This window comes from Rutidosis leptorrhynchoides, chromosome 8 (assembly GCF_046630445.1).
Source record: "Rutidosis leptorrhynchoides isolate AG116_Rl617_1_P2 chromosome 8, CSIRO_AGI_Rlap_v1, whole genome shotgun sequence".
In the NCBI taxonomy this organism is placed as follows: domain Eukaryota; kingdom Viridiplantae; phylum Streptophyta; class Magnoliopsida; order Asterales; family Asteraceae; genus Rutidosis; species Rutidosis leptorrhynchoides.
Genome location: NC_092340.1, coordinates 261,095,214 through 261,167,302, shown reverse-complemented (window position 1 = coordinate 261,167,302; position 72,089 = coordinate 261,095,214). Strand labels below are relative to the sequence as shown.

General features: G+C 31.5%; 5 protein-coding genes across 6 annotated transcripts; 3 read left to right on the top strand and 2 right to left on the bottom strand.

Moving 5' to 3' along the window:
- Positions 1-33,898: 33,898 nt before the first annotated feature.
- LOC139864161 (protein FAR1-RELATED SEQUENCE 5-like) lies at positions 33,899-37,939 on the bottom strand. Its single transcript, XM_071852748.1, has 7 exons — positions 37,891-37,939; positions 37,728-37,790; positions 36,419-37,203; positions 36,294-36,370; positions 35,676-35,859; positions 35,316-35,537; positions 33,899-34,678 (listed from the first exon to the last, which is right to left on the bottom strand). The coding sequence occupies exons 1-7, from the start codon at positions 37,937-37,939 to the stop codon at positions 33,899-33,901; spliced, it is 2,160 nt and encodes a 719-aa protein (XP_071708849.1).
- A 2,314-nt stretch (positions 37,940-40,253) lies between these two features.
- LOC139861352 (uncharacterized) lies at positions 40,254-45,782 on the top strand. The gene is made up of 4 exons (XM_071849724.1): positions 40,254-40,361; positions 41,109-41,472; positions 42,432-44,363; positions 45,446-45,782. Exons 2-4 carry the CDS (start codon positions 41,111-41,113, stop codon positions 45,513-45,515), a joined length of 2,364 nt encoding a protein of 787 aa, XP_071705825.1. The 5' UTR covers positions 40,254-40,361; positions 41,109-41,110; the 3' UTR covers positions 45,516-45,782.
- A 2,691-nt stretch (positions 45,783-48,473) lies between these two features.
- Positions 48,474-54,375, top strand: LOC139862146 (enoyl-[acyl-carrier-protein] reductase [NADH], chloroplastic-like). The gene is made up of 12 exons (XM_071850707.1): positions 48,474-48,752; positions 48,870-48,979; positions 49,396-49,451; positions 49,542-49,626; positions 49,711-49,758; positions 49,877-49,951; positions 50,226-50,337; positions 50,437-50,488; positions 50,582-50,633; positions 50,716-50,773; positions 53,531-53,629; positions 54,122-54,375. The coding sequence occupies exons 1-12, from the start codon at positions 48,479-48,481 to the stop codon at positions 54,277-54,279; spliced, it is 1,179 nt and encodes a 392-aa protein (XP_071706808.1). The 5' UTR covers positions 48,474-48,478; the 3' UTR covers positions 54,280-54,375.
- A 3,275-nt stretch (positions 54,376-57,650) lies between these two features.
- LOC139862221 (enoyl-[acyl-carrier-protein] reductase [NADH] 2, chloroplastic-like) lies at positions 57,651-63,645 on the top strand. Its single transcript, XM_071850791.1, has 13 exons — positions 57,651-57,665; positions 58,085-58,382; positions 58,599-58,708; positions 59,983-60,038; positions 60,142-60,226; positions 60,343-60,390; positions 60,522-60,596; positions 61,069-61,180; positions 61,890-61,941; positions 62,431-62,482; positions 62,762-62,819; positions 62,961-63,065; positions 63,364-63,645. Exons 2-13 carry the CDS (start codon positions 58,106-58,108, stop codon positions 63,522-63,524), a joined length of 1,191 nt encoding a protein of 396 aa, XP_071706892.1. The 5' UTR covers positions 57,651-57,665; positions 58,085-58,105; the 3' UTR covers positions 63,525-63,645.
- Positions 63,646-64,263: 618 nt separating this feature from the next.
- On the bottom strand, positions 64,264-69,715 carry LOC139862059 (obg-like ATPase 1). Of its 2 annotated transcripts, XM_071850610.1 has the most exons (13): positions 69,565-69,715; positions 68,271-68,438; positions 67,979-68,102; positions 67,684-67,775; positions 67,350-67,448; positions 67,037-67,150; positions 66,762-66,826; positions 66,020-66,136; positions 65,813-65,888; positions 65,585-65,677; positions 65,189-65,239; positions 64,691-64,790; positions 64,264-64,578 (listed from the first exon to the last, which is right to left on the bottom strand). In XM_071850610.1, exons 1-12 carry the CDS (start codon positions 69,649-69,651, stop codon positions 64,692-64,694), a joined length of 1,185 nt encoding a protein of 394 aa, XP_071706711.1. In that variant the 5' UTR covers positions 69,652-69,715; the 3' UTR covers positions 64,264-64,578; position 64,691. The 2 variants fall into 2 exon arrangements, with proteins under 2 accessions (XP_071706711.1, XP_071706710.1); XM_071850609.1 differs by lacking the exon at positions 64,264-64,578 and having other exon boundaries at positions 64,590-64,790.
- Between the last annotated feature and the right edge of the window lie 2,374 nt (positions 69,716-72,089).

Here is a 72,089-nt window from a genome sequence, read left to right as displayed (position 1 = left end):
AAAATATGTGTATCAACGAGACAAAGTGCAATTCTGAAACGTCTAAATCTTTACTTTATAAGTAAAAACAATAATGTACGTATTTTCATTTACATCACAACCATATACCAATTTAACATTCAAGCTTATTCTCCCGATATATATATATATATATATATATATATATATATATATATATATATATATATATATATATATATATATATATATATATATATGGGCAGGATCAATGGGGAAGTAACTAATCGGGGGGAAGCGGGGGGAAGCAAAAAAAAAAAATTTTCGTTTTTTTGAAAAAAAAATTTCCGGCATCAAGATCACACGAAAATATGAACATTTAGAAGATACACTTCGTGATGAATGTTATTATAAAGGCGAGAAAACGATCGACAAAAATAACATTCAAGATAATATTGTTCGTGAAGAATATGAACGTTTTTTTTTTCATGTTTTGTGAAGTAAAATTTAGCCCGATTTAGAGTTTAAGGTTTAGAGTTTAGGGTTTAGGGTTTAGGGTTTGGTGTTTTGGGTTTATTCCATAAACCCAAAACACCAAACCCTAAACCCTAAACTCTAAACCGTTCGTGTTAAAAACTTAATCTAAATCCTAAATCTAAACCCTAAATCTAAACCCTAAACCCTAAATTTCTAAACCCTAATATCTAAACCCTATAAACCCTAATATCTAAACCCTAATATCTAAACCCCAATAGCTAAAACCTCAAAATACGCTCGAAAAACACGATAATTGTTATATATTACTTCTTCGAGCGTTTTTCCGCCAAAATAAAAACATTTATCACAAAGTGTCTCTACTAAATGTTCATATTTTCATCTCATCTATAATATTCGTGAACAAAGTTTTTTCAAAAAATGAAAAAAAAAAATTTGCTTCCCCCGCTTCTCCCCGAATGGTTACTTCCCTCTTGATCCTACCACTATATATATATATATATATATATATATATATATATATATATATATATATATATATATATATATATATATATATATATATATATATGGGCACGATCCTTGGCTAAGCTTAAAACGAGTACAAACTGGATAAGCAAATGTGGACCACAAATTAACATAAAACTAAAAATAACGCGGAGGGGTAAAATCGTCATTTACAAAATAGGAATTACAGAAAAGAAAACACGCTGAAAACAAAAAAAAACCCTAAAAACGACGAACGAAGAAATATCAGATCCACGAAATCGAAGCTAAGAAATACGAAAAAAACCGACGATTGTTGTTACTAACAACAATCTACTGAAGATCGATCGTAAAAGAAGATTACAAGCTCACGTAATGGCGGAAGATTCATCCAACAAACGGATGAAAATAATAAAAGAAAATCAAACGAAATTCATGATGCAGGTATGATAAAATTAACGTTTTATTGATTACGTGATTTATAAATTCTGAAAAGTAGTTACAATTAAACTGATGAATGAAAATTGAAATTATGCGATTCAATAATAGGATAATATGGTTTAAATCTGATATCGATGAATGAAATTGAAAATGTTTAGAATAATTAAACTGATGAATGATGCATTAATAAGAATGACTGTTATTTTAGTTGTTACATGATTGATTAGTATATGATGAATATGATATAAACTGAAATGAATGATGAAAATATGAATGTTAAATTTATGCATTGTGCTGATATTTGAATATCATGAATGTTAAATGATGAATGATAGAAAAAATAACACAAAAATGCATATAGTATATGATGAATGAAAAAAAAAAACGTACAAATAATAGTTTACATGTTATATTGTGATGAATGATAGAAAATAAGAATGTGTTATGTTAAAAAAAACTGCCAATCATAATATTTAATGATAAATGATAAAAAAAAATACATGATGAATGGTAAAAAAAAATACATGATAATGGTTATAGTTTATGATGAATGATGAAAAGTACATGATGAATGATAAAAAAAATACATTAAACTGCTTACATTATATAATGAAGGACAAAAAATATATACAATAATTAGATTACATGTTTCATGAAGATGAATAATAAAAAATACGAATGTTAGATGTTGAAAAAATGACTATAGTTGTGATGAATTATAAAAAATACAGATGAATGATATACTTAGATGAATACATAATTATAAACTTGTATGTAAAATAGCTTATGATGAATGATTGCATAACTGTTTGCAGAGATTGAAGAAAAACAGAAATTAAAAAAAAAGGATAAACATGAAAAGTTTGAAAAAGCCGGAAAAAGAAAGTATGTAAGAAAGACACATGCATTGAATAAAAAGGATATAAAGCTTGTTGAAAATGCAGTAATTAAGGTACTCCAAAATATGGAAGAGTTGAAAAAAGTTGAAAAAAGTTTAGATAGGAAAATTAATACGTTTGGTGAAGGCACAAGTAGATCAAAACCCATAGACAATTCCGATGATGATTTTGAAAGACCATCATTGAAAGCTTCTAAAGAAAAAGGTAACATTCATCTTTAAAAAAATTAAAAAAGTTATTTTACTTTGATTTTTATATTTAAAAAATCTAATAACTGATGTAGTTGTTATAATAATATAATAAGCAGGTATTAAACACGAAGAAGATGAAATTATAAGGTCAAGATCATCACCAAAATGTTTGTACACCACGATACAGAATATGAATGACATTCAAAAAGAAAAGATAAGGGAGATTGGATTTGGGTCGATTCTAGAAATGAAGTTCTTTGAAAATCAGATGAAACTTGGTTTCTATCTAGTAAACAACTTTGATGAATGTTCATCAACATTAAATCTTAAGAATGGTTCAATTAAAATCACAAAAGAAACAGTGCATGAAGTCTTAGGTGTTCCAATGAAAGGATTGAAGATTAAATATGTGGAAAGAAGCAATCCAATTGATCATGTGACTATTTCATGGAGGAAATAGTTTAGAAATCACCAAGACATACATTCAACGGATGTTGTTGAATACATGAAGGAAAGAAAAAATGCAGATAGAAAGTTCGTTTTGCACTTCCTTGTTCTTTTTGCTACTTGTATGGCAGAAGCTAACAAATGTGGAACATGTAATTTGAAGTTCTTGCCATGTATTACAAATGAGGTAGATGTATCAAAGGTTGATTGGTGTGGATACATATATGAATGTCTATTGCAGAGCAAGAAGGGATGGGACAGAGGACAAAATGGACAGTATTATTCTGGACCGTTAAGTGTGCTAATTGTAAGTACAAATTCATATATATATATATTACTGTTAAAATTAAATATATTATTTATATTAAATACAATAAAAAACAAATTGTACTTTATTCTTTGATTGCAGCTGTTGTATCTAGAAAGAGTAGAATGTGAAAGTTTCTTGAAAAATAAATATATCTATGTGATTGAGCGATGGACAGCAGAAGAAATAAAAAGAAGGGTTGATGTAGAAATGAAGAAAGGAGAATTTGGTGAAGGAAGAATTGTGAAGGCAAAAGAAAAAATTGTTATTGATGATTTTCAAGAAAAAGGGAACCAAAAACAAATAAACCTAAAAACACCAAACAATGCAGAGGTATGTTTTGTGTATATGAATTTTAATGAATGTTAAATGTTTGATTAATATTTTATCAGTTTGTGGCTGTTTTGAGATGAATGAAAACTGTTTAATGAATGTTATGATTGATAAAGTATAAAATTTACAGGACTATCTTAAGTGTTTAGAATTGAGGTATCGACGTATAGTTGAAGAAACAAATGCAATTAACAGTGTGTTAACAAAAGCAACAAAGATGTATCCAAACAATAAGGATATTGATGAATTTGAAAGAAAATTTACAAGTTTGTTCAAGCAAGAATCTGAGTCAAAAAAAAGAGAAGAACCTGCAACAAAAGAAGGTTCTAAATAAAAACAGCAAACAACTGCAACTACTTCACTACAAATAAGCAATAATGGTGAAAAGAAATCTGCTTTAAAACCTAGAAATCTGAATGCTGAGATGAATGAAAAGCCAAGAGTTGAATCTGAATCAAGATTAAAAAAGAAATTGTTGGATGGAATAGAAACTCCATCATTCAAACTTTTGACTGAATCCGAAGATGATGACATCATATTAACACCATGGAATGCAATTGTAGTTGATCACAAGAGTGAGCTCACACAAATGGAAAAAGAAATCTCAACATTCATGTACTGTTTTGCTGATGCACCAGAGTAAGTATATAAAAAACAGATTATGATTAATGATGTTATTTTTCATAAATCATATTTATAAATTATATTTTTCATAAATAATTATATTTAAAATTCATCATGTTTGTTCATTAAAAGAAATAAAAATTTGTCATTCATCATGTTTGCCATTCATCAATGTTTGCCATTGACCTTGATTGTCATTTCATCGTGATTGTCAATCATCATGTTTGTCAATCATCATGTTTGTCATTCACTATGTTTGTCATTGATCATATCTGTGTCATTGATAATGTTTGTAATTCACTATGTTTGTCATTTGATAATTTCATGTTTATTTACTGTGTAATAATGATTATTTAACTCAAAACAGGGTAGTTGTATTCAGCTGCATGAGCGGGAAACTACTAAACAGGAATGAGATTGCAAGCCTACTTCATCAAACGGACTTATCAAACTCAGTCATTGACTGCTGGTCAGCAATATTGAACATGGAAGCAAAATTGTATACAAAACACAAAGCGACAAGATATATGTTTCCAGCTTCAATTTTGGTATGTCATTAAAAAACTTTTTAAAATAAAAAACTCAATGATTATGTACTAACAGCATATAAATTGTTTAAACTGTGAAGACAGAAGATATGTTGGATTTGCGTGCTTATAAGGAAGAAACATATGTCAAATTCAGAGAAAAAATTGTTCACCAGACAACATGTGATGATATAGATTACAAATTTTCTGAAGTAGAAATGGTAAGATAAATTGATATAAAAAATGTTAACAAATTATTAATATTTACAACTAATGTAAAAGTTATGATGGTAAAATGCAGGTTTTCTTCCCAGTATTTGTTTGTGGACTAAATTTCTTATTGTGCTTCAATCTAACAAGCTCAGATATTGATATAATAGACCATAGCTACTTGGATATGCCAACTGATGAGAAGTATGGACTTGCTCCTGATGGTTTGGTAAGAAAATTAAATAACAAAATGAATATAAAGTCTGTTAATGATGAATGTGAAAAATTAATGATTAATCATAAATTTATGAAAGATGAATGATAAATGATGAATGATGAATGATGAAATGATAAAATTATGAATGATAAATGATGAAAGATGAAGGTATCATTGATCATTCATTTTATCATTTAATCACAAAAAAAATATAATTCATCACCTATAATCTTTTTTTTTTGTGGGTTTGGCATCATCTTATGTCTGAAATAAGTAGAGATATATAAAATTATTAAAATCATTTATAAAATGCAGAAATACTTGTTCTCGAGTTATCTGGGAGAATTCAAACATATCAAATCAGATTTGTTGACAAAATCAGAACCAAAGAGAAAGGTATTCAAATGGAGATCAAATGAAATGGATCCGGCTTACGGTGTTTTAACAATGAGATATATGGAGACATATGTGAGTGGTGATTCATGGGATTGTTATCTAGAAGATGAAGGCCAAGAAAGGGACATACAGATTGAGAAGCTGCGCAAAAAATATGTTGCAAAGATAATCGTTAGCGACATCAACATTATTAAGGATGAAGTTCTCAAAGAAATGAATTGCTTTCATAGTGCATACACAGAAACTGAAAAAGAAAAACTGATGGAGAGTGCAAGAAGAAGATACACAGAAAAAAAGTGAAAACTTTTATGACGAATGAGTAGTGAAAACATGATGAATAATATTTTTATTTACATGCATGTATTAAGATTTTGTTTTAAGAAATTTAACTGTTTGAGTTTAATTCATCCAAATACAGTTATGTTATAAATAATAAGTGTTGCTGATGAATGTTACTTTAATGAGAAATTATGTTTTTTAGATAAAAAATAAGTGTTGCTCATTAAATATATACACAAAGAAAAGATGTAATGTAGATTGTTAAATTCATCATTCATGATTTCATTATTTTCATTCATCATTCATCATTCATCATTCATCTTTCACTATACATCATTCATCATTCACTATACAACATTCATCTTTCATAAATCCATCATTCATAATTCATTATTCAACATTTATCATTCGTCATACGTTTTCTTATTCATATTGACACAATTCTTAATTTTTTGACACAATTCATTGTCAAAACTGTGAAGCTCATCATGAATAAGTAAATAATTATTATTTAAAACATTATTCATTCATTAAGCATTAAAAAACATTACAATACAGGTTTTTAAACCAAGATACAAAAGACAATAACATAATTATCTAATAATTCATCTATAATGCTTAATAACTTCTTCCATCTCATCCTTAAGAAAGTTTATTTTACTCTCTTCATATTTCATCTTCTTCGGATTTGCTTCCATTCTCATGTTGTTAAGCTCAATCCTCTGTTCACAGTTTTCGAAGACTTTATTTGGTTTTGCATCTGCTGAAATTTTATGATAAGTCTTCTTATAACTTTCTTTCACGTCAATGATGCTTTGATAGATTTTTTGATGATTTTTGTGCTTCTCATAAAGCTCACTCAAGTTTCTTTTCTTGTTGTTGATGAGCTTCACAGTTTTCACAACGAATTGTTTATCCATTTCATTGTACACATGAATTGGAGGAATCAGAATTTCTGGAGATGGTGAACGTGGTGGAGATGACGGCTGTGACATATTTAGGGTTGGGTTTTTTTTAATTATTAATACAGTATAATTCTTTTGGGGATAAACGATGAAAGTATTTATAGAGAGAGAATAAAATATTTTGAAATTCAAAATATTTTAAAATTCAAAATATTTTAAAAAATCAAAAAATTTTCAATCCCAAAAATTTTTAACTTATCCGATAATTTTCTAAATATTTGCAGTATTAATAAAAAATTCAAAAAGAAAAAAAATAGAAGTCACGTGATCCAACCTCACGTGACCATCACAAAAACCCCAAATTAATCATCCATTCACTTCATACTTTATTTGTCACTTGTATCGCTCCCTCTCTCAAAAAAGCTCGATCAAAAAGAAAACCCTAAATAAAAACAACAAGAAGCTCGAACTACTTAAAATAGATTGAATCTCTGATTAAAGAGAAACCTCAAAAGAAGACGAAGCAAAAATGGAGAAAAATAACGAACCGGAAACCACAAAAGGTAGTAAACACAAATAAATTTTGTTTAATATGAAAATATTATACTAAAAAAATGTATTTGTAACTGTTTATTTGTTGTATATTTACAGATAATCTCATAGTGAGGCTTAAACTAGGAAATAATGCAGGTATATTACTTATTATTAAATATATATGTATATTTTTTTATAATGAATGAATGATGATTATAATTTTTATTAATATCGTTTATCATTTTTTAACACATAATAATAATAGATTAACAGGATGCATGTGCTTACACTATATATTTTGTAAAATAATATTATTTAGGTTTGATGTTTGATATTTTGAATGCTTAAAATTAAAAAATATTTAGTTGTAATTATGATGAATGATGAATGATGAATGATGAATGATGAATGATTTTTTTTATGAATATTGTGTTGATGTTGGAGTTTTTTGTTACCATCAGCTACAATAATGGGAAAAAAAGTTACTGAAGAGGAACATGAAAGTAGTGAAAATACTAACACGGAGGAGGAGGAGAATGATATAGAAGAGCAATGTGAAAAACAAGCAGACATTGATGAAGGTACATAATCTGAAGATGAGGAAGAAGAATACAAACAAAGTAAGATGAAAAACAACTTGATATCTATCTAGAAATTAAATGCATTATAAGTATTTGATTATAAATAAATATTAATAAAGTAATGGTAATTGTTTGATTAGTTAAAAAAAATTTTGATGAATTATAAGTGCTTGATAAATGTTAAATGAATGCTCAATACTTCAATTACAAAATGAATATTAATCGGTTTCAAAATTAAATATACTTAATCATTAACAGATGAAGAAAGCAGCACAGACGATGATGCAATGTACTACGTTCAACAAAGGAAAACTGGAAAAAACATTAAGCGATCAAGATCTGATGCACGACTTCCAAACAAAAATACAGGTACATATATATTGTTATGTTTGAATAATTCATCATATATTTTTGAAAATAATTATTTTTCATCATAGAATAATTTAAATTACAAAATTATTGTTGAAAATATGAAATACAGATAAATCTGCTAAGAGAAGGAAAATGGACAAAAAAAATACAGGGAAAATAAAAAAAACTAAAAGAATAGTGAATGAGGAATCCGAAGAGTTTAAGAAACTGAAAACCAGGATGTCTCCAAGAACATTGTGCTTGGTTATGCAGAAAATGACGAAGGAACAGAAGCATATAGTTGAGTTATTAGGATTCAAGAAACTGCTAAAAATGAATATAAAGGAAATTCCGAAGAAACTTGCTTATTTCTGTGTCAATGCTTTCAACCCAGAAACAAGCCAAATGGAGTTTGAAAAGGGAACAATTACTATTACAAGAGAAAGTATCCATAGGTTGTTTGGATTTCTAATGGGTGAAAAGCAGATTATGGTATTCAAAAAGCCTCCAAAAAATAATACAAGAAAAAGCATTTGGAGAAAACAGTACGCAGGGATAACGAATGTGAGATTTAAAGAAATTCATGATAAGATGGTAAGCTCAAAGGAAGTTGGAATAGAGTTCTTCCTAAACTTCATCGTCTTATTTTCTACAACCATGGTGGAAATAAATCAAATGGGAACTGCGAACCAATTATTAATTGGCAACTTTCAAACTGTAAAAGATGTAATTACATATGATTGGTGCGGTTTTATTTTAGAGCGGTTGATAAAGAGCAAGATAATGTGGAGCCAATCAAACGAAACGATATGGTTTACAGGATCCGTCATAATTTTAATTGTAAGTACACTATGCATATAACATTCTTCATTATGTATATATTGAATAAAAATAAAAATATTCTAAAAAAATAAGTGATGAATGTTAACAAAAATTAATGATTCATGAGAAAATTTTATAATTCATAACTCATAATTTATCATTCATCACCTCATTTTGTATCATTCATCAATCAAACAGAAAAAATTTCATTCATCTTGTTTTTATTCAATACATAACATCCCTATGGTCATTCATTTTGTTTTATATGATTCATCAAAACATAGTAACTAAAAAATCATGCGGACTAATAATGAAAAATTACAGTTGCATTATGTGGAAGCGACAAGGATTGCAAACATGGAGATACCGAAAAAGGTACAACATTATCAATTTGGACAACAAAAATGTTGAAACAGAGGGAAACAGAAGAATTAAAACAAGGAGAATTTGGAAAAGTAGAATTTGTAGACATAGCGAATGAAAGAGAAGATGAAAGAGAGAATGATGAAGAAGAAGACGAAAAAGAAGAAGAAGAAGAAGAAGAAGAAGAAGAAGAAGAAGAAGCAGAACAACAAGAGGAAAACATAGCGAATGAAGAAGAAATTGAGGAATCAAATAATGGAAGAGATGAAGCTGAAGAACATGAGAAGGTAAAAAAAATCTTTCATATTAAAATTTAAATTAGTAAAAAGAATACAAATAGAAATATAAATTTTCAGTTTGTATACATGATAAAAGTTGATTTTCATACAAAATTTAATGTATAGAAAAATCATATTGTATTAAACTGATACTTTAATATAATAAAATGTAGGAATGTGAAGAAGGGATTGAAAAAGACTTAAACCTGATCAAAAAGGTTGCAATCAGAAACAAAAAGAGATTAGAAAAATTCCCAAATAATCAGAAGATTCGGTTGGGGATAACAAAGATGATTGAAGTCTTAGATGATCAAGAGGATGTGTGGTCAGATGTAAACACACCAGAAAAAAGGAATAATGATGAGATATTGTCACCAATTGTGACGATCGCTCCAAATCCATATGGACGAACACGTCATTCATCGATTTCATTGTGAGGTATTTGACCTCTATATGATACGTTTTGTAAACATTGCATTCTTTTGAAAAGGCACACCATAAATGAATATTTAAATCAAAGGTTTTCGACATCTGATGATTTCTACATATAGACAATCACCGTAAATAATAGTTTACAATAGTACTTCCATTGACAATGCAGTCAAAATAAGATACATGGTGATGATTTGGTGAATGCAACGTTTCCTTGATAAATATGCCATGTAAGACTCCATGCACATAGCTTGTCTAACATATAAGCAAACAGCGGAAGACTTCTAGGAACCTGAGAATAAACATGCTAACAAGTGTCAACACAAAGGTTGGTGAGTTCATAGTTTTAGTGTTTCGCATAATCTGTATATAAAGGTGGATCACAAGATTTCAGTTGTTCAATCCAGAAACGTTTATCAAAATATTCTACGAAATTGAGCACCCTGGTAACTAAACTTAACGTATATATAATTTGTACCCTTTGTATAATCATCTTAATAATACACGCAAACCAACGTGTACGCTTCTCAAATAGCATACGTCCGTTAAAAGGCTAGTGCTCTAGCTCGGACGGGGATATCAAGCCCTATGGATCCATATACTACTACTCGCGCCCACCAGTTCTTATAACTGGCAGTTAACAGTTACCAAAGCTAAGGGATTTTCGGTTCAAACTCAGTGTAGAATTTAGTATGTACTTGTATCCATTGCGTTTAAAATAAAGTGCATGTATTCTCAGCCCAAAAATATAGATTGCAAAAGCAATTAAAAAGGGAGCAAATGAAACTCACGCATATAAATCTAGTATTTTTAGTATTTATAAACAGTCGCATGTATTCTCAGCCCAAAAATATATTGAGTAAAAGGGATCATATGAAACTCACCTTAGCCGCATAAAAAGTCGTTCACCAAAATGTGACCGAAACTCGGATTACCAAATAACCGTAGATCTCAACCTAGAGAACATATGTTGGTCAATAATTGTTTATCAAGCTAGGTCAGGTCATAGTGTATCACAATCCTAATGCTCGAGATCGACATACAATAGTTATCAAAAGTTATTTCAAAAAGTCAATCTGACTCCATACAATAGTTGAATGATCATGGCAATCGAATCATTTTAATATTTCACATAGTTTTCCAATTCTTGTAAAATTAAACTATAGTTTTTATAAGGCTTTAAAATATGATAAAACAATCAGTTTTGACAATTGTTCAATAAAACGAGACGTGCCTTATATAAGATTTCAGTTACTCGGTTGGTAATATTTAAAAATCCATTTTATCAATCTCGTAAACAAGTTGTTTATATCTTAATTGCAGATTCAAAAGCAATTTCAATTAACGTCAATCATAATTCAGTTGATCATATCTTTTAATCCGTTCATCGAAGCTATTCGATATCTAAATGAAAAGTTATTCATTTTTCGCCAGCTTTCCAAAAACATGTATATCATATACCTTTTACCAGTAATATATGTATTTAATTCGTGATTCATTATAACTGTTTAACGACGAAATTTAGCATACAAGCATGTATAAATATATATATATACTCGAGCACTGGACATGGATACACAATTAATATATAAAAGATAAAATATGAGTGCTTACGTATCAATATTGAGATTCAATATTGTAGGAAAGTACTGATGTTATGCGAGGTGTATATAAAATAGCTTATATTTTACTAGGAAAAACTATTAAATACGATACAATTTTACACAAGATATTTATTTATTTATAGAATGGATATACTTAAACCTTGCTACAACACTTATAGGCAGTGTACCTAATCGTACAGTAGTGTAGTTTTTAGTAAGTCCGGTTCGTTCCACAGGGAAATCTTTAAACAAAGCTCAACGCTATATTAGTTTACTTTTATAAAAATACAAATATATATATAAGTAATATTATTATTATAAAGGGGGGTTTTTACCGTTTAATGACCGGTTTGTCGATTTTAAAACTTTAGTCGCAGTTAAAACCAAATGTAAAATATTAAAAATAAATACAAGACTTAAATTAAAGCATGAAGTAAATAACGATAAATGAAATTACGAATAATAAAAGTGCGATAAAATAAACTTGCGATAATTAAAAAGTACGATAATTAAAAGTGCAATTAAATATAATAACAATAAAAATGCGATAATTAGAAGTGCAATTAAATATAAAATAAAGGAAATTAAATATGAAATAAAAGAATTATGCTTATTTAAACTTCCGTAACCATGATGTTTGACGTGTTGATTTTAGTTTTATGCCCATGGGTTAACTGTCCTTTGTCCTGGATTATTTAATATGTCCATCTGGTTTTTGTCCATAACAGTCCATCAGTCATAAATATAAAGTGCGAGTGTCCTCGTCAAATTATCCTTATACCCGAAGTTAAATATTCCAACTAATTGGGGATTCGAATTGTAACAAGGTTTTAATACTTTGTTTAATGAATACACCAGGTTATCGACTGCGTGTAAACCAAGGTTTTACTACTTTGTTAACAATTACACCAATTACCCTTGAATGTAATTTTACCCCTGTTTTAATTATTCTAGTGGCTATTAATCCATTCCCGTGTCCGGTTAAATGAACGATTATTCGTACATATAAATACCCCGCCCATCGTGTCCGATTGAGTGTATATGGTAATTTATAGGGACGCCCAATTGTAAATCTTTATATTAACATTAACAAACTATCATTTAGTTAAACAAATATAAAGCCCATTAATAGCCCATAGTCTAATTTCCACAAGTGTCGTTCTTTTGTCCAAACCCCAATTATGGTACAAAGCCCAATTACCCAATTTTAGTAATTAGCCCAACATCATGATTACTTCGTTTTAAATAAGCATAATAATAACTTAGCTATGAGACATTAATATAAAAAGGTTGAACATAACTTACAATGATTAAAAATAGCGTAGCGTTACACGGACAGAATTTCGACTTACACCCTTACAACATTCGCCAACATACCCTTATTATTAGAATTATAATTAAAATTAAAATTAAAATTAAAATATAAATATAAATATATACGATATAGATAGAGAGATGGATATATTTGGTGGTTTTTTCGATCAGAATTCGTTTGCTTTTATAGGAAGTTTCTGAAATTGGGGCTCCGCGACTCGCGGCCCTTTTGGCCTTCAAACTCCGCGAGTCGTGGAGAATGAAAATACAGCTCACACTTTGGAGTCTTTCTCTGCCGACGGTTTTTATTTATAAATATAATATATATATAATTAATATAATTAATTATATATTATATTATATTTATATACATAGTTAACTTGTAATTTTTAGTCCGTTGCGTCGAGTGTTGAGAGTTGACTCTGGTCCCGGTTCCGGATTTTCGAACGTCCTTGCGTACAATTTAATATCTTGTACTTTGCGTTTTTAATCTTGTACTCTTGTAATTTCGAGACGTTTCTTATCAATAATTGGAACCTTTTTGATTGTCTTTTGTACTTTTGAGCTTTTTGGTCATTTGCGTCTTCAATTCGTCGAATCTGTCTTTTGTCTTCACCTTTTATTATTTAAACGAATATCACTTGTAAATAGAACAATTGCAACTAAAAGCTTATCTTTCTTGAGGAATAATGCTATGAAATATATGTTCGTTTTTAGCATTATCAAATATTCCCACACTTGAGCGTTGCTTGTCCTCAAGCAATATCGTCTTGAAATACTAGAATCACTTCTTTATTCTTCACACTTTGTACATCAGTGATTTTTATATGGCGGTATAAACAATGGTAGTAACGATATGGTTTACAGTCCCACATGACTATAAAAATTTAGATCCATTAAGGAAATTGGATCTTTATGAAAACATTTGATCTTTTGAAAATTAAATCTAGTTTTTACCCTAGATAAGTTTTCCGGAATAACCCTTTACCGGTGTTTGCAAAATATTTTTGTGGGTTTGGTGGGTTTTAGATTTGAAAATTTTAGCTCAAAACTTGCGGTTTTGTGTCACCCACTTGCTAACCTTGTATTTGGAAAGCAACACGTCCAGTTTACTTGTCCCGTATATTACCTTTCGATAAACTACCGTCCGGTTGTAAAGGAAAGCGTTGAACAAGCAACTGTTAAGGCAATGTCCCGTGACATGCTTTTGATTATGGTCTATAACGTGTCGGACGCAATTACTATCCTTGGTAGGAGCAATAGTAAAGCTCACCCTTATAATTTTTCGGTCTGGCACAAGGTCCTGTCTTTGACCACTATGCAACCACCGTTCTTACGGTTGACACCCGATTTGGTTCAGGTGACCTAATGAATTCCAGGTGAATTCCTAGGATTTTACGTTCAATGGTAATGAACGCATTGAAAATAGGGTTTTCAGAAAACAAATCGATTTGTAATTTTGATCAAAATATTTTCTCGTTCAAGCTCGAGTTTAGATATCATTGAATCCCATGAGTTTGAATTCTCAATCTTTAAGGTCAATCTCTAGGATTGAGTAATATCAGTCTTAAAAGCTGATTTTTAATCTTTAAGGAGATTATCCTTTCTGGGGATCTGATTCATTAGTCTTATCCAGCTAATTTGCATGGTGCCCCCCCATTTTACAAGATAAATCCTTCTCATGGTTAGGATAAATCTGACCACATGGCGACCCTGTTTAATGCTGAGGTCCGTGGATTTCCTGCCGATTTTAGTGATGACTTTTCTAGATTTTTCGTCAACCTACAGCTGATCTGGACGACAACTTCATGACCTAAATCAAGAAGCGCGTGTCTTTTTCAGAAGACTTTACTTCCTTTTAATGATGGAATTGATTCATCATGTAGATCCATCTCTTCTTTTCTTTCATCGGGTAAAACAGTTTAGTTTAGTCCAAAGCAAAAGTATTTTCAGTTATTTGTTACAGATATATGTGACATATGTTTAAGATAACTTGGTAAATTTTCCCACACTTGGCTTTTATTTTCCTTTTTATCGTCCTCTATTCCATGAATTTTAACATTTTAGTTTGTTTCTCAATTTATGTCCTTTCAATTTATGTCCTTTCCGAGGTAACAATAATTTCGGTGTTAAAACCTAGTTTTATCGTTCATAAATATGTATAAACATGATTTTGAATTCATTTAATTGAAAATTTTGAAAAATTTTACTAGAATTGGGTAGTCAGTATATAAGACCAGGGCTGTTCTTTATTATCAGAGAGCACTAGATTCTAATACAACTACTGCTTTACTAGTATCTTTAATGGTAACCAAGTGTATAAAATAAAAAATTTTAAAATCCGAAAGAATTTAACCCCTTCCCACACTTAAGATCTTGCAATGCCCTCATTTGCAAGAAATCAGTAACAATTTAAATTATTGAGGGTGATTTGTGTGAAAATGATTAAATTTTACCAAAGTTTCCAAATATATTGGCGTTTGTTTGCTGAATGATAAATGGTGCACATCATTTGTTCATTCCGTCTTGTTGTTATTTCACATATATTTTGCATCTTGTCGTCAAAATTAGTTGCTTTTGCTGAACTTAATGCCAGTCTTTGAAAATGCGTTGTTTTACCCTGTTGTGTACATAAGATAAACTGCAAACATATATACATATTTTTGAAGTTTGGTATATTACCCCACATTCAAAAATTATTAAAATCTAAGAATAAAAGTTAGATAATTATAAAAATGATTACAATATTAACAAAAGTATTAAACGTATCAATAATTACAAATTACAAAATAAAAAAAAATAATAAGTAAACTAAGGATGATATTGGTACCAATAGGGGTTCCAGGCATAACCATAGGTGCTATAGAATGCTTCGGCAGGGTCATACGTAGGATATGGTGGCTGCATCTCTATAGACCAAGGAGGGAAGATGGGTTTCGGTGTAGGAATATAGTTTCTACCTATATGTTGGCAATGAGCTATGATTTGGTTCTGATAAACTTGCCAATCTTCAAATGCTCTCTGTCTAGCATTTTCGTATTCCTGAGAAGCTATAAACCTATGCATTTCTTGCATCTCATTCCCCCCTCCTACATTACCTTGTTGCTGGTTTCTCTCCACCTGTGGATGTCTACCATGGTATCGTACTGCGGCGTTATTTCGCCTCTTCAAAACTTTCGCACCATGGTATACATTTAAACCTATAGTATCGCGGGGTTCCGGCTCTTCTAGTAATAATCCCCCCCGACTTATATCCACACCGAGATATTCACCAATCAAAGTAATAAAAATACCACCTCCTATTATGCTATGTGGTCGCATCCCCCGAACCATAGCTGATAAATAATAACCCACACAATATGGTATACTTACAGCGCTCTGTGGGTCTCGAATACACATATGGTAAAACAAATCTTGTTCATTTACCTTTTCTTTGTTTTTACCCCTTTGTGTAATCGAATTAGCTAAAAACCTATGTATCACTCTTAATTCGGCTCTATCTATATCCAAATAAGAGTAATTTCCCCCTTTGAAACGGTGATGGCTTGTCATTTAACTCCACACACCGTGTGTATCAAAATTTTCATCTATCTTTCTACCGTTTAGTATCAATCCTCTACAATCGGCAGACGCTAACTCCTCAGGCGTATATATACGTAAAGCCTGAGCCATGTCCAGTAAAGACATGTGGCGCATCGAACCGCCTAACAAAAATCTAATAAAAGAACGATCGGTTAAACTAGCTACCCGATCATTCAATTCTATACTATATAACAATTCTTCACACCATACTTTATATACAGGTCTACGTATGGTGAATAAATGTACCCAGTCATTAAAAGAAGAATTACCATACCTCTGTACAAGTAATTCCCTAATTGGCCCGGCCAATTCTACAGCTTCTAAGGGTCCCCATTCTATGACCCTCGGTACCTCAACAACCTTAGAATGAAGAGTATGCAAACCCCTTTGATATTTTGGATAATCTATCCAAAGTCTGTCAAATCTCAGGTTCGGGTGCAACTCTTCCAAGTGCATATCGGAAAAGGTCATGACTGGATGAGGTATATCCTGCTTGTAGTAGTTATCCACCTCCTGTTGTTCCAAATTCTTAGCAGGAGCATTGCGGGCTTGGGATGAAGATTCACCCCTTTCATTCTGCAAAACACATCAAACACAATTTTTGTGCATCCAAATATGCATTAGTGTCAGCAAAATCATCAATCAAAATAATTACAATGACATTATCAATTTATATCAAACTTAAGCTCATTTTCACATTTTTATCAAATCTACACTTTTTCAAATAAGCATATACGAAAATGTTCGCCAAGTTCATAAGCATTCAACTCAAATAACATGTCAAAATAATCATTACTAGCAATTAAACAAGTCTCAAATGGCATTATCTTTCAAAAATCAAGTTCATGAATTTTAGACTTGAAAAAGTCCACTTTAATTCTCAAAATCATGTTTAGGCTCAAAGTTTGGATCATTCAACTACCTAGACATGTTACACTACTTATTTTAGTAACAATTCATGACAAAAATCGGCCATAACCTGTTTATATCAAAAAGCCCCAAATTTGCTCAAGAACACAAACTCTAGATTATTCAAAATTTGAAGTTTAAGGCTTCTAATCATGTTAAACATTATCAATCTAGGTTATACAAGCATAATACATAAACAATTTAAGCCTAATTACACTAAAAAGCATCAAAATCAAATTGGGAAAAAAATAGCTCAAGAACACCAAATTTCGGATTAAATGGTGTTTAGGTGTAGAAATTTACCGTTTTTATTGAGTAATTCTTAGATAGCATCCTTCTCAACATGATTTTAGCAAAAAATTTGGTGATTAACGGTTAAAAATTGGGATTTTTTGGGTGTTTTTGGGTGTATTTTTGGAGTGTTTTTCGCAGTTTGTTTGGGTGGGGGAGTGAAACTGATCCGTTTGCAGCTCTTATTTTTTTTCTGTAATCCGGTCTTCCCGCGAGTCGCGGGGATTTACCCTCCAAACTCCGCGAGTCGCGGAGTTTTTTTTTTTTTTTTTTTTTTTATAATCATTAACTTTTGAAACAATTAAGTACTTAATTTTAAAATTTTGTGTCCCTTGTTATTTAGGACGAGGTCGTTTCGGATCGATGTCCTAGTCCGTCCTTCGACAAAATTTTAAAATTTGTCTTTTTGTAGCGATTGTTTTAAAAGCTAAGATTTTTGGGTTTTTTAATGTTTTTGGCATACTTTAAATCAATAAGATTAAAAATAATGATAATAAAAGTTCTCGTCCCTCCCTCGGGTAAAGCAATTTCGGTTCAAAGACCTAGTCTTCAACTTACGACGAATTTTTAAAAATCATATTCTTAACTTAATGAGATAAAGTAAATTTTTTTGTTTTTAAATTCACACAACTTAAATATAAAATTCAAAATTAATATTAAAAATTCACACCAAACTCAAAATTTGAAATGCATAAAATTAAAAATTTATATTTTAAAAATTAAAAATTCACACCAAACTTAATTTAAAAATTCATATTATAAATTCATACCAAACTTATATTAATTTTTCAAATATTTATAATTTTAAAAATATTGTTTTTACAAAGTTTACAATATTAATTTAAGATTTAAATATTAATTTTAAAAACATGGTAAAAATAAAATTAAAAATCTTTTTGTCTTTTTATCCCACTTTAATCAATCAAATATTATCAAAAATATACGCCCCTCTTTTCGGTAAAGTAATTTCGGTTCCAAGACCTAATTTAACTCATGACGAATTTTTGAAATATTTTGGGTTGATTGATTAAAGATATTTATACCTTAAGAATAAACGTTAAATTTCGCAGTGATGTAATAAATTTTTGAATGATATCAATAATTTCGGTCGCCAAACCTAATTTTATTCAATACCAATTTAATACTTTTTAGCGAACAAATTAGCGTTTATTATCAAAAGGTTAAAAATAAAAATAAAAATAAAAACTATACAGACATACCTGTGAAATAGATTTCTTAGTTATATGATCTATCCCATTCATAAGATAGTCGGTTTAATTGGTTTTCCATGGCTACATAGGCGTAACCTCGAGCATTCAGTGTCTTTTCTTCTAAACATATGAACGGTCCGTCTCTGCATAAAGTAACAAATTCGGTATTTGAATAGGTTTGATTATTTGAACATTTACCTCCATGTGACCATTTTCCGCATTTGTGACATCTTTCTAGGTGTCGTGCTCTTCTTTTCGCTGCGGATTTTGATTTTCCTTTATCAAATTGTAACTTATTATCTTCGCATCTGGATTCTTTTCTAACTCCGTCCATTCTTTCTCCGATTACTGATACTATTTCACTCGGTAGTATGTCATTATTACGTTTAGTGATCAAAGCGTGTAGCATTAGACCATGGTTTAGTTCACAGGCAGTCTTCATTTCGTAAAAACCTAAAAAAAATAAAAATTCAGAATGGGGGGAGAAGACTAGTTCTTTAGGGTCTGCTAGGGAAAGACCATTCGGGTTCCATTTTCGAGAACTACACGAAAACAGACAATCTAACTCTAACAGAAATACATATTATCCTTTAAAGACTTGATTCTCCCCACACTTAGTTAGCTGTGGTGTCGAAATTGTGATTAACTTCGTTGTCGACTTCCATCGGACCATGTATGTAATGTTTAACTCTGTGACCATTAACTTTAAATTCAATCCCATGTGAATTTATTAATTCTATCGTTCCGTATGGGAAAACTCTTTTGACTATGAATGGTCCAGACCATCTTGATTTCAATTTTCCAGGAAATAGCTTGAATCGTGAATTGAAAAGAAGAACTCTGTCTCCTTCTTTAAATTCTTTTGAACTTCTGATTCTTTTATCATGCCATTTCTTCGTTCTTTCTTTATAGATTAACGAATTTTCGTATGCTTCATGTCTTAATTCTTCTAATTCGTTTAGTTGACTTAATCGTAGACGTCCAACTTCATGTAAATCAAGATTACATGTCTTCAAAGCCCAAAATGCTTTGTGTTCAATTTCTACAGGAAGATGACATGCTTTTCCATAAACAAGTCTAAAAGGTGTGGTTCCAATTGGAGTTTTGTAGGCTGTTCTAAAAGCCCAGAGTGCATCCTCCAATTTAATGGACCATTCCTTCGGATTTGATCCTACGGTTTTCTCTAGAATACGTTTTAAAGCTCGGTTGGTATTTTCAACTTGTCCACTTGTTTGTGGATGATATGCGGTGGAGATTTTATGAGTTACTCCATATCTTTTAAGAACTTTCTCAAGTTGATTATTACAGAAATGGGTACCCCGATCACTTATTAAAGCTTTCGGTGTTCCAAACCTTGCAAAAAGACGTTTTAAAAAGTTGACTACAACTCGTGCATCGTTAGTTGGGAGAGCTTGTGCTTCCGCCCATTTAGATACATAATCAATGGCTACGAGTATATATAGATTATTATGAGATTTTGGAAATGGACCCATAAAGTCAATACCCCAAATGTCAAATACTTCACATACTTGGATGACATTTTGTGGCATTTCATCACGTTGACTTATTTTTCCGGCCCTTTGACATGCATCACAGGATTTGCAAAGAAGGTGTGCGTCTTTGTAAATTGTAGGCCAATAGAATCCAGCTTCATAAACTTTTCTTGCTGTTAGTTGAGGCCCATAACGCCCTCCTGTTGGTCCTGTGTGACAATGGTTTAATATTTTACTAGCTTCATCTCCAAATACACATCGGCGTATTATTCCATCGGGACAACTTTTTAACAGATGTGGATCTTCCCAGAAATAGTGTTTTATATCACTGAAGAATTTCTTTCGTCTTTGGTACGATAATCCTTTTTCAAGAAATCCACAAACTAAGTAGTTTGCATAGTCTGCAAACCATGGAATTTCTTTATAATCTATCTTCAATAGATATTCATCAGGAAAGTTGTCTTGTATGGCTGATTCATTTAGAACTTCTAATTCGGGATTTTCAAGACGAGAAAGATGATCAGCGGCGAGATTTTCTGCTCCTCTTTTATCTCGGATTTCAATATCAAACTCTTGTAAGAGTAAGATCCAACGGATTAATCTTGGTTTAGTATCTTGTTTTGAAAATAGGTATCTAAGAGCAGAATGGTCGGTATAGACCACCGTTTTTGCTAGAACGAGATATGATCGAAATTTGTCAAAAGCAAAGACAATAGCAAGGAGTTCTTTTTCAGTAGTTGTATAGTTCGTTTGTGCTCCTTGTAACGTCTTACTAGCATAATATATAGGTTGAAATCGTTTTTCAATCCTTTGTCCTAAAACGGCTCCCATTGCAAAATCACTTGCATCGCACATTAGTTCAAATGGTAGATTCCAATTTGATGTTATCATGATTGGTGCATTAGTGAGTTTCTCTTTAAGAATATTAAAAGATTTGATACACTCATCTGAAAAGATGAATGGCGCATCCTTTTCTAGGAGTTTATTCATAGGAGTGGCAATTTTAGAAAAATCTTTTATGAAACGTCGGTAAAAACCGGCATGCCCTAGAAAACTCCTAACTCCTCTAACATTTGTGGGATGTGGAAGTTTAGCAATTACATCTACTTTAGCTCTATCCACTTCAATTCCTTCTTTTGAAATTTTATGTCCAAGAACGATGCCTTCTTTAACCATGAAATGGCATTTCTCCCAATTAAGTACTAGATTTGATTTTTCGCATCTAATTAACATTCGTTCCAGATTAACTAGACATGATTTAAATGTATCACCGAAGACTGAAAAGTCATCCATGAATACTTCCATGCATTCTTCTATCATGTCGTGAAAAATCGCCATCATACACCTTTGAAAGGTTGCAGGGGCGTTACAAAGTCCAAATGGCATGCTTTTGTAAGCAAAAGTACCATAAGGGCACGTGAATGTGGTTTTCTCTTGATCTTCGGGTGCTATTGGAATTTGAAAATATCCGGAAAATCCATCTAGAAAACAATAGTAACTATTTCCGGCTAATCTTTCCAACATTTGATCTATGAAAGGTAAGGGAAAGTGATCTTTTCTGGTGGCGTCATTTAATTTTCTATAATCAATACACACACGCCATCCTGTTACAGTCCTAGTAGGAATAAGCTCATTTTTCTCATTTGTAATGACAGTCATGCCACCCTTCTTAGGTACGCATTGAACTGGGCTTACCCATGGACTATCAGAAATTGGATATATCAAACCTGCATCTAGCAGTTTAATAATCTCTTTCTTAACTACATCTTGCATATTAGGATTTAGTCTTCGTTGGCGTTGCATATACGTTTTATGACCTTCTTTCATAAGGATTTTATGTGTGCAATACGAAGGACTTATTCCTTTAATATCATGAATCTTTCATGCAATGGCTGGTTTATGAGCTTTCAACACAGAAATGAGTTGTGATTTCTCATTTTCAGTAAGAGAAGACGATATTATTACAGGTAATTCAGATTCACCATGTAAATAAGCGTATTCCAAATGGTTTGGAAGTGGCTTTAACTCTAATTTCGGGGGTTCTTCTATCGATGATCTATATCGATATCTGTCTTCTTCTTTTAGCATTTGAATTTCTTCTGTTGTTGGTTCATATCCATTAGCTATAAGTGTAGCTAACATTTCAGCTTCATCAATTGGTTCATTACCTTCTCCTAAAGAACATTCTCCTGTTCCTTGTAATTCTGGAAATTCTTCTAATAATTCTGCATGTGCATCTATAGTTTGAATATAATAACATGTATCATCTGCAGATTGTGGTTGTTGCATTGCTCTATCAACTGAAAAGGTAACACTCTCATCCTCTATACTTAGGGTCAGTTTCTTACCGAACACGTCTATCATTGCTTTAGCCGTGTTTAAGAATGGTCTTCCTAATATGAGAGGAACTTGAGAATCTTCTTCCATGTCCAAAACAACAAAATCTACTGGAAATACTAAAGTACCAACTTTAACTAGCATGTTCTCCATTATCCCTCTAGGATATTTTATTGATCTATCGGCTAGTTGTATGCTTATTCTTGTTGGTTTCAATTCTCCAAGGTCTAGTTTAACGTATAATGAATACGGCATTAGATTTATACTAGCACCTAAGTCTGCCAATGCTTCTATTGAACTAAGACTACCCAGAAAACATGGAATTGTGAAACTTCCTGGATCAGATAGTTTTTCTGGTATCTTATTCAACAGCACTGCTGAACAATTAGCATTCATAGTAACAGCCGAGAGTTCTTCCATTTTCTTTCTATTTGAGATTAGATCTTTCAAGAATTTAGCATATCTTGGCATTCCTGAAATCACATCAATGAAAGGAAGATTTACATTTATCTGTTTAAACATATCCAAGAATTTGGATTGCTCGGCTTCAAGTTTCTCTTTCTTCATTTTACTCGGATAAGGAAGTGGTGGTTGGTATGGTTTAACATAAGGTTTATCCTTAACTTTGTTATCTTCATTAACCTTCTCAACTACCGGTTCTTTTTCCTTATCTTGATCAGGTTGTGGTTCTTGTGGAGTAGGAATAGTTTCATCAGAAGTTACAGGTATTTCAGGTGGTTTAAGTGTTGTACCACTTCTTGTGGTAATAGCTTTAGCTGTTTCATTCCGGGGGTTAGCATTTGTATTGCTTGGTAAACTTCCCGGTTTTCTTTCACCTATTAACCTTGCTAGGTTACTCACTTCTTGTTCCAGATTTTGAATAGACGCTTGTTGATTTCTAAATGCTTGAGCATTTTGTTCATTGGTTTGTTTCTGAGATGTGAAAAATTGCGTTTGAGTTTCAACTAGCTTTGTCATCATATCTTCTAAATTCGGCTTTTTATCATCGGTTTGTTGTGGTGGTTTGTTTTGAAAATTTGGTCTTTGCTGATTGTAAGTATTATTGGATACTTGTTGATTGGTAGGACCTTGTTGGTTGTTGTATGGAATATTTCGGTTATAATTCTGGTTTTGATTGTAAATCGGTCTTGGCGGTTGATAATTATTCTGATAATTATTTCCAGGCCTTTGGTTTATGTATGAAATATTCTCTCTTTGTTCCATTGTTAATTCAATACTGAGACAATCTTTTGTCAAATGTGGTCCTCCACACTGCTCACAACTAATTCGTATTGAGTGAATATCCTTAGTCATCTTTTCCATTCGTCTCTCCACAGCATCTATCTTTGCGGAAATGGAATCTAAGTCATGGCTAGAATCGGCTCTAGCTGCTTTAGATGATCTAATGATATCTTTTTCTTGGTGCCACTCATGTGAGTGGGAAGCAGTGTTATCAATAATTTTGTAAGCATCAGTTTCGGTTTTCTTCATAATAGAACCACCAGCTGCTATATCTATGTCTTTTCTTGTAGTGATGTCGCATCCTTGGTAGAATATTTGTACTATTTGACAGGTGTCTAAACCATGTTGCGGACATCCTCTTAACAACTTTCCATATCTTGTCCACGCCTCATATAGAGTTTCATTTGGTTTCTGCGTGAACGTAACAATTTTTGCTTGAAGTCTTACGGCTTTAGATGCAGGAAAGAATTGTTTAAGAAATTTGTCAACTAAAACATCCCATGTATCAATCGCCCCTTCAGGTAACGATTCCAACCAATCTTTGGCTTCTCCCTTTAAAGTCCAGGGAAATAACATGAGATAGATTTGTTCGTCTTCCACTTCTCGGATTTTGAATAGTGTGCAGATCCTATTAAAGGTACGTAGATGTTCATTTGGATCTTCCTTCGGCGCACCACTAAATTGGCATTGATTAGTCACCATGTGTAGAATTTGTCCTTTGATTTCATAATCTGGCGCATTAATGTCTGGATGAGTAATTGCGTGACCTTGGCCAGTGCGTTTAGCTCTCATTCGGTCTTCCATACTTAAAGGTTCCAGATTCTCCATAATTGAATTTGTTGAATCGGTATCACTAGATGATTCTGATTTAATGGTTCGTTCCTCAACAATCTCTGTTTGAATGATTGGTGGTTCCGGAGGAAAGTTTAATGGTTCATGATCTACGAACCGTTCCTGAATATTCTCTGGATTCTCAATTGTGAGGTCGGGTTCAAAAAATGGATTATCGGAAATTTGAACTGAAGTTCTTGGTCTACTGGATGACGATTCTAAAGAAAAATTAACGGCGGTTATATTTGCTAAATGTCTTGATCTAGTTACAGGTGGTGAACGTATAAAAGGTGGTGAACGTCTTGCTCGGTGCATTCACTGAATATCCTATTAGTTTTAAAAAGGAAAGAAAAATTATAATAAGTTATCCAATCAATAGACTTTTCTGATTTTGCCCACGTTTCGAATAGCCAAAAGATGCAGCAGAGGGGCAGGATTCATTTGGTCTCAATATAATTGAGGACTGTTTGGCTCCAATAACCCGGTCCACGTACAAATCCAACTATTACTACGAACCAGAAAATTTTGATGTCTATTAATTTAACCACTTAAAATAAATTTTCGTAATTTTAAGAAATTTAGATAAGAAGTAGAATAAAAAAAAAATCTAAGTCCTAAAACTAGAATGGCGAGAAATAAGAGAGAAAAAGAGTTCGTCGAAAAAGGTCGAAAAAGAAAAATGGTTGAAAAATAAAAGGTGACGGAAAAATAAAAGAAACTTATAAAAATTTAAAAATACTTGACTAACCTAACCTTATTACTACAACTAACTTAAAATTATAATCGCAAATTGAAATTACTAATTGGAATGATAATTGATACATAGTAAAAGGTGTCTAAAAATATTAAAGCTTACAAGAAAAACTAAATCCCAAATGGAATTAACTTAAAAAGAAACTAAAACTTAAAAAGGCGTCGCAAAATTTTAAAGCACCTAAATCTTAGTCTAAAGAAAAAGCACTTTAAGGAATTCTACGGCAAAGCCTAAAAATCTAGGAGTAAAAATAACTATAGCAAAAACTAAGTTTAAAATTAAATATGAGCTAAAAATACAAAAGTTACGCTACAACGATTAAAAAGGGACAAAATATAAAAATATACAAAAAGTTGTAAAAAGTACAATTTTTTTAAAAATATTATTTTTATATTATTTATTTTATTAAACTATTAATTTTATAATTTAATAAAACTAATTAAACTAAAATATAAATTAAATAAAACTTAAATTAAAATAAAACTTAATTATAATATTAATAATAATTAGGGTTAAATTATAATTATAATTAATAATAAACCGTAATTAATGCTGAATTAGGGCTTCCTGTTCGTGTGTCAGGTACCCTCCGCGAGTTGCGGTATTTAATGAAGAAAACCCCGCGAGTCGCGGGGTTCAGAAATTCAGATGACAGCTTTAAATTCGACGCGTTTTTTCTTTATTTATTTTTTTTTTCTGTTTTTAATTTTTTCTATAAATAAAAGATAGTTAATAAAACTTATATTTTTATAAACTAAAATAAAAATAAAGAAACTTATAAAACTTAAATATTTAACAAAATCTTAAAAATACTTATATTTTTGTTTTTCTTTTTATATTTTCGAATATTTAAAACGTATTTTTACAAAAGCGAATTTTAATAAAAGTAAACAAAAAAATCCTTTTTTTTTTTTATTAGCGTTGCGCTTCCGGCGTTTAAGAGAGTTCCCCGGCAGCGGCGCCAAAAATTACTTGATGTTATGCGAGGTGTATATAAAATAGCTTATATTTTACTAGGAAAAACTATTAAATACGATACAATTTTACACAAGATATTTATTTATTTATAGAATGGATATACTTAAACCTTGCTACAACACTTATAGGCAGTGTACCTAATCGTACAGTAGTGTAGTTTTTAGTAAGTCCGGTTCGTTCCACAGGGAAATCTTTAAACAAAGCTCAACGCTATATTAGTTTACTTTTATAAAAATACAAATATATATATAAGTAATATTATTATTATAAAGGGGGGTTTTTACCGTTTAATGACCGGTTTGTCGATTTTAAAACTTTAGTCGCAGTTAAAACTAAATGTAAAATATTAAAAATAAATACAAGACTTAAATTAAAGCATGAAGTAAATAAAGATAAATGAAATTACGAATAATAAAAGTGCGATAAAATAAACTTGCGATAATTAAAAAGTACGATAATTAAAAGTGCAATTAAATATAATAACAATAAAAATGCGATAATTAGAAGTGCAATTAAATATAAAATAAAGGAAATTAAATATGAAATAAAAGAATTATGCTTATTTAAACTTCCGTAACCATGATGTTTGACGTGTTGATTTTAGTTTTATGCCCATGGGTTAATTGTCCTTTGTCCTGGATTATTTAATATGTCCGTCTGGTTTTTGTCCATAACAGTCCATCAGTCATAAATATAAAGTGCGAGTGTCCTCGTCAAATTATCCTTATACCCGAAGTTAAATATTCCAACTAATTGGGGATTCGAATTGTAACAAGGTTTTAATACTTTGTTTAATGAATACACCAGGTTATCGACTGCGTGTAAACCAAGGTTTTACTACTTTGTTAACAATTACACCAATTACCCTTGAATGTAATTTTACCCCTGTTTTAATTATTCTAGTGGCTATTAATCCATTCCCGTGTCCGGTTAAATGAACGATTATTCGTACATATAAATACCCCACCCATCGTGTCCGATTGAGTGTATATGGTAATTTATAGGGACGCCCAATTGTAAATCTTTATATTAACATTAACAAACTATCATTTAGTTAAACAAATATAAAGCCCATTAATAGCCCATAGTCTAATTTCCACAAGTGTCGTTCTTTTGTCCAAACCCCAATTATGGTACAAAGCCCAATTACCCAATTTTAGTAATTAGCCCAACATCATGATTACTTCGTTTTAAATAAGCATAATAATAACTTAGCTACGAGACATTAATATAAAAAGGTTGAACATAACTTACAATGATTAAAAATAGCGTAGCGTTACACGGACAGAATTTCGACTTACACCCTTACAACATTCGCTAACATACCCTTATTATTAGAATTATAATTAAAATTAAAATTAAAATTAAAATATAAATATAAATATATACGATATAGATAGAGAGATGGATATATTTGGTGGTTTTTTCGATCAGAATTCGTTTGCTTTTATAGGAAGTTTCTGAAATTGGGGCTCCGCGACTCGCGGCCTTTTTGGCCTTCAAACTCCGCGAGTCGCGGAGAATGAAAATACAGCTCACACTTTGGAGTCTTTCTCTGCCGACGGTTTTTATTTATAAATATAATATATATATAATTAATATAATTAATTATATATTATATTATATTTATATACATAGTTAACTTGTAATTTTTAGTCCATTGCGTCGAGTGTTGAGAGTTGACTCTGGTCCCGGTTCCGGATTTTCGAACGTCCTTGCGTACAATTTAATATCTTGTACTTTGCGTTTTTAATCTTGTACTCTTGTAATTTCGAGACGTTTCTTATCAATAATTGGAACCTTTTTGATTGTCTTTTGTACTTTTGAGCTTTTTGGTCGTTTGCGTCTTCAATTCGTCGAATCTGTCTTTTGTCTTCACCTTTTATTATTTAAACGAATATCACTTGTAAATAGAACAATTGCAACTAAAAGCTTGTCTTTCTTGAGGAATAATGCTATGAAATATATGTTCGTTTTTAGCATTATCAAGTACGTAAACGTAACGGAGATGATAAACACTAGGTTTGACTTTACGAGCATAATCCACAAATCATACCCATAACCTCCATAGCTATAACTCATAATTTCCTTAGCTCTATCCCGCTCGAAAAACCATTTTGAAAGTGACAAGCTCATGACCTCGTCGTAGTATTTTATGTATAATATTACTAAAAATATTAAGATTAATAATAATAATAGTAATAATAATAATAATAATAATAATAATAATAATAATAATAATAATAATAATAATAATAATAATAATAATAATAATAATAATAATAATTAATATAAATAATAAATAATAATAATATTACACATGGAGTAATATATGTGTAAGAACTCGAGCAGAAACTGGACTTTTATAGGCAACTTTTTGAAATCTGATGCCCATGCGATCGCATGGGTTTTTAGTGTATTTGCCATGCGATCGCATGGCCGCCTGATCCAGCTCAAAATGTTTTTGTTTTCTTGTTTGTCGACATATTATTATATAATATATATAATTTATATAATTTAAATAATTAATTATATATTATATTAAATTCATGTGCATAGTTGACTTGTAATTTTCGTTCCGATGACCCGTACGTTGTCACTCGACTTATGTCCCGGTTCCGGTTTCTCGAACGCATTTTTGTACGCTTAGAAAACTCGCAATTTACGTTTTGTGACTCGTACCTTTGTCAAAATATAGTCTTAAATTATCAATAAACTATATCATTCAAAGTGTATCTTAAACTTTCGAGTGTTTTGGTCATTTACTTCTATAAATCATTGTCTCGCTATTTGTTGATATATATATATAATAACAAATCGTTTTATGACCAAGTTAATATATATTTTCAACATTCATAAACACGTTTTAAATATACGTCGCAAGTTATTCATACAATTAATATTCCAACTTATCATATATATTCAAATAAATATTTAAACCAATAAGTTTAATGTACGGTATTAAACAATTAAAACTTTATTACGTTTTCAAGTTATAGTATATATATGTATCTATTTACATGTAATGGTTCGCGAATCGTTGAGAACAACCGAAGGGTACTTGAATAGTTCAAAAATTTTGAGATTTGATTTTACAGACTTTGCTTATCGTGTCGGAAACGTTAAATCATTTAAATATAAAGTTTAAATTTGGTCAGAAATTTCTGGGTCATCACACTAATCAGGGATTTTGAAATGGAAAATGAAGAAGAAAATAATAATGATGATGGAGAAGAAGAGATGGAGGAAACTAGTGCAAAGAAAAACATACAATCTGAGAGTGAGCAAGAAGTTGAAGAAAGGGAGGTAAAACAACTAAAATGAACAAACTGAAACAATACAAACATTGTTTATTATATGATGAATGTTAACGATGAATAATTTTTTATTTCAGGTGAATGCTCAATGTTTGAATGAAGAGAATGTTGCTAGTGAACAAAGGAATAATGTGATCCAAACTGAGGTAGATAAAAAATATTAGTAAAAAATAACAAAAAAAATTATTAATAATATGATAAAAACTATAACTATAATTAATATTTATTTCAGGTGAATGATGAAGAAATAGATGAAGAAGTTGATGCTACTCCGCAAGTGAATGTGAATGAAGTTGAAGAAAGAAGACAAGAGAAAAGAACTGAGGTGCATAATATTAATTAAAAAATATAAAGAATAATTATTTATAAAAAGAATATGATAAAAAACTATACTATAATCAACGTTTAAATTCAGGTGAATGTTGATGCAAGTGCAAAAGTGAATGTTGATGCTACTCCACAAGTGAATGTGAATGAAGTTGAAGAAAGAAGACAAGAGAAAAGAACTGAGGTACATAATATTAATGAAAAAATATAAAGAATAATTATTTATAAAAAGAATATGATAAAAAAACTATACTATAATCAATGTTTAAATTCAGGTGAATGTTGATGCTAGTGCACAAGTGAATGTTGATGCTAGTGTCCAAGTGAATGAAAGAGAAGTTGAAGAAAGAAGACAAGAGAATACTGCTGAGGTAGATAATATTAATAAAAGAATATAAAGAATAATTATTAATAAAAACAATATGATAAAAACTATACTATAATCAACGTTTAATTCAGGTGAATGTTGATGGATTGAATAAGCTAGTAGATGCTAGTGAATAGTTGAAAGTTACTGATGTTAAAGAAAGAAATAAAGAGAATAATAATGAGGTAGAAAATACTAATGAAAAATAGCAAGAATAATTATTTATTATATGATAAGAGCTAACTATAATAAATATTTAATTAAGGTAACTAATGAAGCATTGGATAAGGAGGATGGTAATGAAAAAAAATAAACAAGTTGAAGAGGGGGTTGTTATGATAGCTGAGATCCTGAAAGATATAAATGGAAAGAATCAAAAGCATGATTTAGATGAAAATGAAAATGATGAAGAGGGCATGAAAGGAAAAGCGAAACGAGAAACTCGTTTAGCAGCAGTGTACAAATCACCCTGGTATGAACGGCAGGTGAACATCAAAGAAAAAGTTGAGAAAGAAGAAAAGAAAATTGCAAGATACTTCAAATCTTTTCTGCAGGATGATTAGTAAGTATACTTTTATATATTATCATTCATGTATTAAAAAAACACAACTAATAGATACCGGAATAGTGACATATATAATGATAAAATTAACATAATTTCGGATATCTATTTTTTTCCAGCGATTTTGTATACACTTGTGATTATCCAACAGCATGTTTCCCAATGCCCATGGCTAGTCTCTTCTATCGGATAGCTGTTCATGCACCAGTAATTGATGTTTGGTCATCAATTCTGAATGATGAAGAAAAGCATGCTTCAGTTAACTCTCCGAAAAGATACTTCATGCCAACAAGTTTTATTGTAAGTTTTATAAAAATATTCAATCATTTCAATATTAATGTATAAATTAAATGAATAGATATCATTCATGAGTTATTTTATATCATATGTTTGAAAATATTTTTTATAATTTAAAAAATAACTTGATATTATTCACCATGTAAAGAATAGAGAAGTTGATGAAGAGTAAGCCAACCAAATCAGACCAGGAAGAATTCAATGCCAATGTAGTTAATATTGTGAAAGATGAAGAAGGAAAAAGGAATTTCAGTTCATATGATCTGGTATGAAAAAAATGACAAATAAAAATTATATACTTACATATTTCATAATAAAATGAAGAATTATATTTCATATAAACTGATATAAAAAAAATTCAATACAGGTGATGTTTCCAATCTGCAAATCAGATCACTTTTATGTGATCTGTGCAAACATGAAAACTGGAATCCTTGATGTGATTGACAATTCAGGAAAGGAAGTTATATACGAAAACAAGTATGGAAAGATACCAACAAATGTGGTAAGTAAACTCAGAAATGTTACTTCAATAAGTATATATAATAGCATATAGTTTATGATGAATGAAAAAAACAATATGAAAATTATATGTTAAAAAACTGGAGATAGTTATGATGAATACTAAAAATACAGATGAATGATAGAAATATACATATTACTGCTTATAGTATATCATGAATGATAGAATATTAGGTGTTAAAAAAACTGCGCATAATTATGATGAATGATAAAAAAGTATAGATAAATTATATACATATATGAATAATTAATTGTAAAGTTGTATGTAAAATAGATTAAAATGAATGATGTTGAATTAGCGATTAATAAAATTGATATTGATTAAATTATTGATAAGCATCGTGTTTAACTATAGGTAGTTTGTTTTACTAAAATGTTTAATACTTAACTAAGAGAATATATTGTTTTTAGAGATTGATTTTTAAACAGTATCTAAAGAGCAAGGAAATCCAATTGAAAAAATGGGATGCAAAGTAAACGTGCTACCACTGGCATGGAGCACAAAATCAAACGATATAGACTGTGGTGTTTTCGTGATGCGTCACATGGAAACATACATGGGAGATCCTAAATGGAAGAGCGGTTTGTTTAAAGAAGGACCAGGTCAAACAAAACAGTTGAATGACTTGCGTGTGAAATATGGAGTGAAGATTTTAACACATCCTACAAATAAATCTATGAATGAGTGGATAGAAAAGTACAATACCTATGAAGCAACTCATTCAGAAAAGGAGAAAGAAGAGAAGCTAAAGAAAGAAGAGAAGAATCATAGAGAGACAATTAATTCAAGGTTTTAAAAAAGATCAGTGATGTCTTGAAACAGAAGAAGAATTCGGGTGATGAAAAGAAATATTTTGGAACTGTGTTTTGACGAATTATGAACATCAACGTCTTAAACCAATGTTTGTTTGATGCTTATTTTGTATAAGCTAAATGTTTGTTTCCTGAATGATGGAAAATGGAACAATGAATGATATGTTTGGTAAATGATTGAAACTTTTATGATGAATGTTTGTGATATATTAGAAAAATTGATAAACGATGAATGATAGATTGAAAATAGATATAAATGATTATGAATTTAAAATAACGATAGATTATGATTCATGATAACAAAAAATGGATTATTACATTGTAACATTATGAATTTAAACTAATTTTTTTAAAACAAAATGATTTAAAAAATATATAAATGATTAATAAAAACATACAATAATTGTAATGTTACAAAAAATGATTTTAGTAATCATAACGATTCATCTTTTATTTTTGATATTAAAACTTGAGAAGATGAATGATAAAAATGAGGTGATGAATGATTAAAAAACAAGATGAATGAAAAAAGGAGGTGATGAATAATAAAAAATTAAAATGAATGAAAAAAGTAAATGATGAACGACAAAAAGTTGAAAACAAATAAGGTGATAAATGATGGAAAAAAATATGAATAATAAAAAGGAGATGATGAATGATAAAATAGAGATTGCTAATGGAAAATAATATGAATGATAAAAGAAGATGATGAATGATAAAAGTAGGTGATGAATGATGAAAATTTTGCGATGAATGATAAAATGAGATGATGAATGATTAAAATGACAAGAATAATGATTAAAATGTATTGATGAATGATAAAATAACGTGATAAATAATAAAATAAATCTGATAAATAAAAAGAAAGAACTAAAAATAACTAAAAACAAGATAAACAATATAATGAATGATAAAATTTATGAATGATAAAATTCATGATCATAATGCTTTGATGAATGATCCAAAACTTGAAAAAATACCCAGTAATCTAATTTCACAGAAAATTATACTAAAAAAGAGTAGCAGTATAAAAACATATAGAAAATTATAAAAAAGATAAAACATTAACAATTAATCAGAATCAGAATCTTCATCTTCATATGCAACGTCTTCATCATCTTCCTCACTTTCGTCTTCTAATTCAAAGTCAATGACATTTTTTCCTTTATTCTTTGAATTATGTAGTTGAGTGAGGTCAGTAGTACGAGTTCGAACATTGTGATCATGAATACCACAGTCAATGACATTTTTTCCTTTATTCTTTGAATTATGTAGTTGAGTGAGGTCAGTAGTACAAGTCCGAACATTGTGACCAAGAATACCACAACGCTTGCAAGCTCTTGGCTTAACATGTTTCTTAACAGCCACTTCTTTGGAAGACAATATCCGATTTGATCTACGTTGACCTTTGTTTCTAATATTCTCCGGAGCACGAATATTCGAATTGACTGGTTTAGAGAATCCCCATAGTCTATTAATATGTTCACCTCTAGTAGATGTAGAAGGCTCATCAGAAGTAGAACCAAGAAAATAGCCAATTAAGACATCAAACTTATCTCTAAAACTAACAAGTTTATCTAGATCATCTCGATATAAAGAGGAAACCTTCCTAAGCTTGTTGAAAACGTGATTGATAATCTTTTTGGATTCAGACTTATCATCAGAATAGACAAAAATGAAATTAAATGTTTCAGATACCTCCTTTGACCACCTCCTCAACAAATGAACCATAGGGATAGCAACAACATCATGAACATGATACACATAAAATATGTGCCTACATAAACGACCTTCACGTGTAAAAAGCAAACACGAACAGCTGGCTTCGGCAGTTTTAACATCAAAAGTAACCTAAAAAAAAGAGAAAATTACAAAGTTAACAACAAAGATAAATAACAAAACATAATGAATGGAAAAAAATGATGAATGACAAAAAAAAATGAATGACAAAAACATATAATAACAAAAACATATAATAACAAAAAAAAATATGATGAATGACAAATATACTGAAAGAAAAAAATAAATTAATTAAACCTAAAAATATATTAAAACAAAAAAAACAAAAAAAAATGTAAGTAATCAGATTAGGAAAAATTTAAAAAGATATGAAGTGAAAGCTGACCCTATATTTCCAGTTTAGACGAGGAGGAGGAAATTTCTCTTCAATTACACATAATTGTTTGCCTTCATTCTCTTAAATGGTTGAGCTGATTTGCACACAAGAGAAAGAAGACTGAAATATTTCTTCTTGAACCAACAGAAACATGGTTGGTGTATTAGTGTATAAAAATCCCTAGCATGCAACTCAATTAGCTTATTGGTAACACAATTAATAGATCTATTATCCATTTCAAACTCGAGAACCATGTTGTTATGGCGCTGCTTTTCAACTACAACATCGAAGCGTGAAAAAAACTCCACCAATTTAGAATGCTTGTTCTTGCATTTTATAAAGAATAAATTTTCACTCTCACAAAGTGATGACGTTCTCATCAATCCAGCCATTGGTGTATCTCGGAAAAAAACACGGTATCCACTTCTCATTCATAGCATACATATCTTTAAACCAATCGACATCATGCAAGCCAAATTCATCTAAAACATGTTGCCAACACTTTTCAAACTTTTCAGCATTCAACTCTTGATTCCAGAATATGTTATTCATTTGCTTACGAAAATCTTTATTTGAAAACAACTCACGACCAACCTATAAAAAAAAAATATAAAACAAATGAATGATATCAAAACATGAATTAAACTAGAAAATTTACCTTTTTTCAAGTTTTTGACTGATATGCCACATACATAACCGATGCTGCGCAGTCTTAAACTTTATTTTAATAGCCTCCAACATTGCTGGGTCTTGATCAGTGGACACTAAGCCAGGTTCAGTCCCAAAAACTTTGAGAAAACAATCAAGAAACCAACTAAATGATTCTATGCTTTCACTAGCTAATAAAGCAGCTCCAAAAATAACAAGCTTCTTATGATTATCAACTCCAGTGAGAGGTACAAAAACCATGTTATACCTATAATATAAAAAATCAGTAGTAAAAAATCACGTAAAAATAAAATAAAAATTATAAGATGAATGATAAAAATAAAGTATTTCAATCATTCAGTAATGTTTTTAATGTTTAATGAATGATATTATGAATGAATAATGTCTTAAATAATAATTATTTAGTTAATTTATGATCAAAATAAAGTGCAGGTTTAGGATAAAAAAAGTAAAATAAGTAATCTGTCAATATGAATGAGAAAAATCAATGATGAATGATGACTGATTAAATTATGAATGATAAATGATGAATGATGATTGATGAATCATAAATGATGAAGCATGAATGACGAATGATGAATGATGAATGATGAAAAATGAATGATAAAAATAAAGTGTTGAATGATAAAAATAGAATGATAAATAACAAAAATAAAGTGATACGAATTACAGAAAATCTACATATTTGTACCATATGTAGCATCAAAGCCAACGATATCACCAAACTCTTTGTAGTTCAACTTAGAAATATTGTCAGTCTAAAAAACCCCACGTAAAAAATCATTATGATCACAATAATACTCGACACTGGAGTTAGGTAAAGTATTTTTCTTCATAAGCAGTTGTTCAATAGCAATATGTGCATCAGTATCACCTAGAGATTGGATCAAATCACGATGAAAATTATTGAAATCTACAGGCAAAGGACCAACATTATCAATACCACCACTAAGAGCACTAAAAAGTGTGTGAGCTTTAAATCCACCCATATTTGATCGAGTACTGAGTTTGAAAAGAAATTCCATGTGTTCAGGATCCAACTTCCTCCTTTTATTCAACAAATTCCTATTCCTCTCAGTTATGAGTTTGTGACTATGCCCCTCAAAAAACTTAAAAATAACAATCTTACCCTCAATAAGTTTGAATCTAATGCAAGCTTCACATTCAACCTTAATACTAGAAGATTTACGGTTAGACACTTTCCTACGCTGACGCTTTCGCTTTGCAGGTTTATCAGGAATGGAAGAATCAGGATCAGGGACAGATTGAGATGCATTGACATTAGCAGGTGGATTAACAATAGCAGGGGGAACAAGAGGTTTTGGGACAGGACGACCTGACCTATTACACCTATAAACTTGGTAAATAACTAAACCATCTTCATCTTTATTTTCAAAAGCTTTCTTAATATTGAACCCAGCAGCCTCATCATATAAGTCATAAAAATATAAACAATCTTCCCATGATCTTAATACGGAACCAATAACAGGATTAAAATGATCTGGAACATTAGGAAACCACAATTTCTTTCCATCAGGACCTTCATCCTCATAAGAAGACAAAAAATAATTTCTACAGACAGAGTTGGTGCCTATAAAAGAAAAATACAATAAAATTAGTTATAAATTACATGATGAATGATGAAGCATGAATGATAAATGATGAATGATAAATGATACATGATGAATGATAAAAAAAAATGAAACAACATAAAGTTTACGATGAATAATAAAAAAATCCATACAATAATTAGATTAAAATGTTACATGATGATCAAAGAAAAACAAAATATGAATGTTATATATTATAAACTGCCTACATTTATAATGAATGATTTAAAATACAGATGAATGTTAAAAAATACATAATGAATGGTACACAAGTACATGAAACTGCGTATAGTTTATCATACAACACAAACAAAAAACATTTATAATACAACAAAACTCTAAAAAAGCAGATTTCACTGATGAATCAAAACATATATATTGAACAGAAAAATTACATTTGTCATTGATCACAATGAATATCTAATTCATATAAAAAACACTAAACATAAAAAGAGACTGGATGAATGATAAAAAATATCAGATGAATGATGAATGAAAAACTTACTAGAAAATGTATCAGCAACAGAATCAGCAGCTGATTCATTAGACGAATTCGTAACAACATGAACTGGAAAAAAAGAAACGAACGACGTATATCAGTTAAACCTACTTTTAAACATAAAACTAATTTAAGTAAAACAACAAAAGAGAATACGAATGAACGTAACCATCAGATTGAGCAATTGAAGTTGAATCTGCGATTGAAGATAAATCCATGAGTATATGTTGTAAATTGATGATGAAGACGATGAATATTGATGATGAATACAGAGATCGAAAGTAACAGGATGAACGATTGAAGTTAAAAGTAGTAATTAAAAAATTAAAAATAAACGATTGAATTGAATCTACGATTTAAGTTTAATCGATGAATATATGTTGAAGATTAATGATGAAGATGATGATGAATATTGATGACGAAGAGAGAGAACGAACAGAAGAGGAATGAACGAGGAGAAAAGATAAAATATACGGAAATTAAAAATGTGAAATTCCGATTTTACCCCTCCGCGTTTTTCCAGCATAAATTGTATTTTTTATTAAAAATATGAAATGGGAGGCTCATATTCACTTATCCAGTTTGTACCCCATTTAGTGCTTATCCCTCGATTGATCCACTATATATATATATATATATATATATATATATATATATATATATATATATATATATATATATATAAAGGTGATGTTGGACAATAACAGGATAATCTTACAATGACGAATGGTAAAATTCCTTCGACTAATATATATATATATGGGATGGTGCCAGGGCCGGTCCTGACTTTTTGGATGCCCTGTGCAAGACGATCAAATAATGCCCCTATCCTATTTTATAATGAAGTGTTTGAACCTAATCACCTTATATAACTCATTCGTTAAAATCTTTAATTATTTGATTTAACAATTTGAACAGTTAAACAAGGAGTGATAGTAATGACTTAACTAATGAGTCTAGTTACACATCCTTCGAGTGTATTTTAAAATTTTTATAGGGAGTACATATTAGATTTTTACGAAAAATGATATTCCTTCTTCTCAAATTAATAATCTACATACAAAAAAATACAGTTTCGTTTTTTACCTTTAGTTACACTATTCCTCAAAAATTTACATCTAAAGTAAAGAACAAAAGTGACATTTATCTCTTAAAGAGAGTAAAAGTAACATTATGTATTATTGTTGATTTATGAATGAAGTTCACATATTCGTATACATTGCAAAAGTAATTGAATATTAGTATTATAATTTTAATTTATAATATATAAAATTGAAGTAATTCGTTGAGGATGGCTTTTTTCCTTTTAGAAATAACCGAAGTAAAGATAAAAAAAATTACTCCAATATTATATATACTATTTACAGAAGTACGGAATATAATATTATGAAATCATTAGATATTAGTGTAGATAATTAGATATTTATGGATAATTAAAAAAGAAAATACGGACGCATCATCTTGACACCTGTAGACACATTTTATTTAATATTTAATATTTAATTTATATATTCATTCTCATTTCTTATATTAACATTATTTGTGGGACCTCCTTTTTTACATCAGAAAATTAAAATCCACACACCAATTGTACAATACGTTATAAAAGATGTACTCCGTACTATTAACCTTATCTCTCCAACTTTTATCTTTCCTTTTCTTCTTCTTCTTCTTCCCATTCTGTCTTCCCATATACTCTGCAACTTAATTTTTTTTTTTTAAAAAAAAACTCAAACTCTCATATGACCGTATGATGCCCCTTAAATTTTGATGCCCAGTGCGGTTGCACTTGTGGCTCACCCCTAAATCCGGCCCTGGATGGTGCTAGAGTTATAATTTGATTTAGATAATCGTGTAATTATATGTGAGACAATAATATTATACATGTTGCCTAGTTGTATAAGTATTTGATAATCCGTAATATTTTCTTGCGCATGAGTTGGACTAATTTATGAAAATTTATTAATTTTGTATATATATACTAATGGAGAGCTTTTGCTGTCATTTACTCCTTTGAATATTGTCGATTATTAGTTGGTGCTAGAGTTATAATTTGATTTAGATAATTATATTATTGTACGTGACAACAATTTATAATCGTTGTCTAGGTGTATAATAGGATTTGATAATTCGTAAATTTTCGTACACACGAGTTGAATTAATTTATTAAATTTTCTGTCATCGTTACTCCTTTGAATATTTTCGTTTTAGTGGTACGATGTCGTCTTTTTTATTTGTGTGTTATTTTAAACATGGTTATTATTATGGGTCGTTTCAAATAAATAAATTACGGAAAAAAAAGTTTGATATATATATCGACGAGACCATATTGAGGAAAAAATTACGCACGAGTTTAAATTTGAGATGATATTGTATTTGAAGAATTAAGATCACGTTCATTCGATAAATATAAATATAAAATACAAATAAATAAATATAAATATATCACTAATAAAAATAAAATAACCGACCTTAGAAGTTGCCTATTTATTTACAGCCCCTAAACCTTCAACATATGCGTCTATCGTTCCTTCTTCTTTCTCCAATCCTTTATCTTGCCCCCTTTCATATTTAGCCCTAATTACAAATCTCCAAGGGTACATCAGAAACTTTCCAATTTTCATTCGTATTGCACCAAAGGTATTTTTTGCATATTTACATTCAATTCAATTCAATTCAATTCTGTTTAATTATTATTTAACCTCTATTATCTATCACGTACCATATTCCCCAATTTTGTTTCCCACCCTTTATGTTCATCATGAGTCAGTTAAGCTTAAAATTGATTCAATTATCGCTCATTGTTCAACGATTAATGTTGTTTCTTATCTGCGTTTTGTTCCTACATCCTAAATTTCTAGGGTTTGACTTTTTTCTCTCCCGATTTTGACTTATGTAAATACTTGATTGTAAGATGATAGTATTAAGCTTTAATAATTGGTGAATGTGGTTTAAATGGTTCTACAGTATGTTTTGTTGATTGGATTAGAGTTCAAAAGATTGGATCAGAGTTCAAAATATTTTGTTTGTATTGCAGATAAGAGGCTTGATTTTTTTCTTTCTGATTTTGACCTGTTGATTGAAACCTTTAATTAATATATTTGAGATAATAGTATTGAGTTATAATTAATTAGTTTGTTTTCTGTATGAGATTTTGCAAGTGATTGAAATTTTTTAGTTTACTTCATAGATTTTTAGGGTTTGACTTTTTATGACTCTGACTCTCTTGTACCGTTAACTCTTGAATGTTAGATGATATTATTAAGTAATAACTTCTTTGTGTGGTTTAATTTGTTATTATATTATATTATATTATATTATATACTCTGTTTTATCCATGGGATTTGAAAAAGATTTAGTTTTATGCTTGAATTTTATTGGTTACAGAGATGGCAATTGTGCCATCGAAGAAGACGGTGATAGCTATCTGTCATTATGGAGGGGAGTTTGAAACAAATGAAGATGGGACAATGTTATATAGTGGTGGGGAGGCTTATGCTGTTGATCTTGATGATAATACGCAATTAAGCGGTTTTAAGCAAGAGATAGCCGAAACTCTTGATTCGACGGTTGATGGAATGTTAGTGAAGTATTTTCTGCCTGGAAATATGAAGAATCTTATTACTGTATCTAAAGATAAGGATTTTGAACGAATGGTGAACTATTATAAAGAATCTGACCAATTAGAGGTCTTTATAATAAAAGAAGCCCCACCAGTTAAATCTTCAATGAAGAAGCAGGCTGCACGTAGGTAAGTTTCTTGATTCGATTGATGAAATATTAATTACGTAGGCTAGTTTCTGTATTGACTATGTGTAGTGCATGTTAATGATCACTTTATGGCGTTAAAAGGGCGTTTGGACGTGCGTGTTAACTGATTATAGCGACTAGATATGACATTTTTATGATTTGAGTAGACATTATGTGAAGTAAGACTATAAGACTTCTGATTTATGATAAGGGTAAATTGGTTATTTTTATTTACTCTCAGATAGTCAGTTTGTTGCAAGAGGTTTGCAATTGATTATTAAAACCAAGGTTGCAAAACTCGCTACTTGACTCCGTCGAGACTTTGGAGGGAGTAATCAGCAACTCGGGATTAATCAGATTGGATTTTTTATACATTTAAATAATAAATCTCAAAGCTCTATAAATTTTACATAATTGTCTAAAAACGTTAATATTATCGTTCATTTGTTCAAAAACTCTAAAATGCTAGTTTAAATTCATATTAAAAATTTGATAAATTATGACTTTGACCGCATTGACCAAGAAGATCGATTTTGACCCATTAATCGACTTTGACTGATTAATTAATCGGATTTTTGAAATTTGGATTGGTCTGTTCCTAAAAAGGAGTAATTTGGGATTAGTCGGTTGTAATCGGGGTTTTCCACATCAGTGATCCAAACTATATATTTAATTATAGAACCAAAAGTATTTTTTTAATCCAAACATCAAAAAATTGATTATTGATACATGATTACAAATCTTTTTGTTTAGAGATGTGGATACAAAGTTTTTGGATGGAAAACTTATAAACAAGATAAATGTGAAGTAGTTAAAGAATTTTCTATGTTTCTTTAGCACATTAAATTATTGATTTTTTTTTTTTTTTTTCTGCACTTAAGATTGTGAATGTGGAGAAATAATTGTTTATCAATTTTATAAGAACCATACTGATGATTGTTTATTATTTTTTAATTTTAGACCGCAACCGAGACCAGTTGAGACACAAGTTGCTCCTATTCAGCCACCTGCTGATGTCATCCCAACTGATACAATCTCATTAAATGAAATTGTCGACATCGAAACAACAAGTGAAATCGTTCCTGTTTCTAATCCGATTCCGTTCAACCCTTTCCCTATGGTCGTAACTAATAACGAGCCGCACGTTGCTGCAAAACAATGGGAGAATCTTATAACCGGTGTCGGCCAAAGATTCCATTCGTTAGCTGAATTTCGGGAAGCGTTAAGAAAATATTCTATTGCTCACGGGTTCAATTACATGTACAAAAAGAACGAGAATCAACGCGTAACCGTAAAATGCAAAGCGGAAGGTTGTGAATGGCGTATACATGCGTCAAGACTTTCAACGACTCAATTAGTTTGTATTAAAACAATGAAACCAACACATAATTGCCAAGGAGGTACGATAAAACCCGCGTTTCGAGCTACGAGAAGTTGGGTCGGGAATTTAATAAAAGAAAAAGTTAAAGTTTCTCCAAAGATTAAGCCGAAAGACATTGCTAATGATCTTAAACGTGATTATGGAATCGAGCTTAATTACTCGCAAGCAAGGCGTGCTAAAGAGTACGCGCGTGAACAACTTTTAGGGTCGTATAAAGATTCGTATAGTGAATTACCGTTTTTTTGTCAAAAGATGATGGAAACGAATCCGGGTAGTCGTGCGACATTTAGTACGTATGAGGATTCGAGTTTTCATCGGCTTTTCGTTGCGTTTCATGCCTCGTTAATAGGTTTTATCCAAGGTTGTCGGCCTTTGCTTTTTCTTGATAGCACACCGTTGAATTCGAGGTATCAAGGTATGTTGTTGACCGCCACGTCAACGGACGGTAATGACGGGGTGTTTCCCGTTGCATTTGCGGTAGTCGATGTCGAAAACGAGGATAATTGGAGGTGGTTTTTGAATGAATTGAAAATTTCGTTAAACGGGCACGGCCCGATTACGTTTGTGGCGGACTTTGAAAAGGGTCTAAAGGAATCGTTACCCGAAATATTTGGGCCCGCGTGTTTTCATGCTTATTGTTTAGGTTATGTAGCCAAGAAACTTAATAAAGATTTAACGGGCCATTTTTCACATGATGCTAGACGACTTATGGTTGAAGATTTGTACAATGCTGCGTACGCATCAACACTTACGGGATTCACGAAATATATGGATAATATAAAAGCCATTTCTCTCGAAGCCTATAATTGGGTTTTAAATATTGACACTCAACATTGGGCTAATATGTTTATAGGTGGATTAAGGTACAATCATTTGACATGTAATTTCGGTCAACATTTTTACGCGTGGGTGTCGGAAGCAAACGAGTTACCAGTAACTCAATTGGTTGATGAATTGAGGGGAAAACTGATGCAATTGATGTACGCACGTAGAGTTGAATCAAGTCAATGGTTGACTCGTTTAACACCTTCTATGGAAGAAAAGTTAAAGGGCGAGATTGTAAAATCACACTCGGTTCAAATATTACAGTCCGAAGGAACCAAATTTAAGGTTTATTATGATGATAATGAAGATGTTTATGTTGATGTTGAGAATTGGAATTGTACATGTAAAGATGGGTTAGTTAGCGGCTTACCTTGTTGTCATGTTCTTGCTTTTTTGGAATCTTATGGTAGAAGCCCGTATGATCTTTGTTGTCAATATTATTTTGTTGAGAACTACCAATTAGCGTATGTAGATTCTATAAATCCTGTTCCAAATTTGGAAAGATTAATGGATGTTGAGGTGGATGATGGTGCGATTGTTGTGACTCCTCCAAATGCGATTCGTCCACCTGGCAGAACCAAGATACGGAAGGTTGTACCGGGTCAGGTGGGCCCGTCTGACTTTTTGAAACGTCAACTTCAATGCGGGAAGTGTAAAGGCCTTGGTCATAATAAGAGGTCTTGCAAGTACGTTTTTCTTTCTCAAAGAACTAGTCTTTATCTTTAATATTTTCGACCACATTCACATTGTTCATGAGATTCCATTAGAGGTGGAAAAATGGGTGGGTTTGATTAACAAGAAAGGTTAGTACATGTAAATGATAGTAATGCTCAGAAGTGGAGCTGGGGGGGTGTTAAGTGGTATGTGTAATGGTATGACCCGTAAGTTTGAATAATCAGTCAAAAAGTCCCCTCTAATTGTGATATATGTGAATAAAAACGTATTAATATCATAATATTTATGGAATAAAAAGTATCTTATACGAATGATATATGATCCCCTGTACGGTGGTGGACTTGTAAGTCCATATCACTATCTATGTTTTCATTTTCTTAGGTAATATCTTTATATTCATATTCTTACTTTCTTTTTTCCCGTTGTCTTTGAGTGTATACCTTTGTTAGAGGTGTTCAATATTTGGTTTGAAACCGTTTAATTTGAAAACCGAACCAAATTTAAACCGTTTAAAAGCAAATTGAAGGTGAAAAATGTCATTTTTTGTTGGATTTAGGATAGGAATCTATGTTGGATTTAAGAAAGATGTGATAAATGTTTGTTTTGCCTTAATATTTAAGAATGCATTACTCAAAATTTGAGTGATCGAGAGAAACAAGCGAGGATAAATTGGGAAATTTAATGATATCTAATAGTTTTCTGTGCAACTCAACAATTGTTTTTGGAACATATATATTAATAATATAGTAGTAAGGTGGACGCTTATTTTGGGACAGATGGAATATATTGTAATCATATATCTTCCTATTTTATATTTTTATTTACGTCAATCATATATAAAATTCACATGAATAAAAAACATTGACAGTCAACAGACCCATATTACTTTACCTGTTATGTTCCATATCAATGTTGACCCATTACCCGACCGTTTTCCCAGCTCTACGTTGGTTCTACAAAGTTAGGCTCCAATGTACGACCCGAGCCTGACATCATATCCAATAATAATGTCCCTGCTTATATATAATGGTGGTTTTCTTTATTAAATCTTTTATGGCTTCGTAACTTATGAATTGCACCTTTTTTCTTTCAGAGGGAATAATAATCATATGCCACAACTTCTGGAAGCTAACAACGGGGACATGGGTGCTTGGCAACAATGAGTGGCTGATGTAACGAGATCACTACTTATCGATTAGAATTCGTACCATACATATGGAATTTTGTCAGTTGATTTTTATTTTTTTTATTTTTTTTTATAGTAACTTGATAAGCAACCTTGTTTTTTGAGGTTAACTTTTAGTATAGATTAGTCAGGGTCCTTTTTTTGAACCGCTGGTTCGGCTTTTAATTAGTGGTCAGAGGTTTTTGTGTATGAAGCAAATGCATGCAATTTTGGTGGCCAAGGTAAACTCTTGTACACCTTCAAAGAGTGTGTTTCTATATTTTTTTATTCTTTTCAGTTAATACAAAGAAAATAATGATAACAAATTTATTTTCCCAAGTGTGTGCATTTTGGGGATATTGCAAGTAAAATCTTATGTATGTGCTGTAATTATCTTTTAGTATATCCGAGTCATTGGTTTGAAAACACCATCATTAAGTTTAGTTATTTGGTTAAAATAGAACCAACTATAGAAGTGTGCTATTGTTGTTTGATTTATTAAATTAATTTAAATATAATCTAGGTTTTTAATTTGAGAAACATAAAAATAAAATCATGAAGATTGATCCCCACTTTCTCACATTTTTAGCAATGTGTTTTCGTAGCACATACCAAGAGCTTTAAACTTCTAATTTTTATGATTGAGACGGATCTCGAACGACTTTAGTGGGAGGGCCAAAATTATTTCAAAAACTTACATAAGAAAATTTCTAAAATCATGGAGGGGCTATTATATAAAATATTTATATTTTAGATCCCAGAAAATAAAATTTACACTAACAGAACAAATTTTTGAAGGGGCCACTGCCCACCCCTGCCACCCCAAAGATCCGTCAACGTACTCATATTTAATAAAACCCTTCGTTTGGTAAAAAGAATTTAAAGTTATTAGACGGAGCGTAATAGTAACCAAGTAGCTGTTGCTTTCTATATATATTTAGATTTTTGACAGAGTAGCTGTAAATGTTAAAATAAAGAGTAAAAAGCTTTCTCAAAATCAAATGCTAGTTCTATTAGCTTTTACCTTTTTTTTCATCTGTAGTGTTTTAAGCTCTTTTAATCAAATTAATTTTGTCTATTAAATAAGAGCTTTTTTATAAAAACAATAAACTCTTAAAAACTTTGTGTCAAACATAATATTTATCATCTTACTATTTATATTCATTTTTATTACGGTTCCAAATACAAAAAGTTTAAAACTATTAGCAAACAACTACAAGCTATCAAACATCAGCTATAAGCTACCAATTAGTTTTATCAAACATACTGATAATATTGTGTTTAATGTGTAAGCTAATATGAGCTTATAAGAGCTTGAAGTCTATAGCTTTGAATGGTAAGGTATAAAATATAAAGCTTATGAAAATATAAATTCTTAAAAAAGATAAGTTTTTCATTGATAGCTTTTGAAAAAAAGTAGAGCTTATTAAAATATATAATTACTATAAAGTCTTCCATTGTATTATTTTACATAATATTAATATTGTTGTGATCAATATATACTTGTAACTTCCAGCTACTTTATCAAAGATATCTATATAGTAGCTCTAAAATGATGATGTCATTATTAAGCTAATTACTCTTTAATTTTCATAATGATGATGTCATAATTATATATTAATTTAATTAAAAATTAATACGAAATCTTTAATAAAGGAAATATTAATCTCTCCTAAATTGTAATTTTAATTTTCTAAAAAATTAAAAGGCATTTATTATTATTAATAATAATTATTGTTATTAAAAATACAAATACTCAACTTTGAGCGAACTTTATTATTATTATTTACTTTTAATATAATAGTTATAATTATTATTATTATATTATTAATATTTAAATTGAAATCTTTTTACAAAATTAATTACGTTACATATGTATGCGAAAATACATGTCTCTATATATTTATAAAAAACAACGACAAGTTTCTTAGTCAAATGGGTCATTAAAATAAATGACTTTAGCATTTACATTCACTTAATACCTAAAACATGTCATTAAATTGTTTCGTTTAAATAAACCCGTGATTTCACGGTCATTTTACTAGTACAAATACTGAAATATTAACTGAGCTTTCAACTTTAAAAATTACAGTACTTTTCTCCAAACCCTGTTTGAAAAAAAAAAAAAAAAAAAAAAAAAAAAAAAAAAAAAAAACCCAATTCTCACTTGTTTTGTTTTCGATACACACAAAGCTTCCCAACGGCCATCACAACAACTTCTAGCTTTGTTATAATCGCAACCTCCATTAATATATCTACTACACCTATCCTTTTACACCTATACCTATACCTATACCTATACCTATACCTATACATACATTATACATATAAGCAGTCGCAATTACAAACTTTGATAGTAAATTTCGCCCCATCGGTGAGGTAACCAATACTTAATTGATTCCTAGTATTCTTACATTCATCAATTTACTTTCATTTTAATAGATTTTTCAATTCATTTATCGTTGCATTCATATTGGCCTTGTTATGATCTTTGCGTATTATGCTACTGTTACACTGATCTAGGTTATTTAGCTCTGAGCTATATAATGCCAACGTACATATGCAAATAATATGTACGTGCGTGTACGTATTATGGTTCAAATCGAAGACCTATTTTTTTATTTCTTGTGTTAACTGCTTTTAGGTGTGTTTTATTAATACATATAAAGCTAATTTTGAAGCTGATGTGTGCTATTTTTAGTTATTAAGATGTTTATGATGAGGCATATGTTTTTGAATTGAGGACTATTGCTTGGATAGTGATCTTTGTTGTCCTGACATTTTGAAGTAATTCATTTAGTTTATTATAATCAATAAAAGTAAAGTAATTCATTTTGCTGTATAAATCAATGATTGAAATGATGCAGTTGTTACAAGTATAATAATGTTGATGATTGGTGAAATTTGTGCTAATTGTAGTGATACTTTTATGACTTGTAGGTTTGTGAGTAACTTATTGAAATGACAAGTGTAACTCCTAATATGCACGTTGCTATTGCAAGACCATCTACGGTTTCTTCATGTGAAGGTTCGAAGTCGAGCATTGCAGTTTTCAGTAGCAATGTTAAAAGGACATCATGTGCAAAGCTTAAAAGCTCGTGTTACATCGCTTCTACAAAGTTATTATCTATGAACGTAAAATCGAGTCCTTTGAGATTTGGAAAGATGATCACAAAAGCCATGTCAGATTCCAGTGACACAAAACCCCTTCCAGGGCTGCCTGTTGATCTAAGAGGTTTGTTATTTGGACCTTGTTTTTTAATTTTTTATATGATGACCTAATAATTGTAAATATGCTTAGCTATTTTAAAAATTAGTTAAAATTAATTCTAAATTGGGGAACTATGTGCAGGAAAGAGGGCTTTCATTGCTGGTATAGCTGATGATAATGGATACGGTTGGGCAATAGCCAAATCTCTTGCTGCTGCTGGTGCCGAGATTCTTGTTGGCACGTGGGTCCCAGTATGCTACTGATCCTAACCTTAATGCATATTTAGTTACTACTAGTAATTAAAGGTGGTCAGATTTGTGGATTATTTTTTAGTGTCTGTCAAAAGTCAATACAGGCTGGTTTGGGTTGACCCACTAACAACCTTTTGCCAATTTATAATTTTTTGAAGTACTAGCTAATACGACAACAGGATTACCATAAAGATTTAACTTCAATAATATCAAAATTCTTGAATAGAATGATGGAGGATGTTGTTCCTGTTATAGTTAATAATTTTATTTAATTGTTGACTCAATTGAGAAAATCGACACACACATCGATCCATTCGTTAATGAAGTGTCTAAAATGCCACATCTACTATAGTTATTCTGGCTATTCAAATTGTATACTTCGTTATTACTTATTAGTGACTTTTTAACCTATGTAGGCACTGAATATATTTGAGACTAGTCTTCGAAGGGGGAAGTTTGACGAATCACGCGTGTAAGTGTGAATTGTTTATTACAAAAAGGAATTTTATGAAGATAATACAATGATTCCTTAACTAACCCATAAGTGCAATCGTTGTTTTAGGTTGCCAGATGGGTCTTTAATGGAGATCACTAAAGTGTATCCCTTAGATGCTGTGTATGATACACCTGAAGATGTTCCCGAGGATGTAAGTACAAAGTTAAAACTTTCATAAAGAAGCTTTTGTAGTTAATGAGAAGATAGTCTAATACATCACATAACCATTATGCAGATTAAAACAAACAAACGCTATGCAGGGTCCTCAAAGTGGACTGTTAAGGTATCAACTTATGTATTAAATATTAGATTTATTATATTAGAGTTGATTCAAATTTAAACGTCCCTAAAAAAAATTTGGTATATCACATACCTGATCCCGCCGTATCTATGTTTTGTAGGAAGTAGCTGAATCTGTGAAAGAAGACTTTGGCACTATTGACATCCTTGTGCATTCATTAGCCAATGGACCTGAGGTATGCTTTGTATATAATTTTTTTTTTTTTTTTTTTTTCTATTGATGTTAGTCATAACCTATTGACTTATGTAATGCTCATTGATTAATTTATATAGTTAAATGTTTAAATTCTTCTCTGATATGCTTCAAAAGTGGATTTGATTTGGACACCACTAAAATTGATAAATACGCTACTAAAGTTGTCATATGTGTGTTGTAACGTGTGATATTGATTTTAAAAAACTACTCGACCCATTTACAAGTAGTTAGATTTGACACCTTTAATATTGCAGGTTAGCAAACCTCTATTGGAAACATCACGTTATGGGTATTTAACTGCCATCTCTGCATCAAGCTATTCTTTCATATCTTTGCTCAAGCATTTCGTCCCAATAATGAACCCAGGTCTGACCCCATCACAATATTTATCTACTTTTCGCCTTTTGAATAACTAAATTCACATCTATTTATCATCAAAGCTAAGCTTTATTATCACATATGCAGGTGGTGCTACAATTTCTCTGACTTACATTGCTTCTGAAAGAATTATACCTGGGTAATTTATTTTACTTTAATTTTTATTTTTTATTTATTTTATGGAGCGTTTCTTCAACGTCTCATTAACTGCATCAATTTCATCACCTTGCAGATATGGCGGAGGTATGAGTTCAGCCAAGGCTGCTTTGGAGAGTGACACACAAGTTAGTTTTCCTTTCGTATCATGATATATTCGACACGGTGGTATTTTATCGACACATTAGTAAGTAACTGATATTCATGCAGGTGTTGGCGTTTGAAGCTGGAAGAAAACATAGAATTAGAGTGAACACAATATCTGCAGGTACTGTAATAACTTTATGTTGGGAAATTACGGTCTCACTAATTCCCACCACCCAGCCCAACAATAATAGTAAAGAAATAAGAACAATACACAACACAAGATTTAACGTGGAAACTCCAAAACAGGAGAAAAACCACCGGCCCCCAAAGAGAGAAAATACACTATATCACAAATTGTTACAATGATATAGACGACTCTCTTAAGCCAACTACACTCTCCAAAATATTTAACTAATACAACTCTCAAACAAGGGTAAGAAAGAAAGAAATAATCAAATACTTAAAGTGTATTGATTGGTGCGATTTGAAATGAAGACTTAGCCCCTCTTATATAACCAAGTCACTCACCCCTCACATCTTCCTCCCACCAATGTGGGATACACATATCTTCTACTAGCCAAAATAAACCAACAAATCTCCACCTTTTGGATAGAAGAAGATAACCATACTTCCACATTGCGAAGATAACCGACGTAGATGCTTCCTCGACGACAACTTCAAGATCCTCATCTTCATGCCGTTGACATTATCTCTAACCCAAGAAATAAAATTTGCATCTTCATCAAACATTGTCAATACCCGACAATCATTGTCATCACAGACAATCATAACTCTTAACAGAATTATCATACTCCACCATTAAGAGTATAGCACTTAGAATATCACATTCCAAGCATTTCACCTCGGCACATGTTGTTGAACAACCAGCTGAAACTTTATGGTGCAACTTCCCTGTTTGGCTTTCCCGAAAGTCCTATCAGCTACAACATCAGTTTCCACCACACAACCTGCATAAATGCCAAACCAATGCCCATGTGTAATTGTGGAACCGCTAACAAACATCCCTTTCCATGGTGGCGCGGACACACCATGAGGATGACGTGACTTCAGAGGAATTCGCCACTCTCCGTAACAACGGAGACAATGTTAGCATCTTTGGAGCCATTTGCCGGATTAGCTCCACCGGGACAATTAACCCTTACATGTCCAGTCTTCCCGCACTTCCAGCATGTCAGATTCTTTCTAGAGTTTCTCTTCTGCCTATCCGAACACAACAGTACCGTAGCTTCTGATGACGAGACTCCGTTACCTTCCAATCTTTTCTCCTCGGATAGGAGCTTGCTAGTAACATCTTCAAACTTCAACGTTTCTTTCCCGTACATTAGAATAGGTTTCATGTGCTCATAGGACGATGATAAAGATAATATCAACCTCAAAGCTTTATCTTCATCATCCGTTTTAACTCCAATAGCCTCCAGTTCTGAAACAATACTGTTAAGAATACTTAGATGATCTGAAATCTTTAAACCCCCATCCATACGCAGAGTATGAAATTGTTCTTTAAGACACAACCGATTTGAGATGCCCTTGCCCTGGTACAACTGCTCTAGTTTAACCCAAAGCTCCTTTGTCGTTGATAACCCGTGCACATTTGCAAGCACGTTCTTTGCAAGACACAAACGAATCGCACTTGCTGCCCTCAAATCCATATCATCCCATTCTTCTTCATCGAACTTACTGCTAGAATCACTGCCAGGAACAAGGGTGGGTTTACCCTTCAAAGCCTTGTGTAAACCGGACTGAATCAACACATCCTTGACTTGAACCTGCCATAAGCCAAAATTGATCATCCCATCAAATTTCTCTACATCAAACCTTATTGGACTGAACTTCGACATCGTATCCGTATCCTATAGACAACAACTTTCTCTGATTTTGCTCACGTTTCGAATAGCCAAAAGATGTAGCAGGTAGCCAGGACCCTTTAAATCGGAAATCCACAACTAGGCCACTAACAAATCCAACTATTACTACGAATCAGAAAAAATATTGTCTAACCAGATACCCTATACGATCAATAGAACTCGTTTCTGATGTGGACGATCCACTCACGTGGCAACCACAGAGCATACTCCGACTCCTATAACCGAGACCCCCGTCAAACCTGACGCTCTGATACCAGTTGTTGGGAAATTACGGTCTCACTAATTCCCACCACCCAGCCCAACAATAATAGTAAAGAAATAAGAACAATACACAACACAAGATTTAACGTGGAAACTCCAAAACAGGAGAAAAACCACCGGCCCCCAAAGAGAGAAAATACACTATATCACAAATTGTTACAATGATATAGACGACTCTCTTAAGCCAACTACACTCTCCAAAATATTTAACTAATACAACTCTCAAACAAGGGAAAGAAAGAAAGAAATAATCAAATACTTAAAGTGTATTGATTGGTGCGATTTGGAATGAAGACTTAGCCCCCTCTTATATAACCAAGTCACTCACCCCTCACATCTTCCTCCCACCAATGTGGGATACACATATCTTCTACTAGCCAAAATAAACCAACACTTTACATACTCTTTATATCACACTTTCTGTTTTAAACTGTTATTTCATCGTCATAGAACACGAATATAAAAAGGTAGAAGGTTTTCTCTGTTCGGGCTAGCCGGCTACCCGGGAGGGTGAGTAATCCGACCCCATTCTCTGATGTACGCAGGCCAGCATAAATAAGCATAAATAATTAATCCCTGACTGTTTCCTGCCCATCCATGGCCACCACTAAATATTCGTCTTAGACAGGATTCGAACCTGAACCTGAGACCTCTTGCAAGGAACTCAGGGCCCCAACCACCACTGGGCTATCTTGTAATGGTTCATCGTCATAGAACGCAAATATAACTGAACTTAATTGTTACTGATCCTTTTGGTTATGTTGTATTAACGATGTATAATTGTGTACCAGGACCACTAAGAAGTCGTGCAGCCAAAGCGATTGGCTTTATTGATATGATGATTGACTATTCATCAGAAAATGCACCACTACAGAAAGAATTAGCTGCAGGTCAGTGTAACTTTTCTTTTGGATACATTATATTGATCTACTGTAGGTTCTGTTAAAAATCTAGTACGAACAGTATCCACAAATCATCATCTTAGGGTGCGCTTTATTACCTCTCAATTGAATGGTTCAGCGCTGAATCATTCAGATTGTGAACCATTCAGCGCTTAATCATTCAGTTTTATCAAGCGCACCCTTAATTTTGTAAAAATATGATTATTAGTGTGTGTGTGTGTGTGCATTTCATAATTCCGTATTTTTAATACAACAACAACAAAACCCAATACCACATGAGTGGTGTATGGGGGAGGTGAGATGTAGACAATCATTCCCCTATCCGAGAATAAAGACAAGTCATTTCTCCACTCAGAGTGAAAACACTCTCAAAAGTAGAGAAAGTCATCCCTCTCTCTATTCGGCGGATAGAGATTGCTTCCGAGTGGACCTCCGGCCAATTCCGTATTTTTAATCTTGAATATAAATTTATTTAATCAGAGGAAGTGGGGAATGCTGCTGCTTTTCTGGCATCACCGCTGGCTTCTGCCATCACTGGTACAGTTTTGTATGTAGACAACGGTCTGAATGCAATGGGAGTTGGAGTTGACAGCCCTGTTTTTAAGGATCTTGACATTCCAAGAGATAACCGAAATTAAGGTATTGCGCCAGCACAACATCGTCTGGTTTTTCAAATAAAACTGTAATCGCCTTGTTTGATTAGCTTAGTCTGGCTTCACATTTTTACCTTACTATATGAGAACCATTTGTGGTTGATCTCGACATTGTATGCTATAATAGTTTTTTTTTTTTTTTTTTTTTTTTTCTTTTTTTTGACAAAAACAAAATAGACACATGGCTGCTACTCATTCTCTCAGTTTAAGAGCTGCCATGCCATTGAATTGTTGTTGCATGCGGTAAGGATCACAAGCCCATATGGTATAATCACCGTTAAAATTTTGTGGTCATTGTGGGCAGTGACGGAGCTTGAGGGCCTCAAAGTGTAGCTAATGAGGATTGAACGTGAGTGCATAGAATATATATATATATATATATATATATATATATATATATATATATATATATATATATATATATATATATATATATATATATATATATATATATATATATATATATATATATAATTTAGTCCGATGGTGATATTCCGGACAAGATAGTGTCTCTCCCGGACGTGAGGATCGTAATTATAAAAAAGAAGTTTGTATCCCTTTGTGTTACGAGCGTTTCAGCTTTTAAATCAACTAAATCTGAACCCGTATGAAGGAGATATATGATTAAACCGGTGACATGTTACAAATTTGCAAGCCTTCGCCATTTTGATTATTTCTCCATAAACTCCAATTTAGTTGATTGAAATGCCTAAACCTTTGTAACTCGAAAGACTACAAGTTTCATTTTATTGGGGGGGCCCCCTTAAAAGCTGTCCCTGCTTATGGGATCCCACTCTTTTACTTATTTATTTCCCATCATCCGTAGTTGATAAATAATTAGACATATATTGAGTCGAAACACCATCAAAGTATTGAGTGACAATAAATAATTTGATAAAAACTTTGTTTTTTACCTTTAATGGCAAACCACATATAGCAAGTACCATATGGTAACGTCCATAAACTCGTTGAAATTAATTTGGATTGTTTAAAGATCAACACTCGATGCTTGAAGGTTGTACCTTTACTTAAGTGTTGGTTCTTGCATGCACACCATACTCTACAAAATATTCACAATGTAGCAAGAGCATTTTCAAAACATAGGATTACAACTTGTGTCACAAAAAAATAAACACCCACAGACGCGATGACTCTAGACTCTGGGCTACGTGCAAGACGGAAGATCACATCATAATTTAGTTGGTTCGCAAAACAGGTCAGATACGTACGTTTGATCAAAAAAAGCTCAACTATATATTAGGTTCATATCATCATCCTAAACTTATGTTGATTCAAAAATAATCAAGTTGACTATACGGGTACCTAAAGAGTGGGGAGTGATATGTACACAATCCATTTTTGTTATGTACATAACCATCATGCTTTACAATGTTGTACAGTACAGCACTGTAAATCATGATGGTAATCATGATGGTTGTATACATAACAAAAATGGGTTGTGTACATATCATCATCCAAAGTTTATTGGTATTCTCTAGTGGGGCCTCACTCATAGCCAAATTTGATTTCTTGTCATCCAAAGTTGAAAAGGTAATTATTAGTAAAGATGTACTAAATGCAGTTTAATTTAATTGAGCTTTCAGTTGAGTATTATTGCTGCAGTACGTTTACCTTTAGCCATGTAATTAAATAAAAAAGTTGTTTCCATTTTTTTTTTTATTAAGCGTCAAATTATACTTATAAGAGAGCATCAGAACGTAGTTTAATAACGGGAAAGTCATCGTGCTCTTAGTATTTTTATTTACTGATAATTTACGGTGCTTGATCCGATGAATACTGTCCGTGACTTGATTATCACTCATCGGGTAATTTATTCAAAAAACAACAAAAGATAACAATCGAAACTAGTGAAATACTTACAGAAACTGTTATAAACATTTGTTCACTACTAGTCATAATGTAGTATACATATTTGTGTTTTCAATTGAGTTATGCTTACTGTAATAAATATTTAGGAACCAAGTTCCAAACGATTAATGAAACCACCTTTTGACATATGTGGTATGCTACTTGTTAGGCAAGCACATTGAAAAATCTGATTTAGTTTTCAACCTATTTGAAAGAATGATTTGTCTTGGATTTCGTTATGGTCTTACGATCGCCAGGGCCAATCTTGATAATTTGAATGCCCTGCTCCTCTAAATTTCAAACGATAAATTTTGAACTATATACTCAACATAGATTATTTAAAAGAACATTTCGTGCGTTTCTAGAAAATGAGTTAATTAAATAGACCTCTTAAACGCAATGTTTTAACTAAACTAGTTTTAATGTGTTTAGTGAGTAAATTTTTTTTAACATGAATTCATTTGGATTTTATTTGTTTGTTTATTAAACTTAGAATATATCTTGTAACTTATCTGAATTGAAATCAATCGATTTGAAAGTTAAAATTAACTTACTAAATTATCAAAATGATTGATTCGAAAATAACTTTGGAGTATAACATACACAAGTATAGTACGTAGTAATAGTTAAAAGTGGCTTCAAAAAAATCATTAAAAAAAAAACTTATATTTTATGCAATTTTATACGGAGTATTAATAAAAATTTTGAGAAAAAATAAAAGTTATTATTCTAATATATATGTGGACAATGTTAATTTGTGGTCCGCCTACGTATAGTAACGTATTAGCATTTTTCAAATAACATGCAAAGTAATTTGTTGTACTCACGAATGTGTCATCCCATCACTTTTACTTTTCTTATAGCTTATCATCTTCTTTACTATGACATGCAACTTCCATTAACTATACTCTAAAATTAAAAATAAAAATAAAATTAAAAATAAAAATAAAATCAAAAAATTCGAAAACTAATCTTAAATATGATGCCCCTCTTTTTGTGATGCCCATTATAGTCGCACATGCTGCCTACCCAAGTCTGACCTGACAATCGCTTTTCTTCTACGGTAAAGCTTTACATTTTACAATATCACCACTCGGTTAGATTGTATGAATGAAATGATTCAAGTTAAGGTTTCCGCGTGTTTTGTTTCATTGTAGTATAATGGATGTGGTCGAGTAGCCCATTACGTATAACACGAAATATTAAAATTAAAAGTATTCATCAGTGTTATGACTAACCATTTATCATTTATCATAATGATAATATGAATATGAAATTAATGTTAATCATTTATTTAATAAATTTATATCATTTGATTTTGATTCATTTACTCTAAAGATAATTTTCTTTTAATTGATAAATATCAAATGATTAGTGATAAATGTTAACAACTTTTTTCCTTCCTCTCAAAAGCACCAACTCCCCCTTTCTATCTATATATATAGATACAAACAAAAACACACATATTAACCTGAAAGGTTGTTTTAAACTTTCCTATAAAGGTAATTCAGTCACACTCAGTTTATTACAATTAATCGATATAAGTTCCTTTTTTTTTTTTTTTTTTTTTTTTTAAAAAAAAAAGAGCGATCTTCTTTTAGCTGTGGGTCATTTTACCTTTCAACTAGATCATGCATATTTAGTTACACACTTTAATTACTTTTTCAAGGCTGTTTAATGGAAAGATAAGTTTATTTTTCAGTGATGAATATGTTTTTATGCTTAAAATGTCTATGAAATATGATAAATTAATAATCTTACATCTAATGTCTATGAACTATGATAAATTAATAATCTTACATCTCTAAATTTGACCATATACTCTATACCTTCACTATTTAAAGTCTCTTTACAACTAATTTGGCGCTTCAGTAACGTAACGAGTTGACTCAAAACGTTATTATTTTTACATAATTTGCAGGTACTTGATCAACATATTGAAATGACAATAACTACGGTTGCCACTAGTATGCCCATTGCTGTATCACGTGCACGACCGTCTGCCTATTCTTTTCATGAAGTTTCAGAATCGAACAATGTCGTTTTCAGCAGAGGATCATCGTTTGCTAAGCTTAAAAGCTCATGTAACATGTACTCTACACAATTAATATCCCAGTATGTAAAAAACGGTGTTCCGAGGTTCAGAAAGATGACCACAAAAGCCATGTCAGATTCGAGTGACAAAAATACCCTTCCGGGGCTGCCTATTGATTTGAGAGGTTTATCTTGTAAACCTTGTTTCTTTTTATTTAGTTTATGAATTATGATAAAAAAAAAAAAAAAAAAAAAAAAAAAAAAATTATGTTGCATGATAATATTTGACGATTTATGTGCGTACATATAACTAAACAAGTAAAACTGATACAAGAAAACAGTCCAATTCTTGTTCAAATATGATATTAGAATTTAATAACTTATTAAGGAATTGTCTGCAGGAAAAAGGGCATTCGTTGCAGGTATAGGTGATGATAATGGATATGGTTGGGCCATAGCCAAATCTCTTGCTGCTGCTGGTGCCGAGATTCTTGTTGGCACGTGGGTCCCAGTACGTTACAGATCCTAGTTTCAAAGTATTCAAGTTTGGAGGTGGTAAGATGGGCGGGCTGGGTTTCAAAAGAGGTTAAGGTTAAACTAGTTTTAAATACATTTTTAACCGGTTATGGGTCAAAAGAGGTTAAGGTTAAACTGTTTTCAAATACATTTGGTCCATCTTTCTTAAAATATACATTATCATCTAAATCTTTGAGTAAAATGATTCATGAGGTTGCATACGTTAATATAGAACCTTTCAATTCATTTGACCAGTTCCCTATTGTGCTAACAGTTTTAATTGGGCTCATTTTTCCTACTAGGCTACTAGAGAAGAAAAGATCCCTGATTATTTTTTTATATTTTTTTTATATTTTTTTTTTTTTTTTGTATACGAGTATTTTATAACCCACGACATTGCAAATTAATACAAATAATTAATTATTAATAATTAATTAATATTAATATTTAGTAATAAACAAAAATTAATAATTAATTTGGGAGATACAAATAACCAATTTGGAGGGAGACTAATAACTAATTAGGAGATACAAATAATGTCTGTTTGAAATTTTAATCAATGATTGAAATTAAAATCAATGGTTGAAATCAAAATCATTGATTTAAAAATAGGAGTGAAACAAATATGACATCATTAACCCAAATCAATAGTGAGATTATGATCAAAAAGTAATCATAAACGCTTGTAACTGAATAAGCTTACCTATTTACCACTATCTTATTGTATATGAATTTTTTTTTTTTTTTTCGAACGGCAACAAAATATTATTAAAAACTCTAGCAAGCAGCTGGAAAAAATTTACAAAGGCTTTAGAAGCCATGATTCCCAATTTGAAACCATGTTGCTTCTATTTTTTAGCCACTTAAAAGAATACATTTGAAAAGAATCAAATAAAATGTTACGAGTCAAAGATGCGTTGTTGAAAACAACATCATTACGGTACCGTCATATTACCCAAAGCAATGATGTAATAATAACCATAAGTTTCGTCATGTTATCGTGATCCGATCTCCATGCATCAAACCAATCCAAAATACTTGACCAAGATGAGAATTATGGTAAATCACAATCTAACCACTTGCGCGTTAGTCTCCACATATCTGATGCAATCGAACAACGAAAAAAGACATGATTCAAGTCTTCCAAGTCTTGATCATAATTTGGACATAAAAGAGATTTTAAAACCATTCCTGTTAATAAGTTAGTTAGATTGTTAATAAGTTAGTTAGATTAAATTCCTGTTAATAACTAACCACTCACATTTGTAGATATTAAACATATTTGAGACTAGTCTTCGCCAGGGGAGGTTTGATAAATCGCGTGTGTAAGTGTGTTCATTCCACCGTTTTTTTTTTTTTTCCATTTGATGCTAAGATGATATGATATATATGATACAGTACAAACAATTACAATTTGTTATTTTTTAGGTTGCCAGATGGATCTTTAATGAATATTACTAAAGTTTATCCCCTAGATGCAGTTTTTGATACTCCTGAAGATGTTCCTGAAGATGTAAGTTTTAAACCATCATTATATTGTTACTGAAGTTTATAAAAAGTATGGAGTCTCAAATGTCCCTTAGTTATTATTATTATTTTTCGGCGCCTTATCATACTAAAATTGTGCAGGTAAAATCCAGCAAGCGCTATATGGGGTCCACAAAGTGGACCATTAAGGTAGTTCATTAATCATAAATGTTAATGTGACACTGTATGATCACATGAGATGTACAGTAATAACTTTGAAATATAGTCCAACTTAGCATATAATATAATATATTCAATATAAATATATATATGTATTGCAGGAAGTAGCAGACTCAGTGAAAGACGATTTTGGTAGCATTGATATTCTGGTACATTCGTTAGCCAACGGACCTGAGGTATGCTTAGGATGTTATTTCCGTGGTAATTTCGACTCATTTACTATTGGATAAGTCAACTCAGGTTATGTTTGATATCTAAGTGGTCAACTTCGGAACGGGTCAAAACTCAAAAGCCACCCACAATGTATTTTAACTCTTTTTGTAATATATTTTGGTTTAGGAAAAAAGTGTTATGAGTCACCGGTTGCAAAGTTGCCCAGTTTGACATATTACCCAACCCGATTGTTATTAGTGATAGTTAATACAATACTTATAATAGCCGATCCCCATATGTCGGTCACTACAGTGTTTTCAGCTGACGTCATGCTTACATCAGCATGGCGTCAGCAATTTTGTCCTTTTATATTTATTTATTTATTTTTTTGAGGAAAAACCATGTTTTTTTGACCAAATTTTGGGCCCAATGAAGTGGGCCAAATGCCCTTTTCCTAGTTATGTATATATTATGCTAATCGGGCAAAGTTTGCAGGTTATCAAGCAACTTTTAGAAACATCAAGGTATGGGTATCTTGGTGCCATCTCTTCATCAAGCTATTCATTCGTATCTTTGCTCAAACATTTTCTCCCTATAATGAACCCAGGTATAATTTTCTCTTAATTTGTAACCAGGTATAATTTGTACCCGCCCTTGTCGCCTAGTGGTACGCCCAACACCTTGTGTTGGATGTGAAAGGTCTCAAGTTCGAGTCTCCTCCCTTAAAACATTCAAGGGTATATACCCGATTTATGGAGTGACCCGCGGGGAGTTTTACCGACCCGTATATTCTAGAATTTCGGCCCGCTCCGCCTGCCCTCGGGATGGTTCAAGGATCGGGTCCCTGTAATGCGGTTCGGGTTTCCGCTGGAAAGCGCGTGTGTGCGTGAAAAATGATCCGACGGGTAGGTTATTCCCCGTTAGTGATTCCAAATACTTGTCTTTCAAAAAAAAAAAAAAAAAAAAAAGAAAGAAATCTCTTAAGTATCATTTATGGAATGGGTTTGGTCACTTGTGTATAAACCAATAAAGGCAATGTTGGTATAGGCCAAAATGGGTTGCATTTTACTTGCCCATAACACCTCTTGTCTAAAATATGTATTATATTTAGCGTGTCTTATATATATAATCACAAAACTTATACTACATAAACTAATAAAAAAAATGTACTATATCCGATCTCTTAGAGTTAATAAAAGAATAAAAAAGAAACTCTAGTTGACCTATTGATAATTATATGATTTGAAATTTCCACTTCTAAACTTGTAAAGTGAACTTTTTAGTCATCAAACTTGAGTTTGATTATTATGGTGCAGGAAGTGCAACTATTTCTCTGAGCTACATGGCTTCTGAAAGGATCATACCTGGGTAAATTATTATATTTCCGTTGTCTATTTTCATTTGGGGATTGTTTTTCATCCGATAATGTTAGTCAATTCTTAAAACTACCTTATTGTTAAACATATCATAATCAAAAGGCATCATGTAATTCACAATAAAAAAGTTAAGGCATAAAACTTACTTGAGTTGAGAGATGACACCATAAGCACATGTGATTGTTATGTTTGTTGTGTTGTTCGTATGGAGTGTGCATAGGAACATATTTATAGGAGCGGTCTATCAGTAGTCTTTCCATTAAAACTAGTTAAAAGCACTTCATTATCAATGATTGAATATCAAGTCTCATAACATAACATATTGTATTGTTTAATTAGGACTCATCTCAAAAGTCTCATAACTCAAAACTATTATAGGCTTATATAAAATCAATAACAAATATATCTTAATTCCTAAATAGGTTAGGATTAACATATGCGATAAATAACATAATTTATATAACATTTTTTAATGATGCAGATATGGTGGAGGTATGAGTGCAGCCAAAGCTGCTTTGGAGTGTGACACTAGAGTTCGTTCCTTTATCCTTAATTCTTTCTATATGTGTAATGAGTAAAATCCCACGTCGGCCAACATTAATATGTGGGTGGTGGTTTATAAGCCATGGTGTTCCTTCCTCCTTTAAGCTAGCTTTTGGTCTTAATGTTAGTCCGGTTCACCTCCGGTTTGTCCCGGGGTGAGTTTCGAATCTTCTCTGGTTCGTCCAAGGAAGAGCACGAGAATATGATGGTATTTTTGTTGGCTATTAATAATAAAATTTAAGATTATTTAATGCTTAATTAACTCACAGGTGTTGGCATTTGAAGCTGGTAGAATAAAGGGAATTAGAGTAAACACAATATCTGCAGGTACCACAATTACTTTGAGGTTCTATTTTATATATACACATTACTATTTTGGTCATCACAAGGAAAACATATAACACAAATTCCATGTTTCAAATTTCCTTGAGGTTATATCGTAGTTAATGTATCGAAATAATGAATCAGGACCACTAAGAAGTCGTGCTGCCAAAGCGATTGGAACTGGTACTATTGATATGATGATCAATTATTCATTACAAAATGCTCCCATACAGAAAGAACTCTTTGCAGGTCAGTGTGCCAAGGCTCAGACTCTAAACATTATCAGTATGATAAGTCACAACATTAAAGTAATTATAGGTTTATGACTAAATGTACTTCGGCAACTTTCGACCCATTTGACCAGATAGAACTACAATATAAAATCCTAATCATGTCACTATAAGTACATGGTTCTGATTTCTGAATTGCTAATTGCTTAACAAGGTTTATCTTAGTCATCATATTTTATATCTATGTGAATGTGAAAGAGCGTATGATTTAATTGATAATTTGTATGAAGATACTGAAAATCGATTCATATGAACAGAGGAGATAGGAAATGCTGCTGCTTTCCTGGCATCACCACTAGCTTCAGCCATCACTGGGACCACCTTGTACGTAGACAACGGTTTGAATGCAATGGGCATGGCAGTTGACAGCCCAACTATAAGTGAACATCCCATGATACAGAAAAAGCTTACGCAATAAGCACAACATTGTTCCTATTATTATCTATACAAAACCCGAGTTTCATTGCTTGTATCTTAGGCTGGGTATTCATTTTCACATTACAATGAGAAAAGTTTGCATTTTGTCCGACATTCTATTATGTATGAGTATTAGAAATTAGAATTCAACTTTTCTCAAAATTGGTGCAACCCAATTTCTTTGCCAACATTGTTATGGTTATTAGTCAACTTGCTTGCTCAACCTCGCAATTGAATTTATACCTTATCGAGAACCGTGTGAGAGCCCATACGGTATAGCAAGAATGAGGGCTACTAAAGTGTGCTTTCTAAGGGGTTGTTTGTTTTTCAATCCGCATATCTTATCTTATTATGACATGCTTACGCAAACGTTTTTAATGCAGACTATTTGTTTTTCTGAAAACATAAGATAGAATAATGTTCTATTACTCAGCATACTTATAAACATGCTTCTAAGTGCTACAGACAGAATTAAATTATTTTGCAGACATAAAAACAATCTTCCCTATCCAACATGCAAACCTTTAGACCACATCTTCTCTACAGACATGATATGCAGATCTTCAGACAAAAACATCTTTAAAAACAAACACCACCCAAGTATTCCGAGTTAAACAGTTCAAATCAAAGTATATGGACATTTCTTACTTCTAAACCAACAGTGTGGATATATGCAAGTATGTAGCTACAAGTTAGCAAAAGGCTTATCCTTTGTTCTGTTACTTGTTTATATACGAGGCCATTCAGATTTTAAGCCAATAACTCAACCACTCTTACTACTACTACTACTAGTAGTGTCTGTGGATATCTAAATGACATCAAAATTCCATTATTCTTTTCTTTCACAACCATCTCAAATAATGCAACTACATAAGCATGCATGCATGACCATGCATATGTAAATTACCTACGTAAATAGATTATGTTCTTTAGGTAAAGAATTACTTCAACATTGATGCGTCGTTTCTTGCATGAACATCTCTAGTGATATCGTGCATCGCATTCTCTATTTCATAACATATCCAGTATGTTGCACCGCCATCTTAGGATTACAACTTATAAAAAAAAAAAGCCGTATCTTAATACTCAGAAAAAAAGTTGGTACAATCCAAACAGCACAAATTTCTCACTAAATGTTTTGTTTCGAGACAAGTGAAAAAGTAGTACCTCACTTCTTCCCACCACCGGAGACATTAAATTTGAAAAATATTATATCTCCATCTTGTACCACATAAGTCTTCCCTTCCTGCTTGTACTTGCCAGCAGCCTGAAAAACATAATACCCCAACATGTTCGTTCATGCACTTTCTTTTGACAAGTACATCAGAATAAACAAGTACATGTGACAATTTCGACCCATTTTAGTATATGGTCGTATTCGGGTGATATTTTATCGTTAACAGGCCAAATTGGTTTGTTTATCTCAAGATTTATCAAGTATAGTTGAAACTAATTATAAACCACCACTAGAGCGAGTAAACATAGCATTTTACTGGCATAAGAATATGCAACTTCTTGTCCACTCTTATAGATGCTTCTTATTGCAAGTTATATATGCGTATTTTTTCAAAACGTATAAAGTGAAAATTGAAAATACAAATATATAAATAACTTTTCCATGGTAATGCACAACATAAATAAAAAAATATCATGAACGAAGAATACCTTTACAGCAGATTCACTTCCATGCTCTTTAAGATCCTCAAACTTCATTACCTACATAATATCCACAGAATTTTCAGGTCTTCAAAATTGAAACCAAAAACATCAGATGAATCTGAGATCGTCCAAGCGTTTTAAGCTCTCATTTATCAGTTATCGATTACTAGATGTAGATTTCATGTGCTTAAATACCAATAAAATTATTTTTCAACTCTTTTGTTGTGTGACACCTCTATAAAAATGCAGAAAATACAATACTGAAGTATAACAATCATTACAACCCTTGCTTCATTAATCGACAAAGAAAACGACATAGATAAAGAATCAAAATCGTTAACTAGGCATTTTGTCAAACTAATAAGGTTGAGTGCCTTTAAAGCATATACTACAAATACTAACCTCAGCACAGATAAATCCTCTTTCAAAATCAGTATGAATTGCTCCTGCAGCTTGAGGAGCCTTGCTTAGCCTTCTAATTTGCCAGCATTTCACCTGCATAAATACCAAGGCACAACAACTTAAATATACATGTGAATTAATTATACACAGGAGAAATGTAAAGACCAAGCTGACTAATTTTATGTGCATGTCAAAATAATAAGCTTTGAAAGCTGAAAAAGGTGTTACCTCATCAGGGCCAGCAGTGAAGAAGTATATAAGGTTAATAGCAGCAAAACCAGTCTTTATGATCTTAGGAAGAGCACTGTGGCACATTAAAACATATATCAGATATTGAAATACGCAACAATAAATAAGTGGGTATAGTGATTGAATTGAATAATTAGTAAAACGCATAAGTGGTAAAATTTTCAATAAATTATGATCTGACATAACCTTTGAATCTTGTTCTCCTCACAGTACTTTTGCGCTTCATCTGCCGCCAGATCAGCAAGATTTCTTTCCAGGGCACAGCTAAAAGGGATAATTGGCTCACCTCCATGCTCTTGTACCCTACAAAAATAATTTAAGTTCAGTATTTTAAGATAAATGTTTTAAAAAAAAAACAATGATGTAAGCACTGGAAAGAACTATGAAATGTTTGTATCATCGACACATTCGGCAATTTCAATCAAAGATGACATATATTAATATATAAAGTGGCATAATGGCATGTGAAATTCTCCTTGATGAATGGAAAGTGTAAATATTTTACATAAAGAAAAAAAAAAGTACAGCAAGCCTTACAATTTGTTATGATAACTGAAATATATTAATCCCTTTCTCAACCAATAAATTACTCTTACTTAAGTTTCTAACGTATAACACATAGAGTAAAGATGGTCATATTACGTATAACTCTCTGTTTCTGAACCTTCTTCAAGTCCTACAGATGGCAACTAAAATCTTAGAAGGATTAAATATGTTTGTTGTTTACTGGCAATACATAGAAAGTTTAATGTAACTGCACTTTGTCATATAGAAAATAATGTGAAAACTCATTTCATTCCTATAAGCAAATTAAACCTGATAATGGAATGTATTAATGATCCATTCCATTTCCTTTTCCTTTCCTTCATTAATACATCCCAGCCAACTAAACAGACCTAAAAAAAAGTACCAAGTAAATCAAGCATACCAAGCATGAATCTTGGGAAGAAACTTGTTCTTTTTTCTCGAATAATCTTTCTCATTCATATTGACCTGCACAAGGATTTAACACCTGTTCAGAACCAAAAAAAAAAAAAACTAGCCAATTTGAATTTGAATAAAAAATTACAGGAGAAAAGAGGAAAACAGAAAACTTTTGATACTCATTGTTGGTAATCGAAACACTCATGGATAAAGGCATTTAAGGATCAAAAATGAATATTTGAATATAAGAATATAAATGCCCAAAACATATGATTTTACCAGATAAACAACAGGTTTAGCAGTGAGCAGCTGAAAACCATTCAAGATTTCTATTTCAGCAGCTTTCCAGTCTCCTAACCGGACATCTTTTTCACTCTCAAGCCAGGTCTTGACCTGCAGAAAACCAATCAGACTCATTCATATATCTGAGTATCTGACCTTGAGATTGTACAAATAAATTAAAACAAAGAGTTTAAGTAATTTCATCAAAAATGTGACACGATATTAAGAATTGTTTAAAAAATCAGTACAGCAGACCTATGAACCGCAAAAGAAACAACTAGCATTAATTTTATTGAACATTATATAATACCTTCAAACACACTTCATGCTCAACTTTTAACTGCTTGTCATTGCTCCTTTTCATACTTTTTTCAAGATCTTCAATCGTTCGTCTCATGAACTCAATATCCTTCATGATACATAAAGTACTATTATAAGCATCTAAGTAAAAAAAATCATTCAGACATATTTCACAAATCGAGTATCAGATATAACTAAAACAGAAGGAACTCAATGATAAACAGAAATCTTTGTGCTAAATAAGTGAAAGAAAGATCAAAGGTTCCCCTCAAGTGTGATAAGCCAGTATCTTATAGTATATTCTCAAAAAGTGCTTCATTATTCTTAAGGATTTGGGAACGCACCTTCAGACGTAATTCTGCAGTTATGACTTCTAAATCTCTTACAGGATCCACAGAGTCATCAACATGTATAATATCAGGGTCATCAAATGCACCTATTATATCATATGAATATAAACAACAATAAGCATTCTCGCACTTCACATGCAACTGATTAAAAACACAGAACAAAATTACAAAACAGTACGGAATATGTATAAATTTTTGTCTTACGAAGATTTACCACAAAGGCACAAAGAAAATACATAAGATCTAAATAAATAAATAATTATTGGGGTTACAAAAACAAAAACCTTACGTAAGACATGAAATATCCCATCAACTGCACGAATGTGAGATAAGAAATTGTTTCCGAGCCCTTGTCCTTCATGAGCCCCTTTAACCAACCCAGCAATGTCATGTATCTCTAGAAATGCAGAAACCTATCAAACAAATCAACGGACTTAATACAAAATCTAAAGGCGCATCATCAAGTAACAACTCTTTCTGTATTCAAAAAAACAATTATCGAAGATTGTGAAAACACTTACTTACACATACAGTCATAGCTATATATAAAAAAGCAGGAGCTGGAGAAGTGAATATATTACCTCACTCTTTGGCTTAAATAATTGACAAAGCCATTCAAACCGCTCATCAGGAATATTGACACGAGCCTCGTTAGGTTCAATCGTACAAAACGGAAAGTTCTCAGCAGGTATTGACAGCTTAGTAAGAGTGTTGAAGAGAGTTGATTTCCCTACATTTGGTAATCCGACCTAAACCGAACATAAACAACATCATCAACTTCAATCCAAACTCCTTAAACAATCAACCATCAAAACTTAACTCTGTATCCATCGTATGATTAATTCAACACCTAAATTCATTACATGTCTATATCTATCTGTATATGTGTATATATGCATGTATATAACAGATCCTAATAAAGTAGTCTAGTTAGAGGCAAATTAACTAGAATTATCACACTAATGACAAACAAATCGAATTAGTTCAAAGTAAATTAGGTTAGCGAAGTGTATGAAATGAAATAATGATCGATGTTCGTGATTGATTCAACACCTAAGTTCATTACATGTATCTATCTGTATATGTAATGCATGTATATAACATATCCTAACAAAGTAGTCTAGTTTGAGGCGAATTAACTAGAATTATGACACCAATGACAAACAAATCGAATTAGTTCAAAGTAAATTAGGTCAGAAAAGTGTATGAAATGAAATAATGATTGATGTTCATGATTGATTCAACACCTAAATTCATTACATGTCTATATCTATATATATGTGTATATGCATGTATATAACAGATCCTAATGAAGTAGTTTAGTTTGAGGCAAATTAACTAGAATTATCACACTAATGACAAACAAATCGAATTAGTTCAAAGTAAATTAGGTCAGCGAAGTGTATGAAATGAAATAATGATTGATGTTCGAGATTGATTCAACACCTAAATTCATTACATGTCTATATCTATATATGTGTATATGCACGTATATAAACAGATCCTAATAAAGTAGTCTAGTTTGAGGCAAATTAACTAGAATTATCAAACTAATGACAAACAAATCGAATTAGTTCAAAGTAAATTAGGTCAGCGAAGTGTATGAAATGAAATAATGATTGGTGTTTATGATTGATTCAACACCTAAATTCATTACATGTCTATATCTATATATGTGTATATGCACGTATATAAACAGATCCTGATAAAGCAGTCTAGTTTGAGGCGAATTAACTAGAATTATGACACTAATGACAAATAAATCGAATTAGTTGAAAGTAAATTAGGTCAGCAAAGTGTATGAAATAAAATAATGATTGATATTCATGATTGATTGATATATAGATACAGAAAAGTTGTAAGTAAGAAACTAACGATTCCGATTTTAAGATGAGATGAAAAACGGCCGAGGATGGGCCTCTCAACAGGTGCATCCTTCGATTTCGCAGCTTTCGGAGGCATTTCTTCTTCTTCCTCCTTCTACTTTTTGCTCGAACAGCAGCAGAGTAAAGGGAGCTAAAGAACGAGACTGCGTTCAAGGCTTATATATTAGGGTTCAAGCCACTTACTCATTTTTTACTAGTAGTATTTTTTAAACTGAAAAAAGAAAAGGAAAAAAAAAAAAAAAAAAAACTACTTGATTCCACAAAAAAGAGTGTCTTTTTTATACAAGTTATAACTAAAAATTCCGAAATCGATCATAGATCAATTACCTTTTTCTGGAACATCTCGAATACATTCCTAATTATGAGCTTCATGTTACTCCTATAAAGAAACATGTCATGTGTATTAACTTAACATGAATGTAGCATGCCTCTTTACTAACTGTGGACTTTTTCTCTATACAGAAAACGTGCCACTTTATTTCAAAACCAATTTCCGATCAAATCTACTTTCCGATCAAATTCAACATTTCCCAATCACATGTAACATTCCAAAACTACATTCCTACGCCACCCACAATCACCTTGAACCACCACCCTCCGCCTCAGTTTCTTTTTCCGTTCACCTACACATTATACTCCTTTTATTCCTTCATTACTTCCTCTTCAACAACCTTCACAATACACACAACCACCAGTTTCTTCTTTTACTGCATTTAAATACTGTCTATTTGTAGCAGCTTTGCGTATCCCTCTTACCACCGACATCTCGTCGGTGGTTCGGATTTTTGCTTTCTGTATAAATAGGGTACGTCGACTTCTCGTCCCTTTTCCAGAAACGATTTTGATATATTCGTCTTCTCCAACAACATTTTCAGTTTCCAGGCAGCGAATCTGTGTGATTTTTGCACAGATTCTGGGAGCTCGTCTTGTTTTGGGGTGTGCAGTAGGATTTTTATGTTTGTTTGACCTGGGTGAGACTAGATCTGTCGTTCCTCCATCGTTGATGCCTGCTTCTTCTTTTTTGTGGTCGTAGGCGACGAGTTGTGCAGAACTCTACAACCCTTATGGGCGGTTTTCGGGTTTTAATGAGGGTTAGGGTTCGATTTGGCTAGTTGTGGATTGTGCGTGTGCTTTGTGCTGAAACCCGATGGATTTCGGTGGTCTGGCCGCTGCTAGCGGCCTTCGGTGGTTGTTAGCAGATGCTGACAGTTCTTGGTGGTTGCGGGTGCTGGTAAATAGAGGTTAGCGGTTGTTGCTAATAGTGGTTGGAAGCTGCTGGCGGTCGACGGCTGGTGGTGATGGTTGATAGCGGAAGCTAATTGATGTTGGCGGACTGCTTAAATCTACGACTGTTTGAATCTGGGGGTTTGTAAATGTGCTTAGAAAACTTGGTGAAGATGATTAATTCCTATATGGTTTTATTCAGCATTTTATACTGTTCAGTTGTGGTTTATTCGGATCTTTCATTCCATTTTCTCGTCGTCGGGTCTTTTCTGGGCTTGATATTGTTGCCGGCGTTGTTGACTTTTTTGACTTCGGTAAATACGCCTTGAGTTAGGTGTTCTGGGGTTGCCTAGTGATTGGTTTGGATTGGCAGTTTTTGAGGAGTGAAGATGCGAGGTTGGATACGGAGTCGGGTTTATGTGTATTTTGTAGGCTTAGGTTTGGTGGTTTTTGTTTGTTTGATATATCTATTGTAATTCCTATTGTGCTTGCTGTATATTCGATGTAGTCTTTCGTATTGTTTAGAATGAAAGAGTAAGTGTCACTGAGTTTTGGTCGTCTGTGACTAACTACTCTCACAAGAGATTGTTATGATCTACTCAATGTTGTTACACCGGAACCTCGGTTCTATTATATATATATATATATATATATATATATATATATATATACACACACACACACGTATTAATATTTTTGCCAAAAAAAGAAACATGTCATGTAAAGAAAGGGATGATAATTAACATATGATCTGATGGATATTCATCTGTTCTGATCCACTTAAGGTGGATATGGATGATCTAAATTGATAAATATTGGATATTGATATGGATATAAATGTATATTGAATCGGAAATGGATCGTAATTTGTAATTCATATATGAACACGATTTCACCCGAAATGCTTAAATATATAAATTATAATATATAAATTTTAATATGTAAATATAAATGTATCATCATAATTACTCGTAGTTATATATATTGTATTTCATTTGACTTATACATATTTCCCTCACTTTTTTATTGTATTCAATTTATAAAATTATTTATTCTTAATGCCAAAATAATTTCTATCTATATTTAACTGATATTTCGACTAACACACCATTATAGATGATCATATTTTAATATGTATCGTGTTTATTTGTTGTCATCATATCGTATATTTGTATATATAGTTAGTTAAGTAATTTAGGGTATGCAAGTTATATACGTTAGGACTTACTTTTAAGTAATTGTATAAATAAAATAATGAATGAACTAAAATTAAATGGATATGGATATGAA

What these genes read in the sequence shown, in the direction of transcription:
- LOC139864161 (XM_071852748.1), bottom strand. Translation starts at nt 37,939, where the DNA reads ATGGATTTATCTTCAATCGCAGATTCAACTTCAATTGCTCAATCTGAT. An exon ending in GCTACATATGGTACAAATAT is followed by an intron (nt 35,860 to 36,293) that starts GTAGATTTTCTG and finishes TTTATATTATAG; the next exon opens with GTATAACATGGTTTTTGTAC. An exon ending in AAGACCCAGCAATGTTGGAG is followed by an intron (nt 35,538 to 35,675) that starts GCTATTAAAATA and finishes TTTTTTTTATAG; the next exon opens with GTTGGTCGTGAGTTGTTTTC.
- LOC139861352 (XM_071849724.1), top strand. Translation starts at nt 41,111, where the DNA reads ATGGCAATTGTGCCATCGAAGAAGACGGTGATAGCTATCTGTCATTAT. An exon ending in AAGAAGCAGGCTGCACGTAG is followed by an intron (nt 41,473 to 42,431) that starts GTAAGTTTCTTG and finishes TTTTAATTTTAG; the next exon opens with ACCGCAACCGAGACCAGTTG. An exon ending in CATAATAAGAGGTCTTGCAA is followed by an intron (nt 44,364 to 45,445) that starts GTACGTTTTTCT and finishes TTTTTCTTTCAG; the next exon opens with AGGGAATAATAATCATATGC.
- LOC139862146 (XM_071850707.1), top strand. Translation starts at nt 48,479, where the DNA reads ATGACAAGTGTAACTCCTAATATGCACGTTGCTATTGCAAGACCATCT. An exon ending in AGTGAACACAATATCTGCAG is followed by an intron (nt 50,774 to 53,530) that starts GTACTGTAATAA and finishes ATTGTGTACCAG; the next exon opens with GACCACTAAGAAGTCGTGCA. An exon ending in ACAGAAAGAATTAGCTGCAG is followed by an intron (nt 53,630 to 54,121) that starts GTCAGTGTAACT and finishes TTATTTAATCAG; the next exon opens with AGGAAGTGGGGAATGCTGCT.
- LOC139862221 (XM_071850791.1), top strand. Translation starts at nt 58,106, where the DNA reads ATGACAATAACTACGGTTGCCACTAGTATGCCCATTGCTGTATCACGT. An exon ending in CTGAAGATGTTCCTGAAGAT is followed by an intron (nt 60,227 to 60,342) that starts GTAAGTTTTAAA and finishes AAAATTGTGCAG; the next exon opens with GTAAAATCCAGCAAGCGCTA. An exon ending in CCACAAAGTGGACCATTAAG is followed by an intron (nt 60,391 to 60,521) that starts GTAGTTCATTAA and finishes TATGTATTGCAG; the next exon opens with GAAGTAGCAGACTCAGTGAA.
- LOC139862059 (XM_071850610.1), bottom strand. Translation starts at nt 69,651, where the DNA reads ATGCCTCCGAAAGCTGCGAAATCGAAGGATGCACCTGTTGAGAGGCCC. An exon ending in CTCATCTTAAAATCGGAATC is followed by an intron (nt 68,439 to 69,564) that starts GTTAGTTTCTTA and finishes TGTTCGGTTTAG; the next exon opens with GTCGGATTACCAAATGTAGG. An exon ending in GAGGATTTATCTGTGCTGAG is followed by an intron (nt 65,240 to 65,584) that starts GTTAGTATTTGT and finishes GATATTATGTAG; the next exon opens with GTAATGAAGTTTGAGGATCT.